General features: G+C 42.4%; 2 protein-coding genes and 1 pseudogene across 6 annotated transcripts in view; 2 read left to right on the forward strand and 1 right to left on the reverse strand.

The window, feature by feature from the left end:
- The first annotated feature begins 496 nt into the window (after positions 1–496).
- anos1a (anosmin 1a) lies at positions 497–34,690 on the forward strand. 2 transcript variants are annotated; one of them, XM_021571401.3, is made up of 14 exons: positions 497–814; positions 3,193–3,240; positions 8,370–8,429; positions 8,756–8,978; positions 9,294–9,478; positions 9,676–9,805; positions 10,358–10,569; positions 11,257–11,389; positions 14,164–14,295; positions 15,070–15,158; positions 15,295–15,466; positions 15,722–15,942; positions 16,383–16,524; positions 17,414–18,073. In XM_021571401.3, exons 1-14 carry the CDS (start codon positions 617–619, stop codon positions 17,458–17,460), a joined length of 1,992 nt encoding a protein of 663 aa, XP_021427076.3. In that variant the 5' UTR covers positions 497–616; the 3' UTR covers positions 17,461–18,073. The 2 variants fall into 2 exon arrangements, with proteins under 2 accessions (XP_021427076.3, XP_090064348.1); XM_090208222.1 differs by lacking the exon at positions 17,414–18,073 and adding an exon at positions 34,370–34,690 and having other exon boundaries at positions 540–814.
- Positions 34,691–58,043: 23,353 nt separating this feature from the next.
- LOC110495892 (steryl-sulfatase-like) lies at positions 58,044–67,216 on the forward strand (annotated as a pseudogene). Its single transcript, XR_016488176.1, has 11 exons — positions 58,044–58,103; positions 60,745–60,904; positions 61,185–61,312; positions 61,732–61,831; positions 62,348–62,514; positions 63,045–63,293; positions 63,570–63,706; positions 63,872–64,009; positions 64,414–64,574; positions 64,992–65,113; positions 66,663–67,216. The product of XR_016488176.1 is annotated as a steryl-sulfatase-like (transcript).
- pnpla4 (patatin-like phospholipase domain containing 4) overlaps positions 61,337–72,089 on the reverse strand; it is an 11,238-nt gene continuing 485 nt past the window's right edge. The window contains exons 2-9 of one of the 3 annotated variants that reach the window (XR_016488390.1): positions 71,888–72,075; positions 71,663–71,757; positions 70,804–70,939; positions 70,478–70,543; positions 70,202–70,354; positions 69,868–70,011; positions 63,584–64,483; positions 61,337–63,249 (exon numbers count right to left, since the gene is read on the reverse strand). Coding sequence is in view for 2 of the 3 variants with exons in the window: in XM_021571403.3 (XP_021427078.3) it covers positions 69,880–70,011; positions 70,202–70,354; positions 70,478–70,543; positions 70,804–70,939; positions 71,663–71,757; positions 71,888–72,073 (768 nt within the window). In the remaining variant the exon portion in view is untranslated. Of the gene's footprint in view, positions 64,484–69,754; positions 70,012–70,201; positions 70,355–70,477; positions 70,544–70,803; positions 70,940–71,662; positions 71,758–71,887; positions 72,076–72,089 lie in introns of those variants that run through there. The other 2 variants (XM_021571403.3, XM_036952402.2) reach the window with 2 other exon arrangements.

Consider the following 72,089-nt stretch of genomic DNA (forward strand, 5'->3'; position numbering starts at 1 on the left):
CTTAATGAATAAATTAATGAAAATGAAGGGATGAATCCCAAATAAGACAATGAATATGTAGAAAATGTTTTTTTCAGTACAGTCAAGGATAACATTTAAGACATTATGAAGGGATTGTTGCAGTTCTGTTTTTTTTGGGGATCCAGAAAATGCATTGGGCAAGACCATAAACAGGTGTAGTGAGTTGCAGGTGAACAGGAGCTCTGAAGGGTGGCTTCTGTCGATTTTGTTAATGTATAATTTACCATTTATCAAAATGCATTCTTCATTAGAAGCAGGACATTATCATTAAAGATAATACTAGACCTAGTTTTATAATGTGAGGTAAATGAGCCTTACATTTAGATTGTAATTTTGGAGGCTATTTGGCAATCATCATTTAAAATATGTCAGCAATTAAACAATTAGATGGCATCAGTCCAAACTCATCACACACATCATACCTGAGATCATTTGCCGTTTATGGGAGATGTTTTCCAATGTCAGGCTTGAGCTCAGATCCTGACTCCTCCCTTCGACGTAGAAGTTTCATCAGTTTCCCGTGCTGCATCCACAAACTGTCATAAACCCGTCCCGTCGCGACGAGGGGAAACACGCAAGAGAAAAGTCCTCGACGATGTCATTATTCGAAAGTCGAGGTGTGTTTGCGAGACTTTGTTGGTGGAGTATTTTGTTCTTGAGTGTCAATGCGAAGACGCGGAAGAAAGACGAGACCCAGTCGATGAACGACATCTACCGAGGGAGATGTGCGTCCAGGTGCCTCAGCTTGCACAGCACGCGCATAGCGACGCTCTCCAAACAATCTCAGGTGGAGGTAAGGCCAAAAGAAGCGGGCGAGCATGCTGCTGTCTTCATGGAATAAAGTCCAAGTTGGATCAAAAGCAGGCAATCCGAATTTTTCTACTGCATTCTATAATATTCCATTGACTTTTCGTGCGTAAATGTTTTAATAAACAAGAATGTGCTTGAAATAGACCACCCCTTTTAATGAACGTGTTTTTCTTGTTTTTATTTTATTTGTTTATTTAGTTGATTATTAACCGATAACTGAAGTTTTGTTTTTGGCCTCATAACTGCTTTAGATTTGGTAAGTTTGCAAGCAAACTAGACACAATATATGGAGACAATTCGGTACCAATGTTCTGACAGGAAACGGACTATACACTGTACTCCTCATTAGAAAGCTCTCTTTAACATGTCCCATTTTTAAATCTGACTCTGCCTTGAGAAGTGGAGCAACCTACTGGCTGATGGAAAGAGATGGAGGCTTGTTATCCTAATTATGACCATACCAAGCCCGTCACTCCCCATCCAGTCCCAAGCCTACCACACTGTGACTGAGCCACCCATGTCACATGATCAAGTTCATGTCCTCCTCCTCCTTGGATAACATACAGTACATGGAGATAACTTAGCCTTAGCAGTGAACATGCCCAGTTACTCACTATTCAGCCTCAGGATTTGGAAGGATGGCCCCGGGAGAATATCCACTAGTATACTCCCACATAGTAGGCCTATATAGTTGCCTGAATGAATTGATCCATAGAGAATATGGAATGGGGAACTAGTGAGATTAGCTATGGTTTATTATCATAGGACTGGAACTGCACTGACATCAGATCATTAGCCACACGGTCAAGCACTCGTGACCTCTCGAAGGGTCAGGATATGACCTTTTAACCTGTTTAATCACTACTTCCCCACGGATCATGTAGCAGGGTCAATGTTAGATTGCAAGGGCAGTCCATCTATTCCCTCTGTGATGGAATTCCTGTCATAGATCAAAGATCAAATCTACCCATTGTAGGAGTGGATAGGATACTATGTCATGTCAGCCTATAAAATGGCTAATTCTTATTGCCAGACTTGGGTATAGCTACAGTACGCTTCAGCTATACGTTTTCATCAATTCGACACATTGTAATGGACAGATGAACATGACTAAAATGAAGCATATTGTTTGAAAGGTCTCTGTTGAAAGCTGCCATGGAAATACATCTTGGTACAGATTGTTGAATCTATCGTAACTTTCCATATTGAAAAGTCCCTTTCTGAGATTTGATGGAGACTTTTTAACATGACATAATCTACCCCGGACGGTGACTTCAAATCATGTTAATGCCACCATCAATCAGGATTAGTAGTGCACTATGTAAGGAATAGGGTGCCATTTGGGATGTAGCCTTACCCTTGATTTCCAGTCTTTCACATGTAATATTTCGGAAACAATTGTCTGACTTGTGAGACTTCTGATTTGTGTCAGAAGTCATATTGTGCTCCATGGAGTCAAAGTGACATAACAAAATGCCCTTATCTGTCCTGACTTTCATGTCTCTTGGGCTGCCATAGTAGCCTTCATAACATGGGTATGATGAATTGAATGAGTCCCCAATGGTACCCTATTCCCTTCATAGTGCACTACTTTTGACCAGAATCCTATAGGCCCTGTTCAAAAATAGTGCACTATAATGGAAATATGGTTCCATTTGGGATGCAAGCATTCATTGACCTGATAATGACAGAGAAGTCAGATGACTATCTGTCTTTAGCCTTGCCTGCACTGGACACAGCAGTCTTTTTTTACCCACAACCACCCCTTCCAGACCCTTGTGCCTGCACTGGACAGATGAAGGCTAGGGTGCCTGTGACTGGCCTGCTCGGTCTCCTCAGACATTTGCTCACTAAAGGTCACTTTCACTTTAGGTCACTTTCTTTGCCACTTCAAAAGCCGTGTTGCCAACATGAATGGGTAAAGCAATCGTGTTTGTACACTTTCGACTTTTGTTACATGGTAGTTATGACAGTAGTTAAGACTAACTTTTACAGTACTGACTGTCCTCTACTCTCTCCCTAGTAATTACACTACTGACTGCCCTCTACTCTCTTCTCTCCCTAGTAATTACGCTACTGACTGCCCTCTACTCTCTTCTCTCCCTAGTAATTACGCTACTGACTGCCCTCTACTCTCTTCTCTCCCTAGTAATTACGCTACTGACTGCCCTCTACTCTCTTCTCTCCCTAGTAATTACGCTACTGACTGCCCTCTACTCTCTTCTCTCCCTAGTAATTACGCTACTGACTGCCCTCTACTCTCTTCTCTCCCTAGTAATTACGCTACTGACTGCCCTCTACTCTCTTCTCTCCCTAGTAATTACGCTACTGACTGCCCTCTACTCTCTTCTCTCCCTACAGAACAATGGATCCCTGGGCTGGTGTCAAAATCATAAACAGTGTGCCAAGGTAACGTACAGATGTTTACATCCGCACCTTACCTAACATGACAGAAATCACACAAACTGATCTATTTTCAGTGGAAAAACTCTCAGGGAACGTCAGCAGCTGAACAAATAGCATGATACATCATTGTCATAGTGGTTCTTACACAGTACTCTATTTACCATGCAATACCATACATCACTGTGTCAGCCAATATACTGCAGCTAGCTATGTACTGTTCATCTGTAGGTCACAGAGCCGACATAATATATGATTGCAGCGTATAGCGACAGGTGCTTTAGATGGATGCTTGGCTGTTAAGCTCTTTGTCTCTCCACTTTGTATTTTCATCAAATACATTTCTGTATATCCCTTTCTGGAAGTCATAATTGTCCTTGGGTAATGAGGTCCTCTCATTTTTGGTAATGAGGACAGTAACGTTCTCTAACAGCCCTTCGGTATACTATCCCCACAGTGTACAGAAGGGAAGCTGACATGTAGCTTTTGTGCTTATTCCACAGGCTTCAGTATACTGTAGTATACGAAAATAGAATGGTTGCACAGTTGTCATATCTCATCATGAAAACAGCAGTCAAATACCATTATGAAAAGTATTATCTCATGTTTTTGATTAATTGAATGTTTTTTTTTTTTCAATAACACGTTCACACTCGTAGCTATTTATTCTGAAGCCACATTCCTAATTAGTTTTGAAATGTCTTTGTGATTGCTTTGTTTACTACAGTATAACACTCTGGCTAGTTGTGTGTTTGTGTCACCATATGGGAGAAAAGCACAACAACACACGTCTCTCTCTGGGACAGACAGACAGACACACCCCTGGGTTGGCTCGCAGCAGAAACATAGTCAGCCAGCCACTGACCTCTCTTGGTGGGTCCATGAAAACATTTGGCCAACTGCTCAGCAGATTTCTCCAGAACTCCGGAGATAGTTTTCACTCAAACTTTAAACCAGGTCAGTCCCTGTAGCGTGATAGCATCCTCCACACTATGTCCATGTAATATAGCCTGGAACCGAAACCAATATGCTCTGTTTTTAATGGTGAAACTGAGCATATCAGTTTGGATACCAGGCTACAGATAATAAAATGTCAGTGCTCTCCTTGTTTTCTTGAAGAGTGACAATGCTATTTTATTCACACGAAGAAAGTAATAATGATATTCTATTCTCGTTAAGAAAGAACACAGCCAATTAGAATTCTCTTCCTCGTAGAATGTTCAATACACGGCAGCTAATTGCCAAATTAGAGGCCAAATTAGAGGCTCTGAAGTAGAGATGAAGAATCCATTTATTCTCACTAAGGAGATCTTAATGTCTCTGCGGTCTCACTTTAAAAGTAAACTTGCTTTGCTTTCAGTTCCGTTACGTGTCGCCAATGGTTCTGTATATCACTCGAACTCAACATTAGATTTGATAGGCTGCCCAAGGATTCCAGTCTGAAGTTTAAGGTGTTCCTGAAATGTCACTGCCTACTATGTAAGCTGTACTGTAGTTCCAGCTCAACCACAACATTGGAAGTCAGACCCTCATGTTTTGCAGTATTTGATTACAGGAGACGATTTGTTTTCGCTGCGTAAGCCATCGAATGTCTGCATTTGGTGATTGCTTGCAGCAGTGTTTACGGCTACACTGAAAGTCCACCCACAACGTATCGGAGACCACAACAGTGCTGCCATTTTTTTTTTACAGCCCTCAATGATTACATCCAGTAGAGCTATGATAATGTTTGGTCACAATAGTCCGATCATCCTGTACTTTGCCCATGCACACTCAGCATCGCGTTGTCTCCATGGACCTCCCTGGTAACGATGAGTGACTGTTAATCCGCCTGTCACTATCTCTTCGAGGCAGGCAGTCAATTAAGGCTACTATAGACGATTACCATAGCCTGACAAAATAGAGTCCGGTCACATCTTCATTTAAAGGCTTAGCAGGGGATGACAGGATCGCTTCAGTGCCTCATTTAGAAGAACCGTGGACGGTCATAATTGCCATGCCATTACACCGGGCTGCCCGTCAGCCTCTCAGCTCTGCAGATATGAATGCTTAGTTGAAGTCATTATTATTTTTTTATCACCTCACGACAAGCCACGGTCTTTCAGATTGGCATTTAGGCAGCACTTGGGAGTCATTAGTGTACTAACTAACACTTACTGGTCTAGCAGTTGGGATGATGTGGCCCTAAGGACTAAAAATAAGGCTGAAATGGCACCCTACTCCATATATAGTGCACTACTTTTGAATGCACACCACATGAATGCATCTTCCACCACAGACATGACCATGTGAAATAATGAGCAGTGTTGGCACTACAAAGAGGTGGCACGGGCTTGTCCTCTTGAGAAAGACTCTGGAACCCCCTCAAAGCCTGTTCGAGTTGTAGAAACACGAAGGGGGCGACAAATGCAAGGTCTCTTTCCTCCGGGGAGGGTGTCATCTGGGCACTGTATCAAACACTGTTGTGTGCTACAGTACAGCCAGGGTGCCTCCCAAATGGCACCCTTTCCCCTCTTTAGTGTATTTATTTTGACCAGGGCCCATATGGCGCTGGTCAAAAGGAGTGCGCCGTATAGAGAACAGTGTACCATTTGGGAAGCAGGCTCAGTCTCCCCCAACAGAACAGCAGCGTTATGCACGGTCAGCAGAGAAGTCACTGGGGCTATTATTTACCGTCGTTCACAAAGGAAACGGTTCACTCTTGTCCTACTACATCCTGAAATGGCCATGTGCACTCTGCTGGTGCATTTCCTGTTTTCCCTGGTTCCTTTGTTAAACAGAGCAGGTTTTCCTGTGTTCAAAATGGAGAGTAAGCATTATTGACTTTCAAATGTCTTTTTCAAATTTATGCCATCAAGGGGTAACACTCCTTTGTCTTTTGCCATCAGTGGAAGCGAGTCCTTAGGTGTTCTGTAAATTCCTAGGCATTCTATCAGAGTCCTAGAACTCTGCTTTATTTGCGGTCGGTCGCTAGTGGAAAGGAATGCCTGGTTTGAGTTTGAAATGGGGCGGAAAACGAAGCGTAGCCGAGGCACAATAAGAACGAGGAGACGAGAGAGTCTGAGCGTCAGTTGGGATTAGAGGGTGAACCTCCCGTTGGAGACCAGAGAAGGGAGATAAGAGATGACAGGACAGGGACAGTCATAGTACAGCATGGCACTAGGCTATGGCGGCGAGCCGAGGATCTAGACCCTATGGGAGAGCTTTAGACATGCATTACATCGTAGTATGGAGGGATTGTAGGAGAGAAAGCAAGGGCAGGGCACTACAGGAGAGTAGACGGGTAAGAGAGTGCTAGCTGAATGTATGAGCAATGTATGAGCATGTGTTACTGAATTGGAAAGGGTACAACGTCAGGCTTTAGCAGTTTCAGGATGTTCCTTCCATGGAAGTAGCAGTGGAGCCTGGGGCTAGCTCGGCAGGGTCTCCGCATTTCCCCCTCCATAAAGTGGGCACCTCAGCTGCATTTAAACGTGTGCCCCCTTCCTTCACATTATTCAGAGTTTCCGACAACTACCAACACTTTCCACCCCTCACACACTTACTCTCACACACACGCTCTCTCACACACACACACACACACACACACACACACTTGCTCATGTTTTCACAGCAACTGAAGATAAATGTGTTTCCCACTCTCATTCCGACCAAAACGTTGCCCCAGGACAACTCCGATCTTCACGCCTTGAAAACTTTCAACAACGCATTACATGGCTGAGGTTTTCTCTAGAAGGTTGTAGGAGTGTTTTGGACATGCTGTTATACTTGTATCAAGGCATAAGTAAGTAAAAAATAATAACCATAAGCATACCGAGTTTATAGACTGAACACAAATATAAACGCAAAAGTGTTGGTCCCGTGTTTCATGAGCTGAAATAAAAGATCCCAGAGATTACCAAGACAATCCATCCACCAGACGTAGCATATCAATAAACTGATTAAACAGCATGATAATTACAAAAGTACACCTTGTGCTGGGGACAATAAAAGGCCACTCTAAAATGTGCAGTTTTGTCACACAACACAATGCCACACATGTCTGAAATTGAGGGAGCGTGCAATTGGAATGCTGACTGCAGGAATGTCCACCAGCGCTGTTGCCAGAGAACTGGTCATTTCTCTACCATAAGCCGACTCCGTCTTTTTAGAGAATTTGGCAGTATGTTCAACCGGCCTCACAACCGCAGACCACTTGTAACCACGCCAGCCCAGAACCTCCACATCCGGCTTCTTCACCTGCGGGATCGTCTGAGACCAGCCCCCCCGGACAGCTGATGAAACTGAGGAGTATTTCTGTCTGTGATAAAGCCCAATCAAAACTCGTTCTGATTGGCTAGGCCTGGCTCCCAAGTGGGTGGGCCTATGCCCTGCCAAGCCCACACATGGCTGTGCCCCTGCCAAGTCATGTGAAGTCTATAGATTAGATTAGGGCCTCATTTATTTATTTTAAATTGACTGATTCCCTTATATGAACTGTAACTCAGTAAAATCATTGACATTGTTGCATGTTGCATTTATATTTTGGTTCAGCATAGTTACACCTAGATAAAGAGTGACATCACATATCAAATGGATATTGTTACTGTAATATGGTAACTTTCAAATTACCCCTAGATGCAACATTCCCAACTGCCTTTCCTCCATAGCTACCAGCCACTGTGTTTCATTGCAGCATGAAATTGAAAATATTAATATTCCCCTGGGCAGTCTAACCTGGGTTACTCATGCAGGAAGAGTGTCTCTCAGGGGACAAGGACATTAGTACAGATCTACAAGCCGCTACAGGAAGCACATAGTTAACAAACACACTGTGGAAGAGTGGTGTTCTTTTGATTTTCAAACATCCTATTTATTTCTTGCTTATAATGATGTTCCCCAAATTAAATGTAGGTCCAGCAACCGGCGGTCAAGTTCTTTTAGCTGTTCTCTCCTCAAGAGAGGCAGGAACACCGACAAGGCCACAGATGTCAGATACATACAAAGATTCATCCCAATAATCCTCAAACGGCTAAAGTTTGTGGCAACTGTGGTGACATGTTTTTACAGTAATGAGCTGCTTCAGAAATCCCCTGTGGTGGCAGGGATGGTGTAACAAGCCCTTACCTCCATCTCTGTTTCTCTCACCTTCAAAGTGCCTGGAACCCTGCAAGGCCTCCTGGGACCTGAAGAGCCAATGCCGGGAGCTTTGTGAGGTATGATGACCTTTGACAGCCTCCCATTTCGTTAAGTTAGGGGGGAGGAACGCGCTGAGGAGAGGCTTCATGTCGAGAGGCTAAATTAGTAGAGTTCAGTTCAGATTCTCCTCCATAGGATTTTTTTCGGCAAATGTAATCAGGCACAGACATCTTTTACCTCCGTGCTTCCTCAATTTCATTACTCAGTCATAAGTAATCAGAAACTGATCTTTTTCCTACAGTTTCTGCACAGTTTTTCCTACAGTTTTTTTGGGCAATGTTATTTTAGTAGTAAAGCATCTGTGCTTTCTAACACTCTTCTCTCTCTCGATCCTCCACCCCAGCGCTCATTTCCCAAGAAGCACTGGGAGTGTGTGACGAGTTGTGAGTTCCTGCGCTCAGTGGTGGCAGTGAAGCAGGGTGACTGCCCTGCACCTGAAAAGGCCAGCGGATTCGCGGCGGCGTGCGTGGAGGGATGCGAGGAGGACAGAGAGTGCTCTGCCCAGAAGAAGTGCTGTTCCAACGGCTGTGGGCACACCTGCCAACCTCCCAAGAACCTTTACAAAGGTACAGCAACCTCCAGTACACACAGTAGAAACTACAGTATGTAAATGTTTTGTTGGTTGGTTACAACCAATATATTATCTGCAACAAATTTGTGGGCCAATTCAAAGATGAGATTAAAAAAACTTTTAAAAAATCAAACTTTTGCTTAGATAATTCCCTGGTGTCATGTAAGGTTTGAATCTAACTATGTGAAAAATCTGTCTGTGCCCTTGAGCAAGGCACTTAACCCTAATTGCTCTGGATAAGAACGTCTGCTAAATGACTAAAATTGAATGATCACATGTGACGTTGAAATGACCCACCTCACTCTTCCAGGAGCCCCTCTGAAGCCCAGAAAGGAGCTGAGTTTTAAGGAGCTGAGGTCTGGTCAGATGGAGGTGAGCTGGTCCACCCGATTCAACGTGTCAGCCGAGCCGGTCGTCTACGTGCTCCAGAGGAGGTGGAACTACGGGATCCAACCCAGCGAGGACGCTGCTACACAGTGGGAGGGGGTAGCTCAGGTTAGTCAGCCTTTTTGGGGATGCTTACTTATTGATACTGTATTTAGTTGATTATAAAGGGACAAATGAATGTCATCTACTTAGAATTCAAAGTGTGACAATGTATTGATTGTGCATGAAGTTAAACAACGCTCTGTCTCTGTTTTACGCTCTCTCTCTCTCTCTCTCACACACTTTTGCTCTCTCTCTCTCTCTAGACCACGGAGGTGAAAGCGCGGCTGGCTGACATCCGGGCAGGCCGGTGGTACCAGTTCAGAGTGGCAGCAGTGAACGTCCACGGGACCAGAGGGTTCACCACTCCCAGTCGCCACATCCACACCAAGAAAGGTCAGGCAGAGTGTGTTTGTGTGTGTGTGTGTCTGCTTGCGTGTGTATGTGAGGCTGGCTTAATCACCCTGGGGTGATATTGCACTGACTGTAATGAAGATGAATACAGACTAATTACATTGGCTTTTGGCCATTTCTGAAGTGCTGTATTGTGCTTTAGCTCCGTAGAGCTGTAATACCTTCCAGTCAATATATGAATATCTTTAATAGACAGTTACTAAAGCTTCATGTATTTGGCAGCTGTAATGTCATTAACCTTTTTACTGCAGTGGGCTAAATCAGGGTCACACAGATTCTTAGTAGTCTTAAACAAACCTACAAAAGTGTACACCTCACACACATGGTTGTGGGCTCAAAAAAGGAATCAACTGTACCATGTCAGATATGGAGATGAACTGTATTACATTTTGAGTTTGTATCCCAATATTACACCTTAAATACATTACAGAAGACTGAAATATAACAAAACACTTTGACATCGAAACACCGGAAACACTACTGATGTCTACTTCAGACCAATGGCACCTGATTGATTAACGATGTCTTCCCCAGACCCCTCCAGACCCCCTGCCCCATCTGAGCTGAGGATGTCCAACATGACCTTTGGCCCCGGCGGCAGGGTGGTGTCGGTCCGGCTGCGCTGGTCCATCCCCTCAGATCTGGATGTCCCTGTACACCACTACAGGGTGTCCTGGAGCTGGGCCACAGGCAGCACTGGGGCCTTAGCACCACCTAAGACCAAGAGGAGGAAGCTGGTCAATGGGGTAAGTCATAGAGTAGGTCCCCAACCCTGACATTTTGGGCCCATTGGGGTAGGTCAGTCAATAGAAATGGAATGACGTGCTCTGAGGTGCTTTGGCGGTCTAGTCATTCTACTTCTAAGGTCATAGCCTCTACACTCCTAGAAAAAAGGTGCTATCTAGAAACTAAAAGGGTTCTTCGGCTGTCCCCATAGGATAACCCTTTGAAGAACCCTTTTTGGTTCCAGGAACCTGGTACCTGGTACCAAAAAGGGTTCTCCTATGGGGACAGCCGTAGAAGCCTTTTGGAACCCTTTTTCTACCCTGACATGAAGGCACTCATTAACATGGGACATTCCCTGGGACAATGTACAGTGGAAGCCTGTTCTTTCTTTCCTCAAGCCACAACAAATGTAATGGAAGGATAAACAATGGCAGTGTGTGTGGCTTTGATGCCATAAACTCTCCAATCGGATGGTGCTTAGTGCGTACACACCAAACCAAGCAATTGTATAGTTGTCGCCTCTGGCAAATGAATCGCAAATCGATGCTATTAAATAGCATTAGCTCATGTCTGTTTTAGAAAATGAACATTTCCGACAAGTTATGCTGTGGTTACGGGACCTACATTGTACCTTTGTTGTGTGGATACAGAGGACACAGAACGGTCTTCCTGACCCCATAACCCCTCTGTCCTGTGTGTGTATCCAGGGGCAGAGCTATGTGGAGCTGGAGAGTCTGCGAGCTAACAGGAGTTACAGTGTGGAGCTACAGGCTGTGTCCTATTGGGGACAGACCCCACTGAAAAGTCCCAAAGCCAGCCTGCACTTCAACACACGACACGGTATGTCAACAACAGTCAATGCTTATCAGCTCCCAAATTCTGGGAACATTCTCAAAGTTCAAAGCTGCTGATGGTCATTAATAGCCTACCAAACTTGCTAACTGCCTGGTACTCAGCATCAATGCAATTGAAATCGAAAATCTAAACAAACACTTCATGAGAGCCAATGAGCTCATATTGCGCAACATTTCAATAGGCTATGCAATTGCGTGAGAAAACAGTGATGGCCTCTACTAAAAAGAGGTGGATCCCATCAGCTTTTTATAGGCTAGGCCTACTATATTTATTTCTCAACTTTCCTAATATTAAGCATATTGCTTCTCTTTACAACAGGAGTATAGCCTAGCTGGCTGGCATGAAAATGAACCACGGGAAAAGCGTCCTCCATTCACTATTTAAGTGCATAGATGACCTGTATTTTTTTCCACTACCCCTGTTTTCGAGACAGGTGCATGATAATGGTCCATTTGAAATCAAAACAAATTTAATATATATATATATATATATATATTATTTAGTATATGTAAAGATTAAATCAAGAATAGTCTGATGGGTGACAATATTAGCCTATCACTTGTGAATTATACAATGATGCCCAGCACAAGAAACAATGCCTTTTTTTTGCGACTTTTCCTAATCATAGTCGCACACCTCATGTAGCCTAGCCCAGAGGCCTGTTTTGATAAGGTTTGTATCACAACTAAAGTGGGTAAATAACTTCTTAAAATTAAGCACATTAATCTGCTTTACAAGGGGTGTAGAGCCTAACTGGCATACTGTACATAAGCAGTGTGTGACTTTCAAGTTTGGGGAAAGATAATTTTCACCATAAAAAGTCACCTTTCTAGTTTAAGCATTACATGCATAATCGTTCATTCATTTAGGGGGCATTACGGCCTTACGAAGGGGATGTCGCCGGGAAATTTGAGGCATTATTAAGAGCTCGTCAAATCCTGAATCAGAGACTGTATGTACAGCCTGTGCAAAAAAAAAACAAAGCAGAGCTCAAGCCTTTCACACAACTTAAAAAAATAAAAATCAATCATCATTAGAGTCTCATCATGCAGCCTTAGAATGTATTAAAAATCTAAACTTATAGCCCAACGCCTGTATCATAACTAAAATAACTCATAAATAACTAATAAATGAAGCATAGGAGGGAGGACCTGTTTCGTTAACCACTCAGCACAGAATAGCCGCATGTGCGCACTCCCCCAAATCATTTGGAGAAAATATGCTTTCTATTTTATTTAGCTATGTTCAATTGTATTCTTCATACGGTTAAATAATATAAAATAATGCCACGGAATTCTAAGCTAATCATGTCTGCTAAATGAACTAGTGTACTCTAGCTTCACAGCCATATGGCACAGACACATGCACGCACGCACACTATACATACACATGGATTTAGTACTGTAGATATGTGGTGGTGGTGGAGTAGGGGCCTGGGGGAACATAGTGCGTTGTGAAATCTGTGAATGTATTGTGAAATCTGTGAATGTATTGTAATGTTTTAAAATTGTATAAACTGCCTACATTTTGCAGGACCCCAGGAAGAGTAGCTGCTGCTTTGGCAGCTATTGGGGATCCATAATAAATACAAATATGGCATAGCCAGATCATGGCCTAACATAAGGACAACTCAGAGTATGCTATTCTGTTCTTCTGAAATAGACTACAGAAATAGACATACAGACTCGGGAGAGGCGAATTTCGAAAGCCGTGTGTGAAACACAACCCAACCAAGCCGCACTGTGTCTTGACACAATGCCCACTTAACCCGTAAGCCAGCCACACCAAAGTGTTGGTGGAAACACCGTACACCTTGCGACCGTGTCAGCGTGCACTGCCGGCCAAACCCTTCCCTAACCCGGACAACACTGGGCCAAATGTGTGCCACCCCATGGGTCTCCCGGTCGCGGCCGGCTGCGACAGAGCCTGTACTCAAATCCAGAATCTCTAGTGGCACAGCTAGCACTGCAATGTGTGCAGTGCCTTAGACCACTGCGCCACTCGGGGGGCCAACAAACCATTTCTGTATGGACCTCGCTTTGTGCAAGGGGGAATTGTCATGCTGAAACAGGAAAAGGTCTTCCCCAAACTGTTGCCACAAAGTTGGACGCACATAATCGTCTAGGATATTGTATGCTGTAGCGTTAGGATTTCCCTTCACTGGAACTAAGAGGCCTAGCCTGAACCATGAAAAACAGCCACAGCCACATTCCTCGTCCACCAACCTTACAGTTGGCACTATGCATTGGTCCAGGTAGCATTCTCCCGGCATCCGCCAGACCCAGATTCGTCAGTCGGACTGCCAGATGGTGATTTATCACTCCATAAAATGTATTTCCCTTGCTCCAGAGTCCAATGCTGGTGAGCTTTACATCACTCCAGCTTGTCATTGTGCATGGTGATCTTAGGCTTGTGTGCGGCTGCTCAGCCATGGAAACCCATTTCACGAAGCTCCCGACTAATAGTTATTGTGCCGACGTTGATCATGTCCCTGCTTATAATTATCTGGGTATCTGGATTGACAGAAAAGGCTGATTGAGGATATTTTTACTAAAGAATGTGTTTGTTTCCTGTAATTGTGTTTTGCTTTTCGTGTATTGATGTGTATATTGGTGTGTATAGTGTATATTGATGTGTATACGGGGCTGATCTGTGTAAGTAAGGGTAAAAAAGGAAATGTATAGTATTTTGGCCATATAGTGTATGTTTGCATCAGATCTAACATTGCTTTGTTCCCATTTTCATTGTTCCACAATCAGGGCAGGAGCAGACGTCTGGCGCCCGCCCGGTCCCCGTCCCCGAGGGCCTTATCCCTGATGTGTTGGATGTGGGCACCCCTTTCTACCAGGACGGCCAGCTGCAGGTCCGGGTCTACTGGCAGAGGAGCACAGGTATGCAGGGGGAAACCCAGACACAGCTACACACACATGCGTGCCTTTGTGTGTGTGTGTATGCATGCATGCATGCATGCATGCATGCACGCGCACACACACATACACACACACACACACATTTGATTTGGCCTTCGACAAGAACAGCAGTGAGGCTGAGGAAATAATCCTCTAACCACCACCTCCCTATCGTTATGTAAACAGAAAGATTATCGTAAATGTACAGGCTGCTTGTGGGTAATTAAACACGAAACAAAAGACTGCTTTCTTACAAGCTGATAAGATGCACAGAAGTACATCCGGAATCCTGTTCATGCAGGAACATGAGCAGAGTAAGCTAGCATTGCATGTGCCCTGGCTACCCACGGCACACACACTGGGCTACCCAGAGCACACACACTGGGCTACCCAGAGCACACACACTGGGCTACCCAGAGCACACACACTGGGCTACCCAGAGCACACACACTGGGCTACCCAGAGCACACACACTGGGCTACCCACGGCACACACACTGGGCTACCCACGGCACACACACTGGGCTACCCACGGCACACACACTGGGCTACCCAAAGAGCCAACTGAGGAACGGCTTCTCTTACATTTTGCGTCAAATAATCTGTTCTGTCTGAATAAGTTGAGCTTTATAGAAGTGAACTATTGATTCTTATTATGAAAGGCCAATGTGTGCTTTGTCACCAATGTTATGCGACAAATCGGCAGTTGGTTGAGGATGAATGATTATTGATTTATTCTACTTTCCATCTCTCTCAGATCCCACTGTAGCTCGGTATCGTGTCCAGTGGGTACCAGAGTACTGTGGACACAACCAGACCAAAGGAGTGGACAAGATCATCACACGGGTAACCAGTCTCATTCAGCCATACAACCGATTTTATGGTGTATCTTCAATTAAGACAAAGGGTATCTATCTCTATTGGAGTTACAGTGTAGGCTGCTCTCATCATATATGTGACCGCTGTCTTTAACCTCTTATAGGAGGGCTTTGCCAGCCTCCACGGCCTGCTCTTCTCCTGTAAGTACAGAGTGAACCTCCAGCCACTGGGTACTAAGGGACGTGCCCAGGCAGAAACCACCTTCTTCTACACCCCCTCCTGTGCCACCATCAGGGCCAAGAGCCCCAAACACATATCCTGTCCTGGCCAGGAAGGTGAGACCACTGACCACCCAAAGACGACTTTAGTCAATTTGTCATTAACCCTAGTGACCCTTCAATTCACTTGTCCATTGGTGTACCTCTCTATGTTTGAGATAAACTACATTGAAGTCGGACTGTGCAGAATCACTGATCTACATATCACCTTGCATCCTAAATAACTAGTCAGTATGTGATCAAGATTTGCAATTCTGCACGTCGCTTTGCTCAAACTGATCCCCTCAAACACTCTGTACGTTTGTCCCATAGGAGCTCCTCCTCCCAAGGTGCTGTCCAAGGCAAAGAACCTGACCGCCTCCTTCATGGCCCACAAGGGTAACGTCACAGCTGTGTTTACATGGGAGGTATCTACGCCACTCCCACCCCAACAGCTCCACGGGTTCCAGGTCACATGGGCAGAAGTGACCTCAGCCAGTCGCCATAACAACCTTCCCAACAGCCTAATCTCACAGTCCCAGATACTACCACCAGTAAGTCCATCAGTATAAACTCAAATAGTGCTGCCCCACTGGGCACAAACGTAAATTCAGCGTCTTTGCCACGTTGGTTCAACATAATTTCATTGAAATGACGTGGAAACAACGTCGATTCAACCAGTGTCTCCCCAGTGGGGTGCCACCATAACCGGAAACCCACATCAACTCAATGAATTAGCCCACCTTTATGCAACAAATCTGAGCATTTGTCTCAGGAAATCAAAATCCCTGCAATAATCAACAAATGTCAAAGTAATCCATCTTTATTTTCACAAATTCCCATGATTTGTTGCGGTTTAAATACGTAGCGTCGCGGCAAAGGATGGATGTGAATTAGAGTAAGGTGACCAAAACATCCATTTAGGAAAAAGACAACCAGCTCCCCCGTTTCACGGTTAATGAGCTCCTGTATTGCTGTCTTCCTCTTCTCTCAGGAGCGTAATGTCCTGGTAGTGTCAGGTCTGCAGCTAGCCACCCTCTACAGGTTGGAGATCCAGCTGATTGGAGCCGGAGGAGAGGGTCCTGCCACCACCAAGACGTTTTGCACTCCCACCACCTCACCAGTCCAGCAGCACAGTAAGATCATTGATTGGATTATCTTGCTCTTTTCCAGATGCTAAAAGAGAATTACAATGAGAATACGCACATGCATAACCACTAACTGACGTTCTCTTAAATATGGCCAGTTTGATAGGGGATAGAAAATGTCATGTACATTTTTTTTTTTTAAATGTGGTGATTTTGCAGTCTGACTATGGTTGCGTATTACTGGAAACTTTAAAAGTCTACCATTAAACTATCATAATTTTGGTAACTTTCAAGGAATGTATGGAATTTTACAAGATTACATATTTTTGGGTGCCGCCGACTATCACAGGTGTCTGTAATTATCTCTGGCGCTCTGTGTGGCCTCATGTCAAATATATTACAAAAAATCCAACAAGATGATTTTAAAATAAAAAAATATAAAGACAAAGCTATAAAACATTATTCTAAATATAAACCAAGTTAGTAAATGTATGTGTTAAATATGAGGATTTCAGCATGAAATATCCTTTATATTTTTTACACACTTATTTATTTGACGATATAAATATGTTTATGTTGTAAATGTTTGGGGTACAAACTGGTTGTAGTTGTGAAAAAAGACAATAGCTGGAAGAGTTGCTGAGTTAATTGAAAATAATGCCATCGTTGATTTAGACGCTTTTTTTCATTAATGACGCTATTTTCTCTTGAACCATGTGGTCTATCCACTAGAAACTCATGGACAATATGGACACAGATATAATAAATGGATACTTTATATATGAATAAAAATATGTTTTTGTTATTCAAGTATAAATCACCAAAGATGCCATAGATTACCTGTTAATTACTGAAGAATCTGGTAACTTTCGTAAATTACCGGTAGCTTTGCAACCCCAACTCTGACCGTATCGTTGACTTGTTTGGCCTATCTCAGGACCTAGACTCAGGAACCAGCACCAGCCCAACATAGAGAGGCACTGACCAGACTGCACAGGACTAACCTCCCAGACTCAGGACACTGGAGAACAGCCACCAACAGAAGAGAGAAGTGTTCTCTTTCAGACACTACTCAGTCATGCCTCTACTGTTGTATGTACACTCTACCAATCAAAGAAATTGCTAACAAGTAGCCCACCGATAAACAGTTCACCCAACCCTTCAACGAGGGAATGCTTCTGAATTTTGCATGTGGATATGAGTCGTTATACAGTAGATTAAGATTCCTTAGAGACCTTGGCTTTGCATGTAAAATCCTAGTGTTTCTGGCATGAAATGATTTGTATTACAACCTCCCTGTCTCCGACAAATAGACAATGACTTGTCACTGTTCATTAATACATTTTTTAAATATAAAAGCGATGTTTATTTACGTTTTAATAGGCTGAAGATGTTATTTTGTGCCCCAACTCATGTACTGTAAATGGTGTACATACAGTTTGTCTATAATTTATTTATGTCTACAGTGGTTTATTTGTATGTATTACTGTACACAGTTGTCTTTGTTACTTTTGACTGTGTATGTTCTTTCCAGTTCACCCTTTTGTAAACTGACATTCCCTGTATAGAGATGTATAAGTAAATTCCATGTCAAAAAGTGTTGTCGTCTGTGCATATTTTATACTGTATGGTTCAAAAGTCCATAGTTATAAACCAGAGAAAATGAACGACCATTGTGTTTCTATTGACATGATGGCTTGTTTGGTGTGCAAACAAAAGGTTAGCTAGTGAAACACAGGTCTCCTGGGGACGTGTGGAAACACAAACACACCACCCGGCAACGCAGTCTGTCAGCGTTCTATACCCATGGTGCATGGCGTCACACTTATCCCCATTCAACCCAACCAACTGGGTCTCTGTGTTTCTGCCTGTCTAACTACTGTATGTGTGCACATGCGTCTGAATATGACTCTGCTATGGTATCTAGCTCTCATTTATTTATATATATATATATATATACACTGCTCAAAAAAATAAAGGGAACACTTAAACAACACAATGTAACTCCAAGTCAATCACACTTCTGTGAAATCAAACCGTCCACTTAGGAAGCAACACTGATTGACAATAAATTTCACATGCTGTTGTGCAAATAGAATAGACAACAGGTGGCAATTAGCAAGACACCCCCAATAAAGGAGTGGTTCTGCAGGTGGTGACCACAGACCACTTCTCAGTTCCTATGATTCCTGGCTGATGTTTTGGTCACTTTTGAATGCTGGCGGTGCTTTCACTTTAGTGGTAGCATGAGACGGAGTCTACAACCGTGGCTCAGGTAGTGCAGCTCATCCAGGATGGCACATCAATGCGAGCTGTGGCAAGATGGCTTGCTGTGTCTGTCAGAGTAGTGTCCAGAGCATGGAGGCACTACCAGGAGACAGGCCAGTACATCAGGAGATGTGGAGGAGGCCGTAGGAGGGCAACAACCCAGCAGCAGGACCGCTACCTCCGCCTTTGTGCAAGGAGGAGCAGAAGGAGCACTGCCAGAGCCCTGAAAAATGACCTCCAGCAGGCCACAAATGTGCATATGTCTGCTCAAACGGTCAGAAACAGACTCCATGAGGGTGGTAAGGGCTCGACGTCCACAGGTAGGGGTTGTGCTTACAGCCCAACACCGTGCAGGACGTTTAGCATTTGCCAGAGAACACCAAGATTGGCAAATTCGCCACTGGCACCCTGTGCTCTTCACAGATGAAAGCAGGGTCACACTGAGCACATGTGACAGATGTGACAGAGCCTGGAGACGCCGTGGCGTTCTGTTGCCTGCAACATCCTCCAGCATGACAGGTTTGGCGGTGGGTCAGTCATGGTGTGGGGTGGCATTCCTCCATGTGCTCGCCAGAGGTAGCCTGACTGCCATTAGGTACCGAGATGAGATCCTCAGACCCCTTGTGAGACCATATGCTGGTGCGGTTGGCCCTGGGTTCCTCCTAATGCAAGACAATGCTAGATCTCATGTGGGTGGAGTGTGTCAGCAGTTCCTGCAAGAGGAAGGCATTGATGCTATGGACTGGCCCGCCCGTTCCCCAGACCTGAATCCAATTGAGCACATCTGGGACATCATGTCTCGCTCCATCCACCGTTGCACCACAGACTGTCCAGGAGTTGGCGGATGCTTTAGTCCAGGTCTGGGAGGAGATCCCTCAGGAGACCATCCGCCATCTCATCAGGAGCATGCCCAGGCGTTGTAGGGAGGTCATACAGGCACGTGGAGGCCACACACACTACTGAGACTCATTTTGACTTGTTTTAAGGACCTTACATTAAAGTTGGATCAGCCTGTAGTGTGGTTTTCCACTTTAATTTTGAGTGTGACTCCAAATCCAGACCTCCATGGGTTGATACATTTGATTTCCATTGATAATTTTTGTGTGATTTTGTTGTCAGCACATTCAACTATGTAAAGAAAAAAGTATTTAAAATAATATTTCATTCATTCAGATCTAGGATGTGTTATTTTAGTGTTCCCTTTATTTTTTTGAGCAGTGTATTTTACATCTTCGGGGTCCTTAACTTTTTATTTTTAGCCTATGAGAGTTGTTGGTTCAAGCGTTGAAGCCTTCCTTACTGCTCTATATGTTTAATGCTGATTTAATTTGCTGTCTTTAATTTGCTATCATCCAGTTTTTATGCGAGTAAAGTCATGACAGCTGTGATGGAAACAGGAATTTTCTGTAAAATTGTATAGACGCTAACAAATAATTTATTCGTTCGACATGGCGGCATGTTTTTGTTTCGGTCAAATGTATTATACGACAAATGGTGGTGGAAATGCCTTTAATACGCAATTATTGATATAATAGCCATCATATGGAAGTAAACTTGTGGTCCTGCCAGTACAATTCAGGAAACCTGGCAGTTTCAATTGGGCTACAGATGAAATAAATAATGAACTTCACAGGGTGGTGAAGATGCATTGTATGAGCTTGATGCTCCTTTCCAATAAATGTCGAGGGTCTTATTCTGGTGACATGATGATTGACGCTTGACAACCGTTTAGACAAATAAAAACATCCATAATCTCTTCATGTAGACTAGCCTACCTGCAGCGCCTACCCGCACTGTATCTGCGAGCTGTTGGCTACATCGCATGTGCTAAAACCAGAGTAGGCACATTTTCTATTTAACAATGTCAGTCACAAAACTATCCATAGAGCTGAAATGCCATGGAAATACATCGAACACTAGATTTATATTCGGTACATGAAAACTTCAGCTAAAAAGTACATTTTGTGTGCACTATGCACCATCACACACTGTTTTTTAAAATCTGCAACAAGTCAGTTTGATGGAAACAACTGGATGGAAAAATGCGCATACTTTCTTTATGCAGATTTGAGAATATTCATATGAGGTTTACATATGAGGTTACATTCCAATTGGATGTAAACCTAGTTTATGGCAGGCAGTGGGAGGCTCCTCAGAGGAGGAAGGGGAGGACCATCCTCAGTGAATACATTTTTAGATAAAACTATACTAAATACATTCACGTCCCCAAATAATTGATTAAAACATACTGTTTTGCAATGAAGGTCTACTGTAGTTAAACATCACTCTGTGGGGTAGCACCATTGTGTAGTCGGAGGAAAGCTAGCTTCCGTCCTCCTCTTGGTACATTGACTTCAATCCAAAACCTAGGAGGCTCTTGGTCCTCCTCCTCCTCCTTCTCCTTCCATAGATTTACACAGTAATTATGATAACTTCAGGGGGATGTCCTCCAACCCATCAAAGCTCTTGGAGCATGAACTGACATGTTGTCCACCCTATCAAAGGATCAGAGAATGAATATAGTAGTGAAAGCATAAGCTACAGCTAGCTAGCACTGCAGTGCATAACATTTGGTGATTAGTTGACTCAAAGAGAGAAAGACAATAGTTTAACAGTTTTCAACAAATTCAATAAAGGAGAAGCGAGAGAGAGAGTGTGGAAGAGAGATTTAATATTTTTTTTCACTTTCAGTTTCACTTAGCTAGCAAATGCACATGGCTAGTTAAGCTTACTCAAACACCCGGCTCAAACAGAGGGATACTATGTTAGCTAGCTGGCTATGACTATTCAACACAACACAGGAACTCTACCAAGTCAATGTAAGCTTTGGTTTTATTAATTTATTGCCACGGGGCCCGCTGATGTAACTGCTAAACTGCTTACTGACTGTACACTGCATTTTTTTATTTTTTTTTATTTTACCTTTATTTAACCAGGTAGGCAAGTTGAGAACAAGTTCTCATTTACAATTGCGACCTGGCCAAGATAAAGCAAAGCAGTTCGACAGATACAACAACACAGAGTTACACATGGAGTAAAACAAACATACAGTCAATAATAAAGTATAAACACGTCTATATACAATGTGAGCAAATGAGGTGAAAAGGGAGGTAAAGGCAAAAAAGGCCTTGGTGGCAAGGTAAATACAATATAGCAAGTAAAACACTGGAATGGTAGTTTTGCAATGGAAGAATGTGCAAAGTAGAAATAAAAATAATGGGGTGCAAAGGAGCAAAATAAATAAATAAATTAAATACAGTTGGGAAAGAGGTAGTTGATAGGGCTAAATTATAGGTGGGCTAAGTACAGGTGCAGTAATCTGTGAGCTGCTCTGACAGTTGGTGCTTAAAGCTAGTGAGGGAGATAAGTGTTTCCAGTTTCAGAGATTTTTGTAGTTCGTTCCAGTCATTGGCAGCAGAGAACTGGAAAGAGAGGCGGCCAAAGAAAGAATTGGTTTTGGGGGTGACTAGAGAGATATACCTGCTGGAGCGTGTGCTACAGGTGGGAGATGCTATGGTGACCAGCGAGCTGAGATAAGGGGGAACTTTACCTAGCAGGGTCTTGTAGATGACATGGAGCCAGTGAGTTTGGCGACGAGTATGAAGCGAGGGCCAGCCAACGAGAGTGTACAGGTCGCAATGGTGGGTAGTATATGGGGCTTTGGTGACAAAACGGATTGCACTGTGATAGACTGCATCCAATTTGTTGAGTAGGGTATTGGAGGCTATTTTGTAAATTACATCGCCAAAGTCGAGGATTGGTAGGATGGTCAGTTTTACAAGGGTATGTTTGGCAGCATGAGTGAAGGATGCTTTGTTGCGAAATAGGAAGCCAATTCTAGATTTAACTTTGGATTGGAGATGTTTGATATGGGTCTGGAAGGAGAGTTTACAGTCTAACCAGACACCTAAGTATTTGTAGTTGTCCACGTATTCTACGTCAGAGCCGTCCAGAGTAGTGATGTTGGACAGGCGGGTAGGTGCAGGTAGCGATCGGTTGAAGAGCATGCATTTAGTTTTACTTGTATTTAAGAGCAATTGGAGGCCACGGAAGGAGAGTTGTATGGCATTGAAGCTTGCCTGGAGGGTTGTTAACACAGTGTCCAAAGAAGGGCCGGAAGTATACAGAATGGTGTCGTCTGCGTAGAGGTGGATCAGAGACTTACCAGCAGCAAGAGCGACCTCATTGATGTATACAGAGAAGAGAGTCGGTCCAAGAATTGAACCCTGTGGCACCCCCATAGAGACTGCCAGAGGTCCGGACAACAGACCCTCCGATTTGACACACTGAACTCTATCAGAGAAGTAGTTGGTGAACCAGGCGAGGCAATCATTTGAGAAACCAAGGCTGTTGAGTCTGCCGATGAGGATGTGGTGATTGACAGAGTCGAAAGCCTTGGCCAGATCAATGAATACGGCTGCACAGTAATGTTTCTTATCGATGGCGGTTAAGATATCGTTTAGGACCTTGAGCGTGGCTGAGGTGCACCCATGACCAGCTCTGAAACCAGATTGCATAGCAGACAAGGTATGGTGAGATTCAAAATGGTCGGTAATCTGTTTGTTGACTTGGCTTTCGAAGACCTTAGAAAGGCATGGTAGGATAGATATAGGTCTGTAGCAGTTTGGGTCAAGAGTGTCCCCCCCTTTGAAGAGGGGGATGACCGCAGCTGCTTTCCAATCTTTGGGAATCTCAGACGACACGAAAGAGAGGTTGAACAGGCTAGTAATAGGGGTGGCAACAATTTCGGCAGATAATTTTAGAAAGAAAGGGTCCAGATTGTCTAGCCCGGCTGATTTGTAGGGGTCCAGATTTTGCAGCTCTTTCAGAACATCAGTTGAATGGATTTGGGAGAAGGAGAAATGGGGAAGGCTTGGGCGAGTTGCTGTTGGGGGTGCAGTGCTGTTGACAGGGGTAGGAGTAGCCAGGTGGAAAGCATGGCCAGCAGTAGAAAAATGCTTATTGAAATTTTCAATTATGGTGGATTTATCAGTGGTGACAGTGTTTCCTATCTTCAGTGCAGTGGGCAGCTGGGAGGAGGTGTTCTTATTCTCCATGGACTTTACAGTGTCCCAGAACTTTTTTGAGTTAGTGTTACAAGAAGCAAATTTCTGCTTGAAAAAGCTAGCCTTGGCTTTTCTAACTGCCTGTGTATAATGGTTTCTAGCTTCCCTGAACAGCTGCATATCACGGGGGCTGTTCGATGCTAATGCAGAACGCCATAGGATGTTTTTGTGTTGGTTAAGGGCAGTCAGGTCTGGGGAGAACCAAGGGCTATATCTGTTCCTGGTTCTAAATTTCTTGAATGGGGCATGTTTATTTAAGATGGTTAGGAAGGCATTTTTAAAAAATATCCAGGCATCCTCTACTGACGGGATGAGGTCAATATCCTTCCAGGATACCCCGGCCAGGTCGATTAGAAAGGCCTGCTCGCTGAAGTGTTTCAGGGAGTGTTTTACAGTGATGAGAGGAGGTCGTTTGACCGCTGACCCATTACGGATGCAGGCAATGAGGCAGTGATCGCTGAGATCTTGGTTGAAGACAGCAGAGGTGTATTTAGAGGGGAAGTTGGTTAGGATGATATCTATGAGGGTGCCCGTGTTTAAGGCTTTGGGGAGGTACCTGGTAGGTTCATTGATAATTTGTGTGAGATTGAGGGCATCAAGTTTAGATTGTAGGATGGCTGGGGTGTTAAGCATGTTCCAGTTTAGGTCGCCTAGCAGCACGAGCTCTGAAGATAGATGGGGGGCAATCAGTTCACATATGGTGTCCAGAGCACAGCTGGGGGCAGAGGGTGGTCTATAGCAGGCGGCAACAGTGAGAGACTTGTTTTTAGAGAGGTGGATTTTTAAAAGTAGAAGTTCAAATTGTTTGGGTACAGACCTGGATAGGAGGACAGAACTCTGCAGGCTATCTTTGCAGTAGATTGCAACACCGCCCCCTTTGGCAGTTCTATCTTGTCTGAAAATGTTGTAGTTTGGAATTAAAATGTCAGAATTTTTGGTGGTCTTCCTAAGCCAGGATTCAGACACAGCTAGAACATCCGGGTTGGCAGAGTGTGCTAAAGCAGTGAAAAGAACAAACTTAGGGAGGAGGCTTCTAATGTTAACATGCATGAAACCAAGGCTATTACGGTTACAGAAGTCGTCAAAAGAGAGCGCCTGGGGAATAGGAGTGGAGCTAGGCACTGCAGGGCCTGGATTCACCTCTACATCGCCAGAGGAACATAGGAGGAGTAGAATAAGGGTGCGGCTAAAAGCAATAAGAATTGGTCGTCTAGAACGTCTGGAACAGAGAGTAAAAGGAGGTTTCTGGGGGCGATAAAATAGCATCAAGGTATAATGTACAGACAAAGGTAAGGTAGGATGTGAATACAGTGGAGGTAAACCTAGGTATTGAGTGATGAAGAGAGAGATATTGTCTCTAGAAACATCATTGAGACCAGGAGATGTCATTGCATGTGTGGGTGGTGGAACTAATAGGTTGGATAAGGTATAGTGAGCAGGACTAGAGGCTCTACAGTGAAATAAGCCAATAAACACTAACCAGAACAGCAATGGACAAGACATATTGACATTAAGGAGAGGCATGCTTAGTCGAGTGATCAAAAGGGTCCAGTGAGTGGAGAGGTTGGTTGAGGGTCACGGCGATTTAGACAGCTAGCCAGGCCAACCGGTAGCAAGCTAGCATAGGATGGAGTCTGTTGTTAGCCACCTCTTGCGTTCGGTCAGTAGATTAGTGGGGTTCCGTGTGGTAGAGGGGATTAATCCAAATCACACAACAACAACAAAAATAAGAACAATAGATATAGTTATAGAGGCCCGAGAAGAAAACATAATAATAATAAAAATAAATAAATTGTCCGATTGTCTATTCAGATAGCAGCCGGTAAGACAGCTAACGGTTAGCAGGCCGCAGATGGGCGTTCAGGTAACGTCGCGACAGAGGAGCCAGCCGGATCTCATTCAGGTAGATAACGTCGGCAGTCCAGTTGTGAAGGCCCGGTGGGGCTCCGCGTAGGCAGTGAAACGGGTCCGGATATGTGACTGCAGCCCAGGAGTGAATGATGGAACTCAGGAGTGATTGACGGAGCTGGCTAGCACCGGAACAATCGATGTTTGCTCCGGAATCGACGAAAGCCGACTGTCACACGGATAGCAGCTAGCTAGCTGTGAGATCCGGGTATGAATGTCCAGAGAGCAGTTGAAATCCAGGGACATGGAGAGAAAAATTGGTCCGGTATGTTCCGTTCCGAGCCGCGCTGCGCCGTACAAAACTGGCGATAGATTTTCGATAGAATTTCGAGCTAAAGGATAGCTGATGACCACAAACCGTGGTTAGCTGAATACTAACGATTTGCCAGTAAAGAAGCTAACTAGCTTCTGGATTAGCTTCTGGGCTAGCTCCTGGCTAGCTTCTGGCTAGTTTCTGGCTAGCTTCTTGGAGTTTCTGGCTAGCTTCTTGGAGGATTACAGATCTGAGGTAAATAATACTTTTTTATAAATATAAATTGGTGAGGCTGGTTGCAGGAGAGTGTTTAGAAGATGAGTTGATGAAAAATAAAATGTATGTGAAAAAAGTTGTAAATATATATATATATACAGGACACGACAAGACGAGGACAAAAGACGTCTGAACTGCTATGCGATCTTGGAGAGAGAGAGAGTGCATGATTGTAGCGGGTTTACTAACACATTAGTTCTGTTAGCTATGTTGACTAGGATGTTACTTTAGCTAATATGGGGACAAAAATGTAGGCTGTGTGCAGCGGTTTTGATATGATTTGGTTGGAAATGTTTTTTTCGCATGGTCACATACAGCTGATGTGTTCTGCATTGAAGTCCACAAACAAAAGGAAAAGGTGAGAGGAGGAGAGTGCATAGATGCGAGAAGGAATGCAACGCGGCTGCTATGAAAGTGAACTGTGTTTACGTGTGATCAGGGTTGTATTCATTCCACTGATTATGTTGAAAAACGTTTCTTAAACAGAAGCAAATGAAACGGGGCTAAAAATATCTGAATTTGTCCAATAGAAACTCTTGTTTGCAACTGTTGGACTGATGATTACACCCTTGATAAGCTAGATGCAGGCAAGAGTGTGCAAGGCGGTATTGAACGTGTCACTGTCTGTCACCTTTTCACTCAACCTTTGCGCACCTACGTAAACTTTCATTCATAGGCTAGGTTATAGCAACCTCATGATGGGTATAGGGAAAATGTTAGTATCATGTAGTAGCCTAAACCTATTGATGTTACATTGAACTGGGTGAATAGAATATGAATGACAGTCATCCAATATGCTGTAATAGAAACAAGGCCTCCATCATCGTAAGCGACACTGACCGCCACTGATGGTAGGTAATGCTGTAAAACACTTGAACAGTAAACGGTTGAATGCTCTAGTATACACTGTACTCGGAGTCCTGAAAGGCCTTGCTGCAAACATAACCACATCTATCCAGTTCCATCCTTGTTCGGGATTTATGACTGTTTCAAGAGTATGGTCCCTCATGTTTATGACCTTCCCTAGGGAGAGGGGAAGAGAGAGAGAAAGGAGGTAGAAACATAGAGGGAGAGATGGAGGATGGAGGAAAAAGTGAGAACACAGGATATATATCAAAACAGTTTAGAAGGCATGGTTCAAGTATATAAATATATTTCCCATATTTGTTTGACTGTTTTAGCACCTAGCAGCAAATGTCAATATCCTAGCAACTAATTAACTTCAAAATATACAGTACCAGTGTCATGACTCCTACCGAAGGTGGCTCTGCGGTCTTCATCACCGGCCTACTAGCTGCCACTGATTCTTTCCTCCCCCTCCTTGTCTGTTTATTGGTTACACCTGCTGTTTATTTGGTGATTAGCCAGCCGGCCCGCCTGCTCTTTGTGCGGAATTGTTTGTGTGACTAGTGTGCATGTTAGAGGTTAATGTATTTTCCTGTTCATGGTTTTTTTGCTGGACTGTTTTAGTCCCCGTGTTTGGGGCATTTGTTTTTGTGTGCGCCCTGTGTTTTCGTGGGGTGGCTTATGTTCGCCGTTTGTGCATTAAATAGCACTACCCTGAACTATCTGCTTCCTGCGCCTGACTTCGTACCCACTACACCCAGATCATTACAACCAGTCAAAGGTTTGTGTACACCTACTCATTCAAGTTTTTATTTGTATTTTTTATTTTTTTACTATTTTCTACAGTGTAGAATAATAGTGAAGACATCAAAACTACAAAACAATGCACATGGAATCATGTAATAACCAAAAACGTGTTAAACAATTCAAAATAGATTTTAGATTCCTCAAAGTAGCCAACCATTGCCTTGAAGATCGCCAAGAGTGTGCAAAGCTTTCTCTCAACCAGCTTCATGAGGAATGCTTTTCTAATTGTCAAGAAGGAGTTCCCACATATGCTGAGCTGCTTTTTTTTCACTCTGCGGTCCAACTCATCCCAAACCATCTCAATTGGGTTGAGGTCAGGTGATTGTGGGGGCCAGGTCATCTGATGTAGCACTCCATCATTCTTCTTGGTCAAATAGCCCTTACACAGCCTGGAGGTGTGTTTGGGGTCATTGTCCTGTTGAAAAACTAAGCACAAACCAGATGGGATGGCGTATCGCTGCAGAATGCTGTGTAAGTGTGCCTTGAATTCTAAATCAATCAAAGACAGTGTCACCAGCAGAGCACCATCACACCACCTCCTCCATGCTTCATGTTGGAAACCACACATGCGAAGATCATCCGTTCACCTACTCTGCATTTCACAAAGACACGGCGGTTGGAACCAAACATCTCAAATTTGGACTCATCAGACCAAAGGACAAATTTCCACCAGTCTAATGTCTGTTGCTCATGTTTGGTGGCCCAAGAAAGTATTTTCTTCTTATTGGTGTACTTTAGTAGGGGTTTCTTTGAAGCAATTCAATCAAGAAGGCCTGATACACGCAGTCTCCTCTGAACAGCTGATGTTAAGATGTGTCTGTTACTTGAACTCTGGGAAGCATTTATTTGGGCTGCAATTTCTGAGGCTGGTAACTCTAATGAACGCATCCTCTACAGCAGAGGTAACTTCCTTTCCTGTGGCCGTCCTCATGAGAGCCAGGTTCATCATAGCGCTTGTTGGGTTTTGCGACTGCACTTGAATAAACTTTCAAAGTTCTTCAAATTTTAAGCATTGACTGACCTTCATGTCTTTAAAGTATTGATGGACTGTCGTTTCTTTTTGCTTATTTGAGCTGTTCTTGCCATAATATGGACTTGGTCTTTTACCAAATAGTGTTATCTTCTGTATACCAATCCTACCTTGTCACAACACAACTGATTGTCTCAAACGCATTAAGAAGGAAAGATATTCCACAAACGAACTTTTAACAAGGCACACCTGTTAATTGAAATGCATTCCAGGTGACTACCTCAAGAAGCTGGTTGAGAGAATTCCAAGAGTGTGCAAAGCTGTCATCAAGGCAAAGAGTAGCTACTTTGATGAATCTCAAAAATAAAATATATTTTGATATGTTTAACACTTTTTTTGGTTACTACACGATTCCATGTGTGTTATTTCATAGTTTTGATGTCTTCACTACTTTCTACAATGTAGAAAATAGTCAAACTAAAGAAAAACCCTGGAATGTGTAGGTGTGTCACGACATCGCCCGAAGTCGGTCCCTCTGCTTGTACGGGCGGCGTTTGGCGGTCGACGTCACCGGCCTTCTAGCCATTGTGTCCAAACTTTTGACTGGTACTGTATGTTTTACGGACACAATCTCTTTTACAATAGTTACATTTAGTTTGTTTTTAGGCCTGTCCTTCCGCTACCCTCAACCCCTCCCACCTATCTCTAAGCACTGTCCATATTGGATTTCCACCAATTTTCCATTGGTTTTGTCTGGTCTTCCATCACACCTGGTTCCAATCCCATCAATTACATATTGTGTATTTAACCCTCTGTTTCCCCTCATGTCCTTGTCAGTGATTGTATGTTTGTGCTAGTTATGTGTTGGTGCGTGACGGGTTTAGTACCCACTTTTATTATTTTTGTATATTTAGGTTTTTGGAGTTTGTGAGCACTTATTAAACGACTCCGTTTATACCAAGTTCGTTCTCCTGCGCCTGACTTCCCTGCCACCAACACGCACCCCCTTTAAAAAATGAAATATCACATTTATATAAGTACTCAGACCCTTCACTCAGTATTTTGTTGAATCACCTTTGGTAGCAATTACAGCCTTGAATCTTCTTGGGTATGACGCTACAAGCTTCGCACACCTGTATTTGGGGAATTTCTCCCATTCCTCTCTGCAGATCCTCTCAAGGTCTGTCAGGTTGGATAGGGAGTGTTGCTGCACAGCTATTTTCAGGTCTCTCCAGAGATGTTTGATCGGGCTCAAATCTGGACTCTGGCTGGGCCACTCAAGGATGTTCAGAGACTTGTCCCGAAGCCACACTTGCATTGTCTTGGCTCTGTGCTTAGGGTCATTGTTCTGTTGGAAGGTGAACCTTCACCCCAGTCTGAGGTCCTGAGCGTTCTGGAGCAGGATTTCATCAAGGATCTCTCTGAACTTTGCTCTGTTCATCTTTGCCTCGATCCTGACTAGTCTCCCAGTCCCTGCCGCTGAAAAAAACCTCCACAGCATGCTGCTGCCACCACCATGCTTCACTGTAGAATGGTGCCAGGTTTCCTCCAGACATGATGCATGGCATTCAGGACAAAGAGTTTCATCAGACCAGAGAATCTTGTTTCACATGGTCTATGAGTCTTTAGATGCCTTTTGGCAAACTCCAAGCGGACTGTCAATGTGGCGTCCGTCTGGCCACTCTACCATAAAGTCCTGATTGGTGGAGTGCTGCAGAAATGGTTGTCCCTCTGGAAGTTTCTCCCATTTCCACAGAGGAACTCCAGAGCTCTGTCAGAGTGACCATCGGGTTCTTGGTCACCTCCCTGAGCAAGGCCCTTCTCCCCCGATTGCTAAGTTTGGGCAGGCAGCGAGCTCTGTGAAGAGTCTTTGTGGTTCCAAACTTCTTCCATTTAAGAATGATGGAGGCCACTGTGTTCTTGGGGACCTTCAATGCTGCAGACATTTTTTACTACCCTTCCCTAGATCTGTGCCTCGACACAATCCTATCTCGGAGCTCTACAGACAATTACTTCGACCTCATGGCTTTTTTTCTCTGACATGCACTGTCAACTGTGGGACCTTACTATATAGACAGCTGGGTGCCTTTCCAAATCATGTACAATCAATTGAATTTACCACAGGTGGACTCTAATCAAGTTGTAGAAACATCTCAAGGATGATCAATGGAAACAGGAGTCTCATAGCAAAGGATCTGATTACTTATGTAAATTTAAATAAACTGTTTTAGCTTTGTCATTATGGAATATTGTGTGTATGTGTGTAGTTAGATTTTTTTATTTTATTTAATACATTTTAGAACAAAGCTAATGTAACAAAATGTGGAAAAAGTCAAGTGGTCTGAATACTTTCCGAAGGCACTGTATATAACATTCTATTGGTTGCAAGAACTTTGTATAATAATTTAAATTGGGAAATTCTAAGATTTGAATCTGGCATCGTTTTGCGTATCAATTCACAAACCATGTGCCATGGAATCGGTACATCGAAAATCTCTTCACAGCTGTCCTTTTTTTGGTCCTTAAATGAAACTGAAATATATTTTTATTTATCACAATTTTCTTTAACCAATTTTGGTCTTTAATGCAGGGCTGACAGACAAGTTCCTTACTTTTCCCCCTTGCACTTGCCTCTTCCATTTTTGCGGTAATGCTGCAATTAGTTGGTTGTAATTTTGGGTAGAGCAGATATGTTCATATATTTTTGTTAGCTGCATGTGTGACAACTCCAACAGTCCTATTGATGATATAACATACAAAGAGTATACTTTTTTTTTAAATGTATAGATTTAAAAAAAAATATTAATCAATTAGTATATTTTAGTTTAACCACAATATTTATTGTATTATTTCTTCTGTCGTTTCTGGTGGATTAAACTGAAATTGCAACTAACTTTCTATGGCTTGTTTTAAAAGTAGTGATATTTTGGAGATTATTTTGTTTTCAAATAACTGAAAGTAAGAGGTTGCAATCTGAATAAAGAGAAAAGGGCCATTCTTGAACATGGGGTGAGACATTTTTACAAATTTTCTAGCGAACCAGTTTGGATTCAAGTATAACTTTTGTTTGACTGATGCCTTTAGTGAGAGGTCTAATGCTTTAATATTTAATCATTTCTGCAGTCTGAATTCATATTCATAATATAAATAGGACCTTTTTATTTTGTCTGGCTTGCCGTTCCAAATCAAATGGAATATTTTTTGCTCATATAATTTAAAAAACAGGTCACTAGGTGTAGGCAAGACCATAAGCAGATAGGTAAACTGAAATATAACTAAGGAGTTATTCAGAATGATTTTTCCACAAATAGACAGGTATTTTCCTTTCCATGGTAGCAAGATCATTTCTTTTTTTCGGGATATGTATACCGAGAATGTCCCCGTCCCTGTCAGACCATTTTATTGGTAAACTACATGGTAATGTAAAAGTTGTATTTTTTTTTGTGATTCAATACTTAATATAGTACACATTTGGTTTTAATCCAGAGAGGTTAGAAAAAGTATCTAGATCCACCCTCATCTTAAATGGCACCGACTGCCACTGATTGGTGTTTAAAATGAAGGTTTCAGCATGAAATATCCTTTATTGATTTTTTTTGCACACTTTGATTTATTTGAATATGTCAATATTGAACATGTTTTGCCGCCAAACTGGTGGCTGTGGTGAAAAAGTCATTATTTGGAAGAGTAACAGAGTTAACTGAAAATAATGCCATTATTGATTAGATCCTTTTTTTCATTAATTAGACTATTTTCTCTTGGAACTATCTATCTATCTACTAGAAATTCATGGACAATATGGACACAAATATAAAAAATATATACTTTATACAGTGGGGAGAACAAGTATTTGATACACTGCCGATTCAGCAGGTTTTCCTACTTACAAAGCATGTAGAGGTCTGTAATTTTTATCATAGGTACACTTCAACTGTTAGAGACGGAATCTAAAAAAAATCTACAAAAATCCAGAAAATCACATTTAATATTTGGTACTGAAACCTTTGTTTGCAATTACAGAGATCATACGTTTCCTGTAGTTCTTGACCAGGTTTGCACACACTGCAGCAGGGATTTTGGCCCACTCCTCCATACAGACCTTCTCCAGATCCTTCAGGTTTTGGGGTTGTTGCTGGGCAATACAGACTTTCAGCTCCCTCCAAATATTTTTTATTGGGTTCAGGTCTGGAGACTGGCTAGGCCACTCCAGGACCTTGAGCTGCTTCTTACGGAGCCACTCCTTAGTTGTCAGGGGGCTGTGTGTTTCGGGTTGTTGTCATGCTGGAAGACCAAGCCACGACCCATCTTCAATGCTCTTACTGAGGGAAGGAGGTTGTTGGCCAAGATCTCGCGATACATGGCCCGATCCATCCTCCCCTCAATACGGTGCAGTCGTCCTGTCCCCTTTGCAGAAAAGCATCCCCAAAGAATGATGTTTCCACCTCCATGCTTCACGGTTGGGATGGTGTTCTTGGGGTTGTACTCATCCTTCTTCTTCTTCCAAATACGGCGAGTGGAGTTTAGACCCAAAAGCTCTATGTTTGTCTCATCAGACCACATGACCTTCTCCCATTCCTCCTCTGGATCATCCAGATGGTCATTGGCAAACTTCAGACGGGCCTGGACATGCGCTGGGTTGAGCAGGGGGACCTTGCGTGCACTGCAGGATTTTAATCCATGACGGCGTAGTGTAGCTCTCTTCAGGTCATTGACCATGTCCTGCCGTGTAGTTCTGGGCTGATCCCTCACCTTCCTCATGATCATTGATGCCCCACAAGGTGAGATCTTGCATGGAGCCCCAGATCTTGAACGTCTTCCATTTTCTAATAATTACGCCAACAGTTGTTGCCTTCTCACCAAGCTGCTTGCCTATTGTCCTGTAGCCCATCCCAGCCTTGTGCAGGTCTACAATTTAACCCTGATGTCCTTACACAGCTCTCTGGTCTTGGCCATTGTGGAAAGGTTGGAGTCTGTTTGATTGAGTGTGTGGACAGGTGTCTTTTATACAGGTAACAAGTTCAAACAGGTGCAGTTAATACAGGTAATGAGTGGAGAACAGGAGGCTTCTTAAAGAAAAACTAACAGGTCTGTGAGAGCCGTAATTCTTACTGGTTGGTAGGTGATCAAATACTTATGTCATGCAATAAAATGCAAATGAATTACTTAAAAATCATACAATGTGATTTTCTGGATTTTTGTTTTAGATTCCGTCTCTCACAGTTGAAGTGAATCTATGATAAAAATTACAGACCTCTACATGCTTTGTAAGTTGGAAAACCTGCAAAATCGTCAGTGTATCAAATACTTGTTCTCCCCACTGTATATGAATATTGTTTTTTAATTATAAATGACCAAAGTTACCATAAATTTCCATAGATGACCTGGTAATTACCATTATTACCGAAAATGCCGTAATTTTGGTAAATTACTAGTAGGTTTGCAATACTAACCCTGCCCTTACTGTTGACTTGTTTGGCCTATCTCAATGTAACCATTCAGGACCTAGACTCAGGAACTATCACCAGCACCAGCCCAACATAAAGAGGCACTGACCAGAGCTGACCAGACTGCACAGGACTAACCTCCCAGACTCAGGACACTGGAGAACAGCCACCAACAGAAGAGAGAAGTGTTCTCTTTCAGACACTACTCAGTCATGCCTCTACTGTTGTATGTACACTCTACCAATTAAAGAAATTGCTAACAAGTAGCCCACCGATAAACAGTTCACCCAACACTTCAATGAGGGAATGCTTCTGAATTTTGCATGTGGATATGAGTCGTTATACAGTAGATTAAGATTCCTTAGAGACCTTGGCTTTGCATGTAAAATCCTAGTGTTTCTGGCATGAAATGATTTGTATTACAACCTCCCTCTCTCCGACAAATAGACAATGACTTGTAAGTGTTAATTAATTTTACAAAATATTTAAAAAGTGATATTATTTAACGTTTTAATAGGCTGAAGATATTGTGTCCCAACTCTCAGGTACTGTAAATGCTGTACATACATTTTGTCAAAAATGTGTCTACAGTGGTTTATTTGTATGTATTACTGTGTTTGTTCTTTCCAATTCACCCTTTAGAAAACTGACATACTCTGTATAGAGATGTTTTAAGTAAAAATAAATTCCATGTCAAGAAGCGTCCTGTCTGTGCATAATGTATCTTATATACTGTATGGTTCAAAAGTCCATCGTTATAAACCAGAGAAAATGAATGACCATTGTGTTTCTATTGACATGATGGCTTGTTTGTTGTGCAAACAAAAGGTTAGCTAGTGAAACACAGGCCTCCTGGGTACGTGTGGAAATACAAACACACCACCCGGCAACGCAGTCTGTCAGCGTTCTATACCCATGGTGCATGGCGTCACACTTATCCCCATTCAACCCAACTAACTGGGTCTCTATGTTTCTGCCTGTCTAACTACTGTATGTGTGCACAGGCATCTGAATATGACTGCTATGGTATCTCTCTCTCTCGTGCTATCCCTCTCTATTTTATGTCTTTGGGGTCCTTTACCTTTTAATTTTTTATCCTATGAGGGAGTTGTTGGTTCACAGATTGAAGAAAGCCATCCTTGCTGCTCTTTATGTTAATGCAGATATAATTTTCTGTCTATGGCATGTAACGGTGTAAAACTGTATGAACAGTAAACAGCTGAACACTCTGGTAAACACTGTACTGGGAGTCTATTTAGTATAAGGAATGAATGGCCTTGCTGTGAACATAACCAACTCTATCCAGCTCCATCCTGGTTCAGGATTAATGACTGTGTTTTAAGACTGTGGTCCCTCTATGCCCCAAACACATTTATGACCTTCCCTAGAGAGACAGAGTGAGAGCAAGAGAGATAAGGCAGAAACATAGAGGGAGCGATGGCAAAAGAGAGGAGGAAGGAAGGAAGGAAGGAAGGAAGGAAGGAAGGAAGGAAGGAAGGAAGGAAGGAAGGAAGGAAGGAAGGAAGGAAGGAAGGAAGGAAGGAAGGAAGGAAGGAAGGAAAAAGGGAAAACATGGGATGTACAGTTGAAGTCAGAAGTTTACATACACTTTAGCCAAATAACTTTAAAATCAGTTTTTCACAATTCTTGATATTTAATCCTCGTAAAAATTCCCTGTCTTAGGTCAGTTAGGATCACCACTTTATTTTAAGAATGTGAAATGTCAGAATAATAGTAGAGAGAATTATTTATTTCAGCTTTTATTTCTTTCATCACATTCCCAGTGGGTCAGAAGCTTACATACACTCAATTAGTATTTGGTAGCATTGCCTTTAAATTGTTTAACTTGGGTCAAACGTTTCAGGTAGCCTTCCACAAGCTTCCCACAATAAGTTAGGTGAATTTTGGCCCATTCCTCCTAACAGAGCTGGTGTAACTGAGTCAGGTTTGTAGGCCTCCTTGCTCGCACACGCTTTTTCAGTTCTACCCACATATTTTCTATAGGATTGAGGTCAGGGCTTTGTGATGGCCACTCCAATATCTTGACTTTGTTATACTTAAGCCATTTTGCCACAACTTTGGAAGTGTGCTTGGGGTCATTGTCCATTTGGAAGACCCATTTGCGACCAAGCTTTAACTTTCTGGCTGATGTCTTGAGATGTTGCTTCAATATATCCACATAATTTTTCTTTCTCATGATGCCATCTATTTTGTGAAGTGCACTAGTCCCTCCTGCAGCAAAGCACCCCCACAACATGATGCTGCCATCCCTGTGCTTCACGGTCGGGATGGTGTTCTTCGGCTTGCAAGCCTCCCCCTTTTTCCTCCAAACATAACAATGGTCATTATGGCCAAACAGTTATATTTTTGTTTCATCAGACCAGAGGACATTTCTCCAAAAAGTATCATCCTTGTCCCCATGTGTAGTTGCAAACTGTAGTCTGGCTTTCTTTATGGCGGTTTTGGAGCAGTGGCTTCTTCCTGTCTGAGCGGCCTTTCAGGTTATGTCGATATAGGACTCGTTTTACTATGGATATAGATAATTTTGTACCTGTTTCCTCCAGGAAGTCATTTGCTGTTGTTCTGGGATTGATTTGCACTTTTTGCAGCAAAGTACGTTCATCTCTAGGAGACAGAACGCGTCAACTTCCTGAGCAGTATGACGGCTGCATGGTCCCATGGTGTTTATACTTGTGTACTATTGTTTGTACAGATGAACGTGGTACCTTCAGGCATTTGGAAATTGCTCCCAAGGATGAACCAGACTTGTGGAGGTCTACAATTTTTCTTTGGATTTTCCCATGATGTCAAGTAAAGAGGCACTGAGTTTAAGATATGCCTTGAAATACATCCACAGGTCCATCAATTATATCAATAAGCCTATCAGAAGCTTCTAAAGCCATGACATAATTTTCTGGAATTTTCCAAGCTGTTTAAAGGCTCAGTCAACTTAGTGTACAGCACAGTCAACTTCTGACCCAATGGAATTGTGATAAGTGAAATAATCTCTCTGTAAACAATTGTTGGAAAAATTAGTAGATGTCCTAACTGATTTGTCAAAACTATAGTTTGTTAACAAGAAATTTGTGGAGTGGTTGAAAATCGAGTTTTAATGACTCCAACCTAAGTGTATGTAAACTTCCGACTTCAACTGTATATGAAAGTTTAGACGGCAAATTTAAAATATTAAAAGATATTTCACATATTTCTTTAACTATTTTAGCACCTAGCAACTAACTTCAAAATGATAACCGAGCAACAAACTAACTTCAAAATATTTATTTTTAACATTGGCCTTATCCTTCACCTGATACCTCCACCTTTGTCCTCTGTTTTTACCACCATGACACAAACCTGTATCCTCATTGGGGAAAAATCAATCTAAATCATTCTACAAGGTCATCTTTGTGACTGAGGAAATATCCAATGTTGATATGTCAAGCTTATGTTACTATATATATTAGTGTTATACTGGTAACTGCCAAAATAATGGAAACATGTGAGGAAACGAGGACTACAAAGCCTATTGAAAGCAGGTGCTTTCACACGGGTGTAGTTCCTGAGTTAAGTAAGCAATTAACATGCCATCATACTTGGGGACATGTAAAAAAATGCTGGGCAGGCCATTATTTTTGCAATTATTTTGGGTACCATGGCTATGCCCCCATCCACAGGGAACGAGTGGTCACTAAATGGTTTGATGAGCATGTAAGCAACGTAAACCAAATGCCATGGCTGTCTAAGTCACCAGATCTCCACCCAATTGAAAACTTATGGGAGATTCTGAAGCGGCGCCTTAGACAGTGTTTTACAACCCACCAAGAAAACACCAAATGATGGAATTTCACGTGGAAGAATGGTGTCGCATCCCTCATAGAGTTCCATACAATTGTAGAATCTATACCAAGGTGCAGTGAAGCTATACTGACTGGCTTGTGGTGGCCCAATGCCCTTTTAACACACATTATGTTGGTGTTTCCTTTATTTTGTCAGTTACATGTATATTAACGTGTTAACGGAGGCTGTTGTCACAAACACAAAATCTTGTGTGGTTTAGAGGAATTTATTCAAACCAACTCCTCAGAGTCACCTTCAAAGCAGCTCTTGTATGTCTTTTTTTAAATGGCCCATGTGAAATGTATGTATAAATTAATGATCTGACACCATACTGAGCTGTGGGATTAGCGTTGGCTGAAAGCAGCATGGTGCCCAGAGAGGAATGCTTTATGTTCCCGTTATGTTTGTTACAGAGAGAGTCATTCATTCCTTTCATTATAAAAAATGGCTCTTTTGAGAGAACGCAACATCTGTTAGGGACTCACTAGGCCTGAAGTGTGAGAGGAGAGGAGGAGGACGGATGCTGCCTCTCTCCTCCCTTGTTCAGGGCATCAGCATGGTCCTCTACCATTGCAAATGTTGGCTGGTTTGGATAACATTATATTATGGGGTAACATAACACCACATAGCATAACACAAGGGTTTACAAATGAATTCATTGTGGCAGATTGATTGTGGCACAATACAGTTGACAACAGTATAAAAATAATTGAATCAAATTTTATTTGTCACAAGTGCCGAATACAAAAGGTGTAGCCCTTACAGTGAAATGCTTACTTACAAGCCTAAATAAACTGATGTAAAAAAGAAAAAAAAAAAATTTGAAAATAGAAAAATAACTACTAATTAAAGAACAACAATAAAATAACAGTAACGAGGCTACAGTATATACAGGGGCTACCGGTACAAAGTCAATGTGAGGGGGCACCGGTTAGTTGAGGAAATTTAGATAATATGTACACTACCGTTCAAAAGTTTGGGGTCACTTACGTAGAAATGTCCTTATTTTTTAAAGAAAAGCACAATTTTTGTCCATTAAAATAACATCAAATTGATCAGAAATACAGTGTAGACATGGTTAATGTTGTAAATGACTATTGTAGCTGGAAACTGATGATTTTTAATGGAATAAATACATAGGCGTACAGAGGCCCATTTTCAGCAGCCATCACTCCTGTGTTCCAATGGCATGTTGTGTTAGCTATTCCAAGTTTATCATTTTAAAAGGCTAATTGATCATTAAAAAACCCTTTTGCAATTATGTTAGCACAGCTGAAAACTGTTGTCCTGATTAAAGAAGCAATATAACTGGCTTTTTTTAGACTAGTTGAGTATCTGGAGCATCAGCATTTGTGGTTTCGATTACAGGCTCAACATGGCCAGAAACAAAGACCTTTCTTCTGAAACTTGTCAGTCTATTCTTGTTCTGAGAAATGAAGGCTATTCTATGCGAGAAATTGCCAAGAAACTGAAGATCTGGTACAGCGCTGTGTACTACTCCCTTCACAGAACAGCACAAACTGTCTCTAACCAGAATAGAAAGAGGAGTGGGAAACCCCGGTGCACAACTGAGCAAGAGGACAAGTACATTAGAGTGTCTACATTGAGAAACAGATGTCTCACAAGTTCTCAACTGGCAGCTTCATTAAATAGTACCCTCAAGTCTCATGGCTTGGGGGTAGAAGCTATTAAGTAGCCTTTTGGACCTAGACTTGGCACTCCGGTACAGCTTGCCGTGTGGTAGCGGAGAGAACAGTCTATGACTAGGGTGACTGGAGTCTTTGGCAATTTGACACTCTGGGGGTCTCAAATGGGGGCGTGCTTGGCCCTCCTTTTCCTGTAGTCCACAATCATCTCCCTTGTCTTGATCACGTTGAGAGAGGGGTTGTTATCCTGGCACCACACTGCCAAGTCTCTGACCTCCTCCCTTTAGGCTGTCTCATCGTTGTCAGTGATCAGGCCTACCACTGTTGGGTCATCGGCAAACTTAATGATGGTGTTGCAGTCATGCTTGGCCATGCAGTCATGAGTGAACAGGGAGTACAGGAGGGGACTGAGCATGCACCCCTGAGGCGCCTGTCATGACAAATAATGTCCCCCTCTACGTCACAATGGGATTTGATGAGTTCTAACTTCTGTTGCTAGGGTTGTTGCTAGAACTTGCAACATTCTGACCGGATTACGTAATGAACCAAAGTGTCCGTTGCTATGCTGGTTGCCTGGTTACCTTGTAGTGGTCGTGAAGGAAGGAGGACACTGGCAGTTCTAGTTGTATTTCACCTCAGAAGTGCTCCCTCAATCCGTGCAAAATTATTCCCTCAGAATTGCTCTCCAAAGACTGTGTTTTTGACAGTGACAACCTTCTGACTACCTGCTGCTTCAGAGGCCCAAAAGACTGGAAGGAAAACACTATTTATTTCTCATATATTTGTCTTTAAATAGGAAAAAATTGTTAAATAGGAATAAATTATTTAAGCTGTTTTTAGATTGATTTTATATTGACATTGCTAGGTACTTATTTACCTCAGCGACACAGTTTTATTTAGATAACTTTATCTAAGTTAGCTTGCTAACTGTTATTGCTGCTTTCTGTTTATCTAGCTAGCTAACTTCTTGTAGCTGCTTTCTGTTTGTATGTAGTTTGCACTTTAATGGCATCTCTCGAGGAGATTTTCTTTTATCTTTCCAACCAGGCAAAGTACTATGAAGGCAGCACTGATCTCGACTAGAGGCGCAACATTCAAAGTGGGGCAGAGAAATTCACAATTCAGATTAACGTTAACATGAAGCTGTTCATTTATATTACTGTTACTGTTAGATAACTGGAAGGATTTATGTACAACCATTTAACAACCATTTTTCTAGCTAACGTTAGTTGGTCATCTGCATGTCGCTAGCCATACATTTAGTTATACTGTATGTCTGTCACATTGAGGTATCTAGCTATAAGTTAACCCTGATCAATCAAATGGATAGGTGTAAACAATTATGGTAACTCCAACTGTCCTTAACTAGGTGTCACTAGATGACAGAGAGAGACCCATACAGAAAGAGAGGGAGGAAGAAAGTGAGAAAGAAAGAGAGGGAAAGTGGTGGAAAGAGAGTGAAAGACAGAGAGATGGAGAGTGAGAGAAACAGAAAGAGAAAAAGAGCAGTGCAATTTTACTTTGACTTTAGTATTACAACAACTCTTGTCTTCCAACTTGTTAGGCAAGCATGTGCACCTACTGGGGAAGGATGGCCAGCAACACAGGAGGGTGATTTTCACTAAGGAGGAGAAGGAGGACGTGCTGACAGAGATGCATGTTGGACATTTAATATGAAATATATTTGCATTTATTTCTGTTATCAATCAAGGTGAGACTGAACATCAACAAGGTGCAGGATAAGCAGAAGGAGAGCTACCAGAGGAAAATCAAGAAGGGGACCAAGTGCTTCGACATACGGGCGAATTACTTGGTTTGGAAGAAGGATGAAGGCGAGACCTGGGAAACCTCGCTCCTCTTTCGCTCCTAGCTGGGGTCATCATCCGTTAGGGTTATGTAAATATAACAAAATCTCAGATAATAACTATTTGCACACAAAATAACCTGAAGCTAGTTTTAGTTTTCCTAACAGTGACATTTTTATCTATATGTCTTCATAATGGTTACCTCGGTGGAAGCTAACAATCTTCTCCAGTTGGAGCAGTTGGACACTTCCAACTATTCCGTCACACTCCTAGTTAGACAATTTTACAATTGATCATGCTCAAGCTCTTCTGCAGGTGCAGCATTCAGAAGTAGGAGGCCTCCTCGCGGTGGGCGGCATCGCCATGCTGTCAGCAGTACCAACACTGGCCCAGGGGTTTGTCCAGATAGTCAATCTCAAGGCTAACTACTGGGTCACGGTAAGTAACCTTCGCTGAGAGGTAGGCGCTGTTAAGGTGTATGACTCCAGTGGTCATAACACCATCCCAGAGTTTCTCTCACAATTGACAGTTCAGTTGCCTAGTTCCTTACTGGTCCTTAACCTCTTCTCCCTAACTATTCATCTTTTGTATCCAATTCCAAATCAAGTTTTAGGCCAGGGTTGGCATGGAATTGTACATGGGTTTCTAGTTAGTGTTTGCATATCCGGAGGCTCTAGATTTGTGTATGTAATCTTGTAGAAGTCTCCCGGAGTCCATTACACAGCAGGGTTGAGTCATCACCATATTACTACACCTATCCAAGCCCCATCAGGTCAAATACTACAAAGATAGAGTAGGGGGTTAAAGGCCTTAATTAAAAAGAAAATCCTTCTCTTGGCCTGTACCTTGATGTGGTGAGAGGGCTTCCAACTAAACCAGGCCCATGTTATTGAACCCCTGACTGAGGTTGTCTGCCTGTTGGGAACAAGTGACAGGAAGAACTAGCCACAGCACCTGATCGAACATCTCTTGATTCTGCCTCTTTCCTCTCTCCTCATCCTTTAACTCTTTCTCTCCTCTCCCTCCAGATGAAATTCTGATTGCCCAACAATCTGACCACTCATCCCATCCCCTCCTCCATCTCATTACATTGTCTAAAGCTACTGTCATTGTCATGTTGTCATTATCTACTAATAAAGTTTGCTAGCCGTATCATACTGGGCATATAATATGTAAAATACACAGATGAACTAAAAACCACTAGCACTGCAAAGAGAGCAAAGAGAGCAGCAGTGCTTGGACTTCGCAGTCTCCCTCTTCAAGTCCCCCTTCCGAGACTGCCTGTTGAGAACAAGTGACAGGCAGAACCTCCCAACCAGCCAGACAAGCCAGTGTATGACTCAAACGGATTTGCATACGAATGGAGTGGAAATTAGCTGACTTCGTGATCTGTAAGGTAAGTAACTTTAATGTGTCAAGCAGATTACACGTTTACACATGGATTTCGTGTTGTAATGTTAACAAGGTACCAAAAAGTAGTTAGAATGAATGTTTTCATTTTATTAGCTAAACAAAACTTGTTTAAACAGCGAAATTCTCACAGACATCACTGCCTTGTTTGCATAGCGATGATGAAAAGAACGTCATTCAGGCTGTAATGATCTCCAAAATTCTATTCATTAGGTCATCACACTGTTGATATAGCAATGGACGGACGGACGGGGGGGGGGGGGCCGTCAGGAAGTCCAGGATCCAGTTGCAGATGGATGTGTTTATTCCCAGGGTCCTTAGCTTAGTGATAAGCTTTAAGGGCACTATGGTGTTGAACGCTGAGCTGTAGTCAATGAATAACATTCTCACGTAGGTGTTCCTTTTGTCCAGGTGGGTAAGGGCAGTGTGGAGTGCGCCATCTGTGGATCTGTTGGGGCGGTATGCAAATTGGAGTGGGTCTAGGGTTTCTGGGATAATGGTGTTGATGTGAGCCAGCATGGCTACAGACGTGAGTGCTACGGGTCGGTAGTCATTTAGGCAGGTTACCTTGGTGTTTTTGGGCACAGGGACTATGACGGTCTGCTTGAAACGTGTTGGTATTAAAGACTCGGACAGGGAGAGGTTGAAAATGTCAGTGAAGACACTTGCCAATTGGTCAGCGCATGCACAGAGTACACGTCCTGGTAATCCGTCTGGCCCTGCGGCCTTGTGAATGTTGACCTATTTAAAGATCTTACTCACATCGGCTACGGAGAGCGTGATCACACAGTCATCTGAAACAGCTGATGCTCTCATGCATGCTTCAGTGTTGCTTGCTTCAAAGCGTGCATAGAAGTTATTTAGCTTGTCTGCTATGCTCGTGTCACTGGACAGCTTGCAACTGTGCTTCCGTAATAGTTTGCAAACCCTGCCACATCCGACGAGCATCGGAGCTGGTGTAGTAGGGTTGAATCTTAGTCCTGTATTGACGCTTTGCCTGTTTGATGGTTCGTCGGAGGGCACAGCGGGATTTCTTATAAGCATCCGGGTTAGAGTGAGTGGCGCAGAGGTTTAAGGCACTGCATCTCAGTGCTAAAGGCGTCACTACAGACCCTGGTTCAATTCCAGGCTGTATCACAAACGGCTGTGATTGTGAGTCCCATAGGGCGGTGCACAATTGGCCCAGCGTTGTCCTGGTTAGGGTTTGGCGTTGTCCTGGTTAGGGTTTGGCAGGGGTAGGCCGTCATTGTAAATAAGAATTGGTTCTTAATGTTCTTAACTGACTTGCCTAGTTAAATAAAGGTTAAATAAAAATAAGAGTCCCGCTCCTTGAAATGAAAGCGGCTTCTGGTTGGGGTATGTACGTACGGTCACTGTGGGGACAATGTCATAGATGAAGCCAGTGACTGATGTGGTGTACTCCTCAATGCCATCGGAAGAATCCCGGAACATATTCCAGTCTATGATAGGAAAACAGTCCTGTAGCTTAACATCTGCATCATCTGAACACTTCTGTATTGAGCGAGTTACTGGTACTTCCTGTTTTTGTTTTTGCTTGTATACTTGCTGTAGTGTGTATATTGGTTATATTTGATCCAATACACTATACACTAGAACCTTTCATGTAACTACAAATCATATAGTGTGCAATATTGATCGCACAACACATATAGACAGCAAGTATGCTATCCAAGTGGTTTGTGAGTGAGTGAGTGAGTGAGTGAGTGCCTTGCTTGTTGAGTAGTGAGCAGCAAAATGTACAAGGTCAAGCAGGACTAGCAGATTTAATTAGGAATGTTCCTGTTAATTCTAATTAATAAAAAGTCATTGAAATGGAAGTGTGATTTCCAATGTAACCTAATATGATGTGCTCTGGATTGTAAAGGGGGGACCTCTCTCTGTCTCCCTCTGTCTGTCTCTCCCTTTCTCTCTTTCTCTCCCCCCTTCTCTCTCGCTCTCCTCTTTCTTGCTCTCTCCCTCTCTCTTAGAGGACATGCATGATCTGTCGTGATGTGTGCACAATATTGAGATGCTGGAAATTCTAATCTAGAGACACAGCCTGTCAGTAAGGGGGACAGTCCAAGGTCCAGACAGAATATCCCTCTAATAAAAGCAGAGATGATACTGTGGGTTATGTCAGGGAGGTGGTTATGGATGAGAAATGCATTGTGTGTAATTTATGGCATGGTTTATAGCTAATTGTTTTTAAACTCAGCAATAGGGCAACAATGATTTATTGTACATGCAGGAGAAGCACTTTTTTTTTTAAAGTACTGGTGTGCACTCATGCATAACGTATAGGGTTTAAACCATTTTCTATGATCACATTTTTACAAGCTCAGCATGGTAACTGCATTTATTACCTGTAGAATGAATAGTAGCTTGAAGAGGTTTATGTACCGTGTTGTTATGGAATATGTACGCGGTTAGGAACTACAGGGCAATGGCAACACCCTGTACAACAGTTGTTGGTGTTGGAGATGCTGTGCTTTCTGTAAACCCTGGCTGGGTTGATTAAGTGGGCTGGGAGTAAAATACGTCACCTTCATTCTTCATTGGACCTGCAAGACAATGAAACAGCAGACTTCACCTCGAGGACATTCTCTGTCTCCCATTGTTTCGAAAACGCTGTGTTGAAGGTCATCAACTCACTCAACTCACTTGTGCTGTATCTTCCATCCTGACAGGGTTTTCTTCTTTTCGAACAAATGGGCACTGCGATCAGCCAAAAGAGAGAGAATGAGAGAGATGAATTACCTCAGAAAGAAAGAGAGAGAGAGAAGATGGAGAGAGATAGGGATAGAGAGAGAGAGAGAGAAAGAGAGAGGAATAGAGAGAGATGGCTTGAGAAAGACAGATTGAGAGAGAGAGGGATAGAAAGCGAGAGAGAGAGGGACAGAGAGAGAGAGAGAGAAAGAGAGAGAGAGAGAGCAAGTGTGTGTGTGTGTGGGGGGGGGGGGGTGATGGCAGCTCTGATAGGTTGATAAAGCACGCATTGACACTTAATCTAAACCAGAGGGGCTGGCAGCAGCAGTTAGAAGTGATGAGGAGTCAAGGTAATACATTACAAATGGACATTCTTCCCGAGCTGCTATGCCAAAAGCAGGGTTTAACACAGGTGTGTAACAGAGGGAAAAATGTATGCAAAAATAGAGAAAAGTACATTGGAACAATACATCAATATCACATAGGGATGGTTCATCTTACAATGCAAGACGCCAAACAACTAAATAATACAAATATGTATGTAGAAGTATGTATACTCTGCACGATTAAACCTAGCCTTGATTCCCAGGTTTCATCAACAATGAGACTTGGAAGGATGGCATCGCGAGACTAGCTTATTAAACCAAATTTCCTCACTCTCTTTAGTCTGCTATGTGTATTAAGCCAGTCATAAATGTCATTGTGACGATGACAGTGAGAGCTAGGTCACCACTACAGAAGTCTACAGTGCCGGGGTCCAACCACACAACCTTGGCCGCATTGATCCGCATTCCTATTCACTTAGCAACAAGCCAACAACGCTGCACATCAATGTTCTAACTGACCAACTCATTAAATAAACATGGATATTGATTGATAGGATCTGTTGCACATAAGGGGTATCTGAGCTCCAATTGTCATGTTTATGGGGATTAACATGTCTTTGAGAAAGTGTCAGCACAGTATGTGTGAAGCGTACTCACTGTGACTGTAGAATTAGAGAATAGACCATAGAAATGTGAATAATTCTGTGGCTGTGAGCCTGTGACTGCATTTCTGAGAAGATAAGAGTATTTGATGTGGAAAATGAATACTTGAGAATGAAAGTATGACCTGACTTAGGGCTTCCATCAACACAGACCCTGTTACTATACCCTAACCAAGGAGGAGATGAATCAAAGAGCATGATATTCTATACCGTATTTTCCACCTTCCTCATTAGTGAACTATTAAAAGTGCTATAGCAGTAGGACTGAGAAAACATCAGCTTGAGTGTTGAAGTGATATCAAAGTTCAGACTCACTTGCACGCATACAGGCTCTCACCCACACTCACACACACACACACACACACGATTGCGCGCACCAACTCCCCTCAGAATATCCACAGTCTCTTTGAAAAGAGAATATGGCGGTTTCATAATTCTGATTTGTGCTTCATGGCAGAGCTACTGCATGTGATCTTCAGGGATCTATTACTTGGATGCTTCCAACAGTCAGGAAGAGGCCTAGCAGAGGATATTCCCATTGGAAGAGCTGCTTCTAACGCTGATGGATTCAAGCTGCCTCCCAAATGGCACTTCTGGTTAAAAGTACTGCACTCTATAGGGAATAGGGTGCCATTTGGGATGGAGCCTCAGCAGAGTAGGTTTCCGAAGAGAGGGCAGCCTGACCCACAGATATTGAAAGACTTTAATATCACATAGTATTGCATGATCTCTGGCCTCTCCTCTGCATTTCCATTACGCCTATCAACGTGTAGGTGCTTATAATATGGTAGGTATTGAAACAAAATTGGCAGAGACACTTCACACGTGTAATAATCACTGAATTAGTTGCTGATTGTTATGAATTATGAATCCAACTCCCTCTGTAATAATCACTGAATTAGTTGCTGATTGTTATGAATTATGAATCCAACTCCCTCTGTAATAATCACTGAATTAGTTGCTGATTGTTATGAATTATGAATCCAACTCCCTCTGTAATAATCACTGAATTAGTTGCTGATTGTTATGAATTATGAATCCAACTCCCTCTGATGGCATCTTCAGAGAATCATTCATTACTTTCATAGAAACAAACCGGGACCTGTTACGGTATTGACAATATAATGACAAACTTGAGTCTCTGCCATGGCCTCAATGGTCGTTGTTTACGTGCCATGACGAGCATTCACATCAATAAGGAAACAAATGGAGTTCTTTGTAAGCGTAGTGGAATAGAGTCAGTGCTGTCCTCAGTAGAGATGAATGATGAAAGAGCTGGGTACCTGGTTTCTCTCCCCTCTCCTTCATATAACGCTAATGATGTGGTCATACACATCGGATTTGGACGAAGCTTGTGATCCACTGCCAGTTACCTTATTAAACACTAGGCTACAGAGCCTTGCAAAAGTATTCATCCCCCTTGGCGTTTTTCCTATTTTTTTGCATTACAACCTGTAATTTAAATGGATTTTTATTTGGATTTCATGTCATGGACATACAAAAATAGTCCATATTGGTGAAGTGAAATAACATGTTTCAAAAAATTCAAAACAATAAAAAACGGAAAAGTGGTGTGTGCATATATATTCACCCCCTTTGCTATGAAGCCCCTAAATAATATCTGGTGCAACCAATTACCTTCAGAAGTCGCATTATTAGTTAAATAAAGTCCACCTGTGTGCAATCTAAGTGTCACATGATCTCAGTATATACACACCTGTTCTGAAAGGCCCCAGAGTCTGCAACACCACGAAGCAAGGGGCACCACCAAGCAAGCGGCACCATGAAGACCAAGGAGCTCTCCAAACAGGCCAGGGACAAAGCTTTTGAGCAGTGACAAAGTGAACAATTATAAAAATAGACAAAAAATAAATACATCTGTGAAATCTAGCTAACATGTAGTTCTCGGCATGTAAAGTATGTACTGTAGGATGCATTTTATTTTTGGCAGTGAAACGAGGCTACTTTGCGCAACTATGCGTAACTATAGTAACTATAGTAACTGTAGTAAATGCATGCTCAAGTTTTCAGTTTTTTGGTCTTATTTCACAATTTTAAAAAAAGTGCATCTTCAAAGTGTTGTGTAAATCAAATGATACAAACCCCACCAAATCAATTTTAATTCCAGGTTGTAAGGCAATGAAATAGGAAAAATGCCAAGGGGGGTGAATACTTTCGCGAGCCCCTGTACTTTACTCTAGATCAGGTATTCCCAAACTGGTGTACGCATACCAATGCCGTCGGGGGTACGCCAAATAAAAATGTGATTCACATTTAATAAATGTGTTTTACATTATTTTATGAATTGTTTTCAAACAGTCAATTTATATTTTCCAACTGGGCTATACATTTGGGTGAGTTTTTTTCTCTCGCCTGAGTAGCCTCGTTTCACTGCCAAAAATAAAATGCATCCTACTATACATGCAGAGAACTACGTTAGCTAGATTTGACAGATGTTTTTATAATTGTTCACTTTGTCACTGCTCAAAAGCTTTGTTTTACAGTAATAATATCACTGTTGTTAGACGGTCCTAAATACAGTTAATTATGAGTTATTGACAGATATGTCAAGCACCACTGGCTATACGTCAGCACCAGAGGCGTGTGTGTTCATCGATTTCTACATGATGTGCTGTCAGGCATCTGAAGCCTGGCCAGCTCAGTAAATGACGAATGGATGACAAAGTCATAGTTAGTCACAGTTATAATTAATTATTAACCTACTAACAGTAGAGTGCTGCTGTTAGTTTTAGTTCAGCATGCAGTGGTCTAATAAACATTTATGTTGGTTAATCTAGGAAAGTGGGCAGCACCACAGGGTCTTTCAGACAAAGGTGGTGCATTTTGAGAACATACTATAACATGAGAACACTGTTTCAGGATTCCACAGAGTGACGAGCTGTGTCAAACAGATTGTTCTAGGTGGAGAGGAAGATCAGAAATGTGTCTGCCTGCAGTTTTAGTAAAGTCCTGCATTTGTGTGAAATTTAAGTACTTGGACTGCAGACCACAGTGTAAAAAAAATCTAGTTGTTTCAATGAAATATGATTAAGTAACTTGGTTCCACAGCCTTTTTTTGTTTATGCAACTTTTCAGTCAAAGTGTTACCCGAACGTAACATTTTTAGTTGGCGCAAACTTAGCTCCAACATGAGAAAACTATAGGCAAAAACTTAAAATGATGTGTTTGCTCAAATTGTCTCATATGTTAATTCAACTAGAAATTATTATTTGGGCATCTTACCAGAAAAAAAGGCTGTGGAATTTGTTACACACAACAGTGGTAATAACAATGTTTCCAACTTAAATATTTTAACCACATGATTACCTGGGGCACATTCATTTAGAGTAATTTATTTTCAATTGATATATTTGTAATTTATATATTTTATGTCCTCAGCTGGGATTTGTATTCACATCCTCTTGTTTCACAGCACACCAAGCGTCCTGCTATGCCACCATGTCTGTGTCAATAACTGATTTCACCTGTATTGCTACACTTTGCACTTCAAAGTAAATATCCGTTCTGTTAAAAGTACACCCAAGAAAAACTATTTTATTCATCATGGTGATTAAGGAGAGCTACAGTGCTTTCAAAAAGTATTCACACCTCTCTTTCCAAGTTTTTATGTGTTACAACATTTAGGTTTGGTGTCAGTGATCTGCACACAACACCCCATTTATGGGTAGCAGGTAGCCTAGTGCTTAAGAACATTGGGCCACAAACCAAAAGATTGCTGGTTCAAATCCCTGAGCTGCTAAGTTGGGAAAAACCTGCTATTATGTCCTTGAGCAAGGTTGTTAACCTTCAACAACAACTGCTCCCTGGATGCTGATGAAGTTGATTAAGGCAGCCTCCTTTAATATCTTTAGTCAATAAGTATTCAACCCTGTTGTTATGGTAAGCTTAAATAACTTCAGGAGTAAAGATTTGCTTAACAAGTCAGATAATACGTTGCATGGACTCACTCTGTGTGCAATAATGGTGTTTAGCATGATTTTTAAACGACTACCCCATCTCTATACACCACACATACAATTATCTGTCAGGTTCCTCAGTCAAGCAGTGAATTTCAATTATAGATTCAACAACAACGAACAGGGAAGTTTTCCAACGCCTCGCAAATAAGGGCACCTATTGGTAGATGGTTAAAACATTTTTAAAGCATACATTGATTATCCCTTAGAGCATGGTGAAGTTACTAATTAATTACACTTTGGATGGGGTATACACCCAGTCACTACAAAGATACAGGCGTCCTTCCTAACTCAGTAGACAGAGAGGAAGGAAACCGCTCAGGGATTTCAGCATGAGGCCATTGGTGATTTTAAACCAGTTACAGAGTTAAATGGCTGTGATAGGAGAAAACTGAGGATGGATCAACAACATTGTAGTTACTTCACAATACTAACCTAAATTACAAGTAGGAAACCTGTACAAAACAACAAAAATACTCCAAAACATGCATCCTGATTGCAACAAGGCACTAAAGTAAAACTGCAAAGCATTTGGCAAAGAAATCCTCAATACAAAGCATTATGTTTGGAGAAAATCCATCACTGAGTACCACTCTTCATATTTTCAAGCATGGTGGCGGCTGCATCATGTTATGGGTATGCTTGTCATCGGAAAGAACTAGGGAGTTTTTTTAGGATAAAAATACATGAAATAGAGCTAAAAAACAGGCAATGTCCTAGAGGAAAACCTGGTTCAAACTGCTTTCCAACAGACATTATATTTTTTCTTCCACTTTGACATTACAGAGTGTTTTATGTAGATCGTTGACCAAAAAAAATGACAATTAAATCCATTTTAGTCCCACTCTGTAGCACAACAAAATGTGGAAAAGGGGATTTGAATACTTTCTGAAGGCACTATAAGTTTGGGCCGACCTTTGTTTTTCTTCAGGTAACCAAAAAAAGGCTGTGGAACCATTTACTTAATAATACTTAGTTGAAACTATTACAGTGCCTTGCGAAAGTATTCGGCCCCCTTGAACTTTGCGACCTTTTGCCACATTTCAGGCTTCAAACATAAATATATAAAACTAGACACAATCATGAAGTGGAACGACATTTATTGGATATTTCAAACTTTTTTAACAAATCAAAAACTGAATAATTGGGCGTGCAAAATTATTCAGCCCCCTTAAGTTAATACTTTGTAGCGCCACCTTTTGCTGCGATTACAGCTGTAAGTTGCTTGGGGTATGTCTCTATCAGTTTTGCACATCGAGAGACCGACATTTTTTCCCATTCCTCCTTGCAAAACAGCTCGAGCTCAGTGAGGTTGGATGGAGAGCATTTGTGAACAGCAGTTTTCAGTTCTTTCCACAGATTCTCGATTGGATTCAGGTCTGGACTTTGACATGGCCATTCTAACACCTGGATATGTTTATTTTTGAACCATTCCATTGTAGATTTTGCTTTATGTTTTGGATCATTGTCTTGTTGGAAGACAAATCTCCGTCCCAGTCTCAGGTCTTTTGCAGACTCCATCAGGTTTTCTTCCAGAATGGTCCTGTATTTGGCTCCATCCATCTTCCCATCAATTTTAACCATCTTCCCTGTCCCTGCTGAAGAAAAGCAGGCCCAACCATGATGCTGCCAACACCATGTTTGACAGTGGGGATGGTGTGTTCAGGGTGATGAGCTGTGTTGCTTTGTGCCAGATTTGTGCAATATACGACTGATTGTTGTCCTATGGACAGAGTCTCCCACCTCAGCTGTAGATCTCTGCAGTTCATCCAGAGTGATCATGGGCCTCTTGGCTGCATCTCTGAACAGTCTTCTCCTTGTATGAGCTGAAAGTTTAGAGGGACGGCCAGGTCTTGGTAGATTTGCAGTGGTCTGATACTCCTTCCATTTCAATATTATCGCTTGCACAGTGCTCCTTGGGATGTTTAAAGCTTGGGAAATCTTTTTGTATCCAAATCCGGCTTTAAACTTCTTCACAACAGTATCTCGGACCTGCCTGGTGTGTTCCTTGTTCTTTATGATGCTCTCTGCGCTTTTAACGGACCTCTGAGACTGTCACAGTGCAGGTGCATTTATACGGAGACTTGATTACACACAGGTGGATTGTATTTATCATCATTAGTCATTTAGGTCAACATTGGATCATTCAGAGATCCTCACTGAACTTCTGGAGAGAGTTTGCTGCACTGAAAGTAAAGGGGCTGAATAATTTTGCACGCCCAATTTTTCAGTTTTTGATTTGTTAAAAAAGTTGAAAAGGTGAAATAGGTGAAATATCCAATAAATGTCGTTCCACTTCATGATTGTGTCCCACTTGTTGTTGATTCTTCACAAAAAAATACAGTTTTATATCTTTATGTTTGAAGCCTGAAATGTGGCAAAAGGTCGCAAAGTTCAAGGGGGCCGAATACTTTCGCAAGGCACTGTAGATTTGTGGGATTTAAAAAATATTTTTTACAGTGTGCAGGCTGTTGAGGTATTGGAGATGGAAATCAAACTACTTGTTTTCAAATGGAAATAAGACTGTGAAATCAGTCCTCGCGTTCAGTGGTTAGTTAAGGCTCTGTGTGCCAAAGGTCAAATAGGGTGTGCTTATATTTGTCCTGCTTCACTGCATGTGCAAGTGGGTAACCTGTACGAGTGTGAGGTGTGAAATGGAAATGTGTATTTTTGCATAACCCAACTTCCCCTGAGACACCCTCGGAGAGTGGGGTCATTGCCAGGGATCAGCCATTATTGACTGCAACCCTCGGGCTAAGTGCCTTGCTTAAGGATAGATCGACCAATTTTTTTTTTTTACAACTTGTCATTTCAGAGATTCAAAATCAAAACCTTTTGTTTACTGGTCCAACGTTCTAACTGCTGCCAATCGAGGGAGTATTTTTGTTGACTTTGTTGTTGAGGTACTTAATGTTAAACCACCAAACTGTTACAATGTTCAATATTTAACAGTTGTGCATGCATTGCGTGTGTGTGTGTGTGTGTGATTGTATGTAGTACTGCTGTGATCCTCATGCACAAGCCTGGTCTGTGCTTCAGTGCTAATTTTGTTGACAGTCTATCACACACACACACACAGCTCTGACAAACAGCTTAAGGCCTTGTGTGTCTTTCCCGGCTTCGACATAAACCCTGCTTGTGAGCGATGAGGTTTAGCCACCCCACTGGGAAAACCACAAAACACTCTCAGATATTTGACTTGACAGCACAGCAAATGACTTCAAATGGCACATCGATAGTTGTTTGCTGTCCACATATCTTGCATTTTGTATCTGCTCGTACCCAATCATGCTTTTACATTTTGTATCTGCTCACACCCAATCATGCTTTTACATTTTGTATCTGCTCGCACCCAATCATGCGTTTACATTTTTTAAAATGCTTTTGTTCTTTATAGGGATGTAAGTACTCATAATTCCAATTAGATTTTTATAGAGGCTGTCTGATTCCAGTTCAAATACGGCATAACTGTGAACTAAATCAAACACTCTAACCATCTGTTGTGGTTGCGGCATGACCGGAGGGCTGCAGACAAATGAAGGCATCAAGTCAAAAGCTTTTCGCTGGCTCGAACATCAAGTGAAACAGACCCTTTTGACTGCGCTGTGAAACCACTTGAACAGTTTGTCCCTGACTTTTATTCTTATAGTCATGTACATGTAAACAGAAAGACAATTGTTTTCAGTTGCAATCCACTTTGGAAAATGTATGATAAACCCTCAAAAACATTATAGTCTTGTTATTGCTTCAGGGTCAACCAAAGGCAGAGAAACTTAAGAGCATCGGATACCCAATTTATTTTGATAGCTCCAGTATGAATGCCCCAGTATGCCACAGAAGTATGGAAATGACTGTCAGTGGAACAGTATAGTCAGTGGAATTGCAGGCAACATAAATGAAGGATCATTATAGAAATATAATCAGATATAAATCATTGAATTTAGTTTTTAGAAATTACTCCACCCTATTAGTTATTTTTCCCTCTCCTGACACGAGGGACAATTTGAAAGAGATCCTTGCATATTGCTTCTGCTTTCTCTATTTGTGATCAAAGAGAGAGCATGCATGAAAATATTGTATGTTTTCAATATGGCAACATGTGAGGATGCCAACAATGAGGATTCCTGCAAATGTTTCTTAGTCATAGAGGTGTACTGTATGAGATGACCACAAACACTCTACCTCACCTCTCAGTCTGTCACCACCATGAGTGAGGGATGCCTGAGCTGTCCCTATCCAGGTGTGCTGTCAATTACCAGTATGATAAGATCTCGATGGGGGTAGAGAGAGAGAGGGAGAGAGAGGGAGAGAGAGAGAGAGAGAAAGAGAGAGAGAGAGAGAGAGAGAGAGAGAGAGAGAGAGAGAGAAAAAGAGAACAAGCGAGAGATGCACGACCCTAACCATACCCTTGGTCTGTTATCCCTCTGGGTGGGCAGGAAGGACCCCAGAGCCAGGAGGAGGGGCCCTCAGGGGATATGGACACTCTTACAGGTCATCTGTTGTCACTGAGAACCAGTCATGAACCATTCACATATCACAGATCAAACGAAATCTGGCCCAGGCTGATAGGGGAGGCCTGGGGGAAGCCCTGGACCTCACAGGGTGATGAGTGAATGTGTCCCAGACCCAAAGAAATTGAGCTGCATATTGGGAGGATATTGGGGGGAGGGGAATGTCTACAAGCCACATTATGAAGAGTTTGTCTTTGAGTATCAATCAATCACATTTATTTATAAAGCCCTTTTCCCGCAGATGTCACAAAGTGCTATACAGAAACCCAGCCTAAAACCCCAAACAGCAAGCAATGCAGATGTAGAAGCACGTCGAGGAGAGTTTGTCTTTGAAAGAGGCTGGTGAAGCCGACAGAGCTCCATTAGAAGACATAAGCTGACTCAATGGCAAACACTAAATAAATCACTGCATACTGTGGTGAAGTTGTTTTTACACTGCTCTCATTGTAAGATGTCTTGAACTGGAAGATCCGCTGTGCAATGCTGCTCCCTGCTGGAGACATATCCATACCACGTTGAATATCAAAATAAAAGACTAGCGCACAATGTGCATTTTTTAATAACCACCAATTAAAAAATAAATAATAATATCATCGATACTACTGTTGTTCACACAAACTCAATAAGAACCAATACAAATGCTCCAATCACTAATTAGCACAGCATCAAAGTGATGTTGTACTGAATGTGGAATGACTGTTCAGGTTCATCACTCTCCTGATTTACTGTGTTGTCAGACAGCTGGTGTATAATCAGCCTAATTACAGACACTTTTTCTGAGCTGGAACTCGATTCCCCGTGGTGCTGTCTTGTCACCATCAGGCCTGCGATTCTGTGAATTATAGTACAATGGATACACCATAGATAGAACTGGTTTCATCTCTATGGGATGCACATTCTGTGAACAACATACAATGGACACACATTCAGAAGAGACACAACACTGTAGTAGTGGGTAGGACAGGCCTATTGAATGATCAGTTAATAGATTCTAACTTCATCTAGTGTAAACATGCCTATCACGCATATAGAGCCCGACTCTGGGCCCCCTGTTCTGCAATATATGGCTTAGACAACAGATGACAGTATTCATCCATTCATCCACTGAGTAGTGGGTAGGACAGGCCTATTGAATGATCAGTTAATAGATTCTAACTTCATCTAGTGTAAACATGCCTATCACGCATATAGAGCCCGACTCTGGGCCCCCTGTTCTGCAATATATGGCTTAGACAACAGATGACAGTATTCATCCATAGGAGACCAGACCTGGGAGAGAGGCGAAACCGAGACGGTTCTCTCCTAGGAATAGGTTGCAGAAATACAGAGAAAATTAAGGGATAAATGGAAAATCCCTTTAACAGATTTGTATTACAAACGTCTGTAAGAAATGAAAAGCCGTGTAACAAACAAACACCCCCCACCATCCCCATCATCTGAATCTCAGCTAGCTTTTCATAAGGGTATATATTCCAATGGAAATATTGTATTACCATTTCCTCAATTGCCTATTTCACATGGTTGGAATATTTCCATGAAAAGCAATTGATGTGTTTGTAGGATTTCACCTCTCTCTTCTTTTCAGTCAGTCATGTGCTTCTCCTGTGGAAATGCAGCTCAACATCAAAAGACTAATCAGCTTGCCAGCATCAATACAAAAATCTCACCCGAAAGCTCTACATTTTGTCATGAGTATTTAGACTTCAGGGACACTCATCTGCAACCATGCATACTAGTTAACCACTTTGCTGAGGGATTTACAGTGTGAAAAATTTATATTTGACAGACAAAAACAGCACAAGTGTGAATATTCATCATTACTCATATCACAGTGTGATCAAAGATTATGTTCTGAGAGTCAACCACATATAATTAGAATGGGAAGTCATTCTAGAAGTAATAGAATTTAGAAGTCATTCTAATTCTATGGTCAATCCTCTGACCAGTGTGTGAACCAGACTTGACCGACTGTACCATCACAGTTTCCTTTTTCAACAGTATCTAAAAGATAACTGGTCAATGCCTGTAGACCAGTTCAGTTCATCCAACCACAGACAATGATGATAACATCATCTGGTTCTACAGCATATCTAGGGCATTCCTATTCTGTGCCTCCTATTGATGTATGAAACAGTTATGTCCTATTCTGCTAGAGGGGTAGAGAGGGTCAAGTCAAGAGCATCAAGAACATATGACCGGGAACTTTGCATTCAAGGCAGGGACAGTGGTCTAAGGCACTGCTCCTCTGTGCAAGTGCCATCACTACAATCCCTGGATCAAATCCAGGCTGTATCACATCTGGCTGGGATTGAGTCCCATCGGGTGGTGCACAATTGGCCCAGCGTCAGCTGAGGTAGGATGTCATTGTAAATAAGAATTTGTTCTTAACTGACTTGCCTAGTTAAATAGACAAATTGTAGGCCTACTAATAGAGCTATGATGGAACCTCTTTTTTTGCAGTGTTCTACTGTAGGCCTATGCCAGAGTACATTTACACACAAAACATTTGTAAAGGTGCAATCTGTAATATACCAGCCTGTGAATTTGTCATTTTAACTAGTGAAATAGAATTATAGATTTTTTGAAGAATATTGTCTTACCTTATTAATATGATCCACTAGTGTGGTCTTCCTTATGTTCCTGACACAAGGGGTATCTAAACATGTTAAATAAAGATTGGCAGGGATTAAGGCTGCACATTGGTTTGTAGGATTGCACTATAGAGGGTTGAAATCTACATAATTTTAGTCTTGATTGCACTACATTTAGGCAGCAAACAGGTCACCTAAAATATTTGGATAAACCATAATCCAATGAGACTGCTTCATTCTTAGTCACATGACAGTTGACAAAAAAAACGTACTTCTTGTTTCTAGCGAAAACATTTCGAGTCATGCATATCCACAAAGGTAGGATTTGAACGACTTGGCAACAATATAGTTTACACCAGGGATCATCAACTAGATTCAGACGATTTTTTTTTCTTGAGTGGATGGTCAGGTTGCCGGTGTTGTGTCGAAAATCTCCCCCCGGTCAGAATTCCCTCCCCATTCGCGTTCTTCATTGCTGCGACTTGCTTGCTAGATAATTTGTATACTGTAGATTGATAACAGAAGCCCAAACAGATATAAAATTTGTCTAAAACACAATACTTTCAAACCTTGCTTACAATTGTATACAATCACATGCATATATCTTATGGGTGGGAATACTGTACTTCGGAGCAGATTTCCAAAATTAAAACGTTTTTTTATAAAGTATTTTATTTCCAAATAAAATCACCCGCGTTCCGCTATTTGGAGAACCCTGGCCTAAACTGTAACGTTAGCGGTCTATTATTTCGCAGGCGCTCTAGAGACACTCCAGTAGGACTCTAAAATGGCTATTTGCCCTGTTCAAAAGTAGTACACTATATAGGGTATAGGGTGCCATTTGGGTCTCAAACCTTAGTAACATTTACTCTAGCTCTCTTCAAAGCAAAGTTTATTGGTCGCGTACACAGATTAGCGGGTGCAGCGAAATGCTTATGGTACTAGCTCTTAAAAATGCAGTAAAATTTCAAACAATTAAAAGGTAAGGAGACAAAAAAAGACAAGGCAAATCTGATTAGCAAGCCAAATAGTCCTGTAGCAGCAAACACGTGAAATCTATACATATGTACACCTGATTTACAGGTCAACCCTTTGCAATGAGACTCGAAATGTAGCTCAGGTGCATCCTGTTTCCATTGATCTTCCTTGAGATGTTTCTACAACTTGATTTGAATCCACCTTTGGAAAATGCAATTGATTGGACATGATTTGGAAAAGTACACACCTGTAAGGTCCCACAGTTGACAGTGCATGTCAGAGAAAAAAACAAGCCATGAGGGCAAAGTAATTGTCCGTAGAGCTCCAAGACAGGATTGTGTCGAGGCACAATTCTGGGGAAAGGTACCAAAACATTTCTGCAGCATTGAAGGTCCCCAAGAACACAGTGGCCTCCATCATTCTTAAATGGAAGAAGTTTGGAACCACCAAGACTCTTCCTAAAGCTGGCCGCCGACCAAACTGAGCAATCGGGGTAGAAGGGCCTTGGTCAAGGAGGTGACCAAGAACCCGATGGTCACTCTAACAGAGCTCCGGAGTTCCTCTGTGGAGATGGGAGAATCTTCCAGAGGGACAACCATTTCTGCAGCACTCCACCAATCAGGTCTTTATGGTAGAGTGGCCAGATGGAAGCCACTCCCCAGTAAAAGGCACATGACAGCCAGCTTGGAGTTTGCCAAAAGGCACCTAAAGACTATCAGACCATGAGAAACAAGGAAACCTGGCACCATCCCTACGGTGAAGCATGGTGGTGACAGCATCATGCTGTGGGGATGTTTTTCAGCAGCAGGGACTGAGAGTTTAGTTAGGATTGAGGGAAAGATTATGGAGCAAAGTACAGAGAGATCCTTGATGAAAACCTGCTCTCAGGACCTCACCTTCCAACAGGACAGCAATCCTAAGCACATAGCCAAGACAATGCAGGAGTGGCTTCGGGACAAGTCTTGAATGTCCTTGAGTGGCCCAGCCAGAGCCCGGACTTGAACCTGTTCAAACATCTCTGGAGAGACCTGAAAATAGCTGAGCAGTGACGCTCCCCGTCCAACTTGACAGAGGTTGAGAGGATCTGCCGAGAAGAATGGGAGAAACTCACTAAATACAGGTGTCCCAAGCTTGTAGCGTCATACCCAAGAAGTCTCGAGGCTGTAATCGCTGACAAAGGTGCTTCAACAAAGTACTAAGTAAAGGGTCTGAATACTTATGTGATATTTTTGTATTTTATTTTTTATACATTTGTAAAAAAAAAAAAAAAAAAAAAACCTATGTGCATTATTGTGTGCAGATTGATCAGAAATAAAATATATTTAAACAATTTTAGAATAAGGGGTCTGGATAGTAGGAGAAATGTAATATTATGATGTGCTACGTCGGTGATAAAGTATTTAAATAGACAGTGTGAAATGGGAAGTGACCAGTAGTTCTGTGTGTGTGTGTGTGTGTGTGTGTGCATCACCTGGTAGACGGCTAGTGATGGCTGTTCAACAGTCTAGTAACAGCCTAGTAATAGAAGCAGTTTTTTAGAGTCTCTGTCTTAGCTTTGATGCCCCTGTACTGTCTGTCTGTCGGACGGGAGCCGACAGAACAGTTCGTGGCTCGGATGGCTAAGGTCCTTAATGATCTTATTGGCCTTTACTTTGACACCGGGTGCCTTAGATGTCCTGGAGGGCAAGCAGCGTGCCCCTGGTAATGCGTTGGACTGCCCGCACTACCTTCTGGAGAGCCATAATGCAGTTGAGGGCAGAGCAGTTACCCTACCAGGTGGTGATGCAGACCAACAGAATGCTCACAATGGTGCATCTGTAGAAGTTTGTGAGGGTCTTAGGGGCCCTGCAGAATTTCTTCAGCCACCACGATGTCGGTGTGCCGAGACCATTTCAGGTCCTCAGTGATGTACATGCCAAGGAACTTGAAGCGTTTGACCCTATCCAATCTTCTCGTGTTGCCTCTGTCTTTGCTTCTCCAGTGTTACCTTGAAAAATGAGGTCCCCATGGATCCCATGCTGTCTAGATCTACTGTTGTTGTTTGACGTGTGCTATGCCTTGAATGATGACAAAAGGCCGAATTTTGTCCTGATTATGGTCGATGACTTGGCGATTGTAGACAGTGGGAACACAACCTTGCGGTAAGTTACAGTGATATAAACTGCAACAGGCTTTTTTATGTTCTTTCCCATGTTTCTAAGCATGGCTTTCCTGCATTACATATATACTTCTCATTTGTAGTTGTGATTCCAAACAAAAATGTACATTCTCGGAAGACAACATTCGATTCTATTCTTTTTTTATTCTGACTTCTAATTCTTGCTGTGCTCTGTGCTCACCTTTTTAAAACACGACTAAAACGTATCTTTCCAGATGATGAGCCCAGCTGGGTGGTAATGTGTTGTGTTGTTGTGTCTGCAGGACCCCCAACATCGACATGCTGGCTCAGGAGGGGGTGAGGCTGACCCAGCACATCGCTGCAGCCCCCCCTCTGTACGCCCAGCAGGGCAGCCTTCCTGACGGGCCGATACCCGATACGATCCGGTGAGGCGAGTCATAAACAACAAATCAAATGTTATAAGTCACATGCGCCGAACGGGCGTAGACTTTACTGTAAAATAGTAACACAATAGCAATACAATATACACAACAACAACAACAAGAGCTCAATGTGTAGCCTATCCTCCTGGGGTTTGACACAAAGCTTTGCCTAGTACTATAATTTGATCACTTAACAGATCACTAGCTAGTATTGATAGGCCTAACTAGGATTATGTGTTGTTAGGGATGCATTAGTTAGGCTATGTGGAGAGAACAGTTCATAGAACAGGATAACTAGCATGTTGACCACAATGCAGCAGGATGAAAAGTACATCATCATTCCACTGTATAATTTTATACTTTGTTACTCTCCCCACTTTGTGATTTCACATCAGTTTTTGATCCTATTTTTGTCTTGGACAGTTAGGGGGTGTATATCATCTCTGCTGCATCTGGCAGTCTTCCCAAAGAAGAAGTCACCTTTGCCAAGGTCGCCAAACGGCAGGGCTACGAGACTGCTCTCATAGGTGAGCCAAAGTTCTCTCCATTGTTACTATTCAAGCGTCTTTAGGTCCATGAAAAACTCTACATATAACCCATTTATTATCGTCATGAGTATGTATCAATACACTTTGGGAATAGGGAACACGCAGAAGCAGTGGCAGTTAATTTGATTGGTTGCAGCGATGTGTCTGTTTTGTAGGTTTGAAGTTTTTTTTTTCAATTCTGACTGTATCAGCTACATGATTGATTTGAACTGTATAATAGCTTTCGTACTCGTTATTGGCTTCTCAATGGTTGTACAGACAAAGTACATTTACATGTGAGTTGACATTCAACGTCTTTGATGTGCAACATGCCTCACAGGCTTTTCAGTAACCCGTCTTGACATATTATTAAATGTAATCCTTTTCATCATCAGCCTTTTTCCTCCACAACTGAAAACACGTTATGTGTTGTCTTTCAAGGTCGTTGTTCTTTGAAGATGCTTTAAAAGTTGCCAGTTCATATGGTCCATCACCTGCCCCTTCTCTCCACTGTAGGAAAATGGCACCGTGGTCTTAACTGTGAGAGGAACGACGACTACTGTCACCACCCCGGTGCTCACGGCTTCGACCACTTCTACGGTATAACCCTGACCAACCTGCGTGACTGTCAGCCCGGCCGCGGCTCCATCTTTACCAATGTCCAAGCACACACACCCTTCAAGGTGATGTGCAGTGTACAATACATGTCGAGGAGGTACACTGTTTTGGTTTAACCTTTTAAAATGGTTGGGAGCGTGTGTAGAGTGTCTTCTCCATCTGCATTGCTTGCTGTTTGGGGTTACAGGCTGGGTTTCTGTAATAGCACTTTGTGACATCTGCTGATATAAAAAGGTCTTTCTAAATACATTAGATTTGTCTGCAGTTTACTCTCCATTAGTCAGCACCTCTACGGCCGTTTTGGGGTGTGCTTCAGCTCATGCTTTTTACTACAGTGTTGCGTTGAGTATTTGAACTTGTATTTATGTATCCTGGTGTAGCATGCGTTCATGGATCTGTTTCTGCTCTTGCCAACTCCAATGCTGTCATTGTCAAGCCAAACAAAGTGATAAGGAGTTGGCATGATGGCATAAACAGACTGGTAGCCAGACTAGTTTTAATGTTGTTTGTTGTATGTAGTTTGTTTGACCTTTTAGCTAACAAAGAAAGTTGTCCCTCAGGGATATAGGATAGCACATATTCTCAACTCTACAAGACCCTGGGAGTGGGTGTGGCTACCGTGACCTTCCTGCATGCGCGGGGCGTGGTCACCGTGTGGAGGAAGCTGGTGCTGAGGGTGGTGGCGTTGGTGGGCGCCGTGGCGGCCATCTATGGTACGTTCGTTGCCAACTTCCCCGACTTCAGCTGCTTTTGTGATGAGGAACCGGGAGGTGGACAAGCAGCCGTATGTCTCAGAGAACCTGACCCAGAGAATGACAGATGAAGCACAGAACTTTTGAGAAAGGTGTTTAAATGTATATTTCCCCTACTACATGATAGATTGAGACAGAATAGAAGCCAAATCAAGTGTTTGTGTGTTCGTGAGTGTGTTTGATTATTGTTTATTTATGTCTTGTGTGTGGGAAGAAACTCTAAAGGGCATGTAAGGAAAGTGTGTGTAAAGGGTTGGTGACCTAGGTGACTGTCTGTAAAATGAAAGCATACTGTACACGGGAGTTTCCATTGTTGTCATGCAATTATTTTCTTCCATTTACACCGTGTGTGTTTACTATTTTGACAGGAACTCTGCACTACCCTTCCTGTTGTTCTTCTCCTTCATCCAAGTGCACACGGACATGTTTGCATCGCCAGCCTTTCAGGGGACCAGTCAGCATGGTATCTATGGAAACGCAATCCAGGAAGTAGACTGGAGTGTAGGTAAGACTTGATATTTACTCTATATTGCTGTATGGCTTTCTTTTTTTATGTCCAATAAGTTATAAGGTTGCAAGATTTGAAATGTCCACACTAATTATATTTAAAAGTTGGACGATTTGATTGGATTTGACCTATTATGTCCTGTTTCATAACATCTGTTCGTAGGTCAGCTCATGCAGACTCTGGACCGGTTGAACCTGAGGGAGAACACACTGGTTTACCTGACCTCAGACCAGTTGGCGCACCTTGAGGAGATCACAGTCCGGGGGGAGGTGCACAGAGGCTGGAATGGCATATAGAAAGGTACGGTCTGATACAGCTTCAGAAGAACAGGTCAACAGAGGCCGAACAGCCAGATGTCACATTTTCGGTTAAAACAATATTTTTTGTTAATAGGTTACTTTTTTTTTTATAGGAGTAAAAATACTCAACCTAAAAAGTGCAGGTGCAGAGAGGCTTTAGTTTGCATCTGCGGTGGTTTAGTAGGGTATATTTATAGGAATGCAAATGGGAAGTCAGAACCAGTCAACGTATCGAATAGAATAGTAGATTACTAGATAAATTGCTCAGATTATCTAAATGTCCTCATGCATAAGAGACGAGGCGTTTCCATGAAAGGTTCTGGTAAGCCTTATATTTCAGTCGAGTGATAAAGGACTTCCCATATTCTCAGTCCTCAGAAAGTGCTTCGATCTGTCTCTGAGCAGTAGGGAAATCCACCAACTGGGAGGGGAAGGATCCAAGTTCCAGGACTGCTCCATTGGACTGGGATGTTACCTGCAGGGAAAGACATTGATGAACCCACCAGCAACATGGACATCTTCCCTACTGTGGTGAAGCTAGTCGGAGGGACGGCACTGGGGGACAGGTGAGTGCTGTGAAATTGCTGAGGTCTGAGGGGCATTGTTTGTTCAAGTACTTCTATCTATTCCTATGGTTAAGTCCAAAGCACTAGAAGGGTTTTCTAGCAGCCCCGTCTGTCAGTCAAAACTACAGCGTTTGGAATCTAGGTCACCATAGAAATTATATGCACTCTCAGTGCTCTGAATCACCCCCTAACTAGAGACATTATATTCACAATAGGTGTCAAAAGGGACCTGCTAGAAAAAATCTCAGCTAATGAAAAAACGGATCAGGCTGATCTAAACCTTTGATCAAAGGTTTTCAAGGGCCTTTGAGGTCTCTGCCTACGCAAAGGATCATTCCTACAGCATGCTCCATTTCTGTGTCTCAGAGATAATTTATTGTGCGTGTGTGTGTGTTTGTGTGTGTCTTCTCTTCCTAGAGTGATAGACGGTCATGACCTCATACCCCTGCTGCAGGGGAAAGTTGAGAGATCAAAGCACGAGTTTCTCTTCCATTACTGTAACGCCTACCTCAACGTTGTCAGGTGGCAGCCTCCCAACAGTAAGTCCACATTTCCAATGTAATAGTTTTAAGAATGCAATTTAATTACTGTAACAGTGCTGCTAATTATGATTAAGAATTCCAAGGTTTTTTTGTAAGCAAGTTAACCTGTCTAGGACTGGGGTTAGGGTTAGCGGAACCCCCCCCGCAACAGCCAGTGAAAGTGCAGGTCGCCAAATTCAAAACAACAAAAATCTCATAATTAAAATTCCTCAAGCATACAAGTATTTTACACCATTTTAAAGATAAAATTCTCGTTAATCCAGCCACAGTGTCTGATTTCAAAAGGGATTTACAGCGAAAGCACCACAAACGATTATGTTCGGTCACCACCAAGCCACAGAAAAACACAGCCATTTTTCCAGCCAAAGAGAGGAGTCACAAAAAGCAGAAATGGAGATAAAATGAATCACTAACCTTTGATGATCTCCGTCAGATGACACTCATAGGACTTCATGTTACACAATACATGTATGTTTTGTTTGATAAAGTTCATATTTATATAAAAAAATCTGAGTTTACATTGGCGCGTTACGTTCAGTAGTTCTAAAACATGCAGTGATTGTGCAGAGAGCCACATCAAATGACAGAAATACTCATAATAAACATTGATAAAGATACGATTATTATACATGGAACTTTAGATAAACTTCTCCTTAATGCAACCGCTGTGTCAGATTTAAAAAAAACTTTACGGAGAAAGCAAACCATGCAATAATCTGAGTACAGCCTTTAGACAACAATTTAGCCAAAAAGATACCCGCCATATTGGGTAGTCAACATTACTCAGAAATAGCATTTTAAATATTAACTTCCCTTTGATGATCTTCATCAGAATGCACTCCCAGGAATCCCAGTTCCACCATAAATGTTTGATTTGTTCGATAATGTCCATCAGTTATGTCCAACTATCTTCTTTTGTTAGGGTGTTTGGTAAACAAATCCAAAAGCGCGTTCAGGTCGCGCCGAACAAAAAAGTTCCGTTACAGCCCGTAAAAACATGCCAAACTAAGTATGGAATCAATCTTTAGGATGTTTTTAACATACAACTTCATTAATGTTTCAACCGGACAATTCCTTTGTCTGTACAAATGAAGTGGAACGTAGCTACCTTTCACATGAGCGCGCCAGACCGAGGCTGTGGCACTCTGCCGGACCACACACTCAAAGAGCTCTTATGAGCCCCTCCTTTAGAGTAGAATCCTCAAAACAGGTTCTAAATACTATTGACATCTAGTGGAAGCATTGGGAAGTGAAACATAACTAATATCCCACTGTATCTTCAATGGGGGCTGAGTTGAAAAACTTCAAACCTCAGATTTCCCACTTCCTGGTTGGATTTTTTTCTCAGGTTTTTGCCTGCCAAATGAGTTATGTTGCACTCACAGACATCAACAGTTTTAGAAACTTCAGAGTGTTTTCTATCCAAATGTACTAATTATATCCAAGCTGATTATATCCAAGCTACTCAATACTGCCCCCTACCCCAAAGAAGTTAACTTGAAAAGTAAACTACTATGGTGGTTGTAATTCATTGTACATTTTTAAGGTTATTCAAAATGGAAGGTGTTCTTTTTCACTCCGGACTTCTACCCCGAGAACGGGACAGCCTGCATGCATACCCATGCCTGTTTCTGCACCGCATCCTACGTGACCTACCATGACCCCCCTTTGCTCTTTGACCTCTCCTGCGACCCCCCTCGGAGACCACGCCCCTGACCCCAGACACGGAACCCGCCTTCCACTCGGTCGTGGAGGAGATCCGGGTTGCAGTGGCCGTCCATAAGGAGTCCATCACCCCCGTTCAGGACCAGCTCGCCCCGGGACACCTCCTATGGAAGCCTTGCCTGCAGCCCTGCTGCTCCTCCCTTTCCCAGCTCTGCAGGTGTGAGAGAGATGGTGGGAGAGACGGCCACCGGAGCACTGCAGCAGCAGACTCTCCACAGGACCAGCTCATCATTGCTTAACACTGCGGGGAGGGTAACGTAGGAACCCAGAACCAATCTTTTAGAATGTATGTAAACAAAATCGGAGTGAGACAAACGGCAGGGAAAATACCCCCATTTTAACTGGACTTGTTGGTAGAAGTAACCTGGATCTACTTTACGTGTGTGTGTGTGACCTCACTGGGTGATCCGTAATAACAGACTTTTTAGGATTTGTCCTCTCAGGAACACCAGTAAAACATACAGTAAATTGTGTCACCTATGCTTGTAATAATAATAATATTAAAACATACAGTAAATTGTGTCACCTATGCTTGCTCCCTGAGGGGTTTATGCAGATGCTGCTATTTGGACTACAATGTCATTTTAAAGAACTTTGTGACAAATGTATTTGTAAAAAAATATATAAAAAAAATAGGAGCAATATGAATCAAATGTGATTGTTGAGGCCAGCACCTCAGTGCACTGATTAGCACAAGGTCCAACTCAAGTTGAATTTCTAGTTTTATTCTCCGGGGTGCTACAATAACCCTGTGTTACCCTTGTAGGTTACCGATAATCATTTAATCACTGTTCATCATTTAGACACTACAGGGCCTCTGTAAAAGGCATCTGCACTTCCAAGAAGCAATGGAACTGAGTGGGCAACCGACATGAAAAGACATGGCTGTATTAACGAATAGAGCTGTATTAAGATGTTCAGTAGAGCTGCCGTGTCTAATGCCAACAGTCAGTACAGAGTCAGCCAGAGTCCCTGAGCCACACATGGCTCATCCCCCTGTGGCCACAGCCAGCCGTAAATCTTCATCACCCAGACTAGCTTTAAGCTTAGCTCTTCATTTGATCTCAGATTTCAGTGACGTTTAGTTAATATGTATCTTAGTCTCCCGTTAACTCTATATCCAGCAGTCTATTTGTCACCAACTGCCATTAGCAAATCTCTGAATATTAAGGAGTGCTCTCTCCCCTGTTTAGTCATTTATATGATGGATGCTGAATTCTGATTTTTTTTTTGTGCGCATTCCCACACACCCGTTGCATTTTATTACCATGTGTTCATTTGTTTCAACACATTTTTCTGGTGTAAATGATTAATGGTCTGATTTAGGTGGGGTACCAGCTACAACAGCACTACTGTTGCTACTAATAACTACCAGCACCAACTACAGAACAACAGCCACTATCACTAGAACTGGGATTGATATTCTACTTGACTGATATTCTACTTGACCGATATTCTGACATTGTGTATAAATCTAATTATTTTCCTCCATCCATGGCCCTGTAATCACGGTGGCTGATCATTATTGGATCCATCCACAACAGAGAGAGTTTGGCAGTGATAGAAGCCAGCTCTTTATCTTGTCTTTGACTCGGGCTTGCGTCCCAAATGGCACCCTATTCCCTACATTGTGCACCACTTTTGACCAGTGGCCAGGGCTCTGGTCAAAAGTGGTGCACTATTTAGAGTGCCATTTGGGACGTAGCTCCCGTGTGTCGGCTTGGCCACTGGTCCGTCACATCCAGCCCAGCCTCTATGCTCCCGGACGCCAGAGAAGTGGAGCGCAGCAGAGTTTTCCTCAGAGGAGAAAACCTAAACAATATTAAACCATACGCCAGGGAATCTATGTCCCCAGGTGTTAATTACAACTGTGGACAAAAAATTGGGCTAATTATTAACAACAGCAGGGAGGCTGGATAGCGGTAGGAAAACACCATGGTTACTTTACTTTAGTGTGTGGATGGTAAATCCTGTTTACTTACAGGACTGTATGGCCTAGTTTGTGATGTACAACTGATGTACAATTCATTGAAACACTGATTGTGACATAACAGATATTTTTATGATTGGACAAAAATGTTTACATAGTCATTATGTGGTTTCTGATCAAGCTAAATCTCAGCTTTAGTGTACAGATCAGCTCTTTGCCCTCATGCTGACGAGTGTACAGTGCTAAACGTTATTTATCTCAACTCATCCAAGTCTTTTTGGACAATTATGCTTTTATCAGTCACATTTGGTAAGTAGTTATGATAATTCAGCCTTGTCATGTTAATAGATGCAGATATGGTTCTTCAATGTTTTGGGGTTAGACTATTTCAGCAATTGCTACTGGATTTCAAGACCGCGAGTCATTTAAACAGAGCACATTTGGCCTTGGTTTCTATCCAGGCATGAAGAAGAAGTATCCTCAGATCCGGAGGGAGGTGTGTGTAGTGAGTGTGTGTGAGTTCAACCACCGGGGGGGGGGGGGGGGGAAAGAAGATCTCTTGAACACAGTGCACGCCGATACCCGAGGACCGGAGTTAAATGGTTCCTCAGGTGGAGAGAAGAACGTGCAGAGTTCAAACAACCATTTCTATGGTAACATCAAAGGGGTACTCCATTCTTGTCCTGGAGGAGATGAAGGACCTCCGCTAGGTTAGCGTGACGCCACTGCCCGTTATATTATGTACTTCCGTGAAGTGCCCTACTGATTTCCCCACCGCCTGCCACTACTGGCTCAGGGGTAATGGATCGCTGCTGGAAATTGATGGTGAGGCGTGTTCAAAGACTGATTTTCACCTAGTTACCTCACATGAGATATATAGTTACATGCAGTTGGCTGATATTCCAACGTCTCCTCGGATTATAGAGTAGCTATTACTGTTGATTTCATGGGCTACAGTGGATTTGCAAAGAGAAAATTATACATTTTACTTGAATTATTGTATTTTCTTTATTTTACACACTTTAAAATCTAAAATAAATAATGTGATTACACCATATTTACAAGAAAAAACCCTATAATAAAAAGAATACTCAACTGAAATACAACACTACTGGATCCAGTTTTCGTTCTTCAGAAACCTCACTGCATCGTCATGACCCTCTTTACAATACTGGTTCATCCTTTCCTCTAACGGAGGGAATAAGGACTGGTTTAACCTGATGATGTTCTCCTTGGAAAACTGAGAGATTAAAACAACACAAAACATCAACAAAAACACCAACAAAATCAAAAGCAATTTTAAATACTGCAAAAGAACTGTCCAGGCAAAATGATGTGCAAAACCATACAATGAATGCAATACACACTTGTTGAAGATGTGTACTGTCTGTATCCCTGTGAACATGTAATCAAACGGTGATCACACTCACCATTACGTCCATGTTGGCCAGTTTGAGGTGGAGGTTCATGAGCCCTCTGTGTTTTGGGCAGATGTCTTGGGGACCTGCGAAGGGGGAGACTGTGATGGTACGTCCCTCTGGCAGGATGGGGAGACTATCCGTGAATCCCCCGTCAATCCATTTCTGAAGGATGTGTGTTACAGTTAAGTTGATATATTTTCAGTTATAAACAAACAAAAAAGTAACAGTAAGCTCGTAATGGATAACATCCATGGGTTGAGTTTGAGATGCAGTTCAAGTTATTACCTGTCCTTGCCATTCCACCGGTTTGATTCCAGCATAGACGGGCACAAAACTACTGGCCAAGAGTGCCTTAAATTAAAAGAAGCAAAAGCTAGGTCAGACCTAATCCTAAAATATGTAGCGAAAGAGATTTGTAAAGGTTCCTCGACCCACACATATTGTTAGATATGCATTGCTCTGTCACTTGACTGGCTAAAACACAGAACTGACCCAACAATGCAGTGTATCAGGGGGAAAACAATGGCCATGCTCCTCAAACATTTGCGACAACATTTTGTGTTAAAGCCAAGGTACAGTAATATAATCTGCTCAGGCTTGTGGCCGGCTACCTTTATGAGGTCCTCCCTGGAGGCAAAGCTGGACACGATGGTGTTCTTGCCACTTTTTGAATGTGTTATAGAGATGTGAAGGTGATTGCCTGCTTTAATGTGGGCATCGCCAGGCAGAAACTCCTCGATTCCCTCCCTGAGGAGAACAAAGGGACAGATGCTTTTTTGTCATGTTTTTTATAATTAATTTAACAACACTGTACGGCTCTATAATAAAACATGCACTTATTACACGATCTGTTGGCTGTGTAATGCGTGCACTTAATGAAGATACAAACGCAACCATTGTTCAGTTCTATAGCCTTAGGTTTAATTTACTCCCACAAATGAATAGCTCCATTTATTATAAAGGTGTTACAAATGAAAAAATGATTGACACACCCAGTTATCTAGACGTGGCTTTAACGCAAAGAAATACACAGTGTACAAAGCATTATGAACACTTATTCCCATTCAACCCAACCAACTGGCTCTCTGTGTTTCCGCCTGTCTAACTATGTGTGCATATGCATCTGAATATGACTGTTCTATACACTGAGTATACAACACATTAAGAACACCTGCTCTTTCCATGACATAAGACTGACCAGGTGAATCCGGGTGAAAGCTATGATCCCTTATTTATGTCACTTATTAAATCCACGTCAATCAGTGTAGATGAAGGGGAGGAGACCGGTTAAAGATGGATTTTTTTTGCCACCTAAAGGACATGAAGCCAACTTGACACAACTGTGAGAAGCACTGTAGTCAAGATGGGTTATGCTTTCGACAAATTGTAGAGGGGGGGATGCAGCCCAATACTATGGTGTTCCTAATCTTGGTATATTCAGTGTATAGCTCTCTCAGAGTTAGTGACTACCTGAGTGTAAGCATGAAGTTATATCCAGGTGTCACAGCTCCAAACCTCTGGCTTCTGACATCTTTTGCAAATCTGAAGGTAAATTCTTTGACACTCTATTGGAAAAAGACCAAATGCATCAACCAGCAGTAGGCCTAAACACAACAAAAATGTACAAGGAATAGAAGAAAGAAGAATAGGCTGATGATGATGATGATGATGATGATGAAGACCTTACTATCTTACCTGTAGTTTGTCTGGAGCAGTGACCATCACTGCAGCCACCAGAGCTCCAGCAGATGCCCCGGCACATGCCCTGAGAGAGCTCACCAGCTTGTCTCCATGTCTCAGGATGGCTCCACATGCGCCCAGTTGGTAGATACCCAGGAATCCACACGCAGCAAAAGAAAGGTTCACCACTGGCACTGTCATCTCTATAAAGAGAACA

This window comes from Oncorhynchus mykiss, chromosome 18 (genome assembly GCF_057628025.1).
Source record: "Oncorhynchus mykiss isolate SJ-2025 chromosome 18, ASM5762802v1, whole genome shotgun sequence".
Classification (NCBI taxonomy): domain Eukaryota; kingdom Metazoa; phylum Chordata; class Actinopteri; order Salmoniformes; family Salmonidae; genus Oncorhynchus; species Oncorhynchus mykiss.

What these genes read in the sequence shown, in the direction of transcription:
- anos1a (XM_090208222.1), top strand. Translation starts at nt 617, where the DNA reads ATGTCATTATTCGAAAGTCGAGGTGTGTTTGCGAGACTTTGTTGGTGG. An exon ending in CCAAACAATCTCAGGTGGAG is followed by an intron (nt 815 to 3,192) that starts GTAAGGCCAAAA and finishes CTCTCCCTACAG; the next exon opens with AACAATGGATCCCTGGGCTG. An exon ending in CCACATCCACACCAAGAAAG is followed by an intron (nt 9,806 to 10,357) that starts GTCAGGCAGAGT and finishes TGTCTTCCCCAG; the next exon opens with ACCCCTCCAGACCCCCTGCC.